General features: G+C 34.0%; 4 protein-coding genes and 2 long non-coding RNA genes across 11 annotated transcripts; 2 read left to right on the top strand and 4 right to left on the bottom strand.

The window, feature by feature from the left end:
- Positions 1-5,151: 5,151 nt before the first annotated feature.
- Positions 5,152-9,769, top strand: LOC147293164 (pfkB-like carbohydrate kinase family protein). Its single transcript, XM_086231488.1, has 4 exons — positions 5,152-5,615; positions 7,225-7,557; positions 8,801-8,917; positions 9,233-9,769. The coding sequence occupies exons 1-4, from the start codon at positions 5,199-5,201 to the stop codon at positions 9,362-9,364; spliced, it is 999 nt and encodes a 332-aa protein (XP_086087614.1). The 5' UTR covers positions 5,152-5,198; the 3' UTR covers positions 9,365-9,769.
- Positions 9,770-29,466: 19,697 nt separating this feature from the next.
- On the bottom strand, positions 29,467-35,471 carry LOC147293163 (uncharacterized). The gene is made up of 7 exons (XM_086233474.1): positions 35,281-35,471; positions 34,476-34,585; positions 33,287-33,436; positions 32,944-33,182; positions 31,862-31,972; positions 31,321-31,365; positions 29,467-29,737 (listed from the first exon to the last, which is right to left on the bottom strand). The coding sequence occupies exons 1-7, from the start codon at positions 35,417-35,419 to the stop codon at positions 29,578-29,580; spliced, it is 954 nt and encodes a 317-aa protein (XP_086089600.1). The 5' UTR covers positions 35,420-35,471; the 3' UTR covers positions 29,467-29,577.
- Positions 35,472-45,382: 9,911 nt separating this feature from the next.
- Positions 45,383-48,947, top strand: LOC147293162 (carbonic anhydrase Nec1-like). The gene is made up of 5 exons (XM_086231019.1): positions 45,383-45,476; positions 45,826-46,268; positions 46,814-46,978; positions 47,214-47,267; positions 48,879-48,947. The coding sequence occupies exons 1-5, from the start codon at positions 45,383-45,385 to the stop codon at positions 48,945-48,947; spliced, it is 825 nt and encodes a 274-aa protein (XP_086087145.1).
- Positions 48,948-60,068: 11,121 nt separating this feature from the next.
- Positions 60,069-60,878, bottom strand: LOC147293161 (uncharacterized). Its single transcript, XR_015120172.1, has 3 exons — positions 60,831-60,878; positions 60,576-60,663; positions 60,069-60,206 (listed from the first exon to the last, which is right to left on the bottom strand). It is a non-coding gene; the product is annotated as an uncharacterized LOC147293161 (long non-coding RNA).
- A 1,483-nt stretch (positions 60,879-62,361) lies between these two features.
- Positions 62,362-63,436, bottom strand: LOC147293160 (uncharacterized). The gene is made up of 4 exons (XR_015120916.1): positions 63,364-63,436; positions 62,906-62,971; positions 62,752-62,807; positions 62,362-62,562 (listed from the first exon to the last, which is right to left on the bottom strand). It is a non-coding gene; the product is annotated as an uncharacterized LOC147293160 (long non-coding RNA).
- Positions 63,437-65,276: 1,840 nt separating this feature from the next.
- LOC147293159 (DNA-directed RNA polymerase II subunit RPB1-like) lies at positions 65,277-68,873 on the bottom strand. Of its 6 annotated transcripts, none has more exons than XM_086233877.1 (7): positions 68,495-68,873; positions 67,177-67,435; positions 66,956-67,060; positions 66,577-66,689; positions 66,040-66,460; positions 65,889-65,948; positions 65,277-65,677 (listed from the first exon to the last, which is right to left on the bottom strand). In XM_086233877.1, exons 1-3 carry the CDS (start codon positions 68,539-68,541, stop codon positions 67,022-67,024), a joined length of 345 nt encoding a protein of 114 aa, XP_086090003.1. In that variant the 5' UTR covers positions 68,542-68,873; the 3' UTR covers positions 65,277-65,677; positions 65,889-65,948; positions 66,040-66,460; positions 66,577-66,689; positions 66,956-67,021. The 6 variants fall into 6 exon arrangements, with proteins under 6 accessions (XP_086090003.1, XP_086090004.1, XP_086090005.1 ...); XM_086233878.1 differs by having other exon boundaries at positions 66,040-66,077; XM_086233879.1 differs by having other exon boundaries at positions 66,956-67,057.
- Between the last annotated feature and the right edge of the window lie 3,216 nt (positions 68,874-72,089).

Below are 72,089 nucleotides of genomic sequence, written 5' to 3'. Positions count from 1 at the left end.
CTCCTATTAAATGGCTCTAAGGTATCATCTGTATTAATGGGTCTACTCGACGAATGACTGCCTGAAATGTTGTCCTCAAGGTTGGTAACGATTGGCCTTAGGGCACACATTTAATTTCCTACAATTATGCCATAAGTTAATTTACCATACAATTATGCCATAAGTTAATTTACCTTTGGAAAAAGATGTGACTTATGTAGAAGGGGGCTAATGTGTGCTTTGGCCTATGGGACTAAGAAACTTAGACACAAGAAAATGCCATTAGTGAAGGTTCAATGGAAACATCATGACATAATTATTTAATAAGAGTAACTAAATAAACTCATAAAATAATACCTTCTTTAGATGTTCACATTTACAAAATTAAATGATTAATTATTTAATAAGAGTAACTAAATGTATAGTTTTGACAAAAAAAAAAAAAAGTTTTTTTTTTTTAAGTCTATTTTAGAAAATAGGTTTTTTTTAAGGTTCACTATCAAAAATCAAATCCCAATGCACTCTACTTTAATGAAATCACATGGAAAAATGCGCTGGAAATGGAGTCCAGCACGCCTAGTATTTTTTTTTCGCGCCAAGAGAATTGCCCCTAGCTTTTTTTTTTTTTTTTTTTGTGTAAGGATAATCGCCACTATCCAACAATGGCAATTATCGTTATCGTTGGACAGTAGCAATTCTCATTGTGCAACAATACCCAAAACAAAACAACTTATATAAATATTCTATCTTTTCTTCCATAAACATGTAAAAAAAAAAAAAAAGCATAAAACCAACACAATCAAAACACAAAAATTCAAGCTTTTGGAATAAAAAAATCTTAATTTTATAATAACAATAATTGTCGTTGTCTGATAGTTACTATTGTCCTAGATAGTTACTACTTGACAGTAACAATCACCCAGTAATTCCAAATCGTGCCCAGCTCTTTCAGATCGCGCCTAACACCTCCAGATCAGAGGTCGACAAACTTCGATTTGGAGGTTGCTGGCCTTCTTCAAAGTTCCGAAGAGAAGAGTGAGAGAGAGAAAAATAGATAGAGAGGAAAAGAGATCGCAGACAATGAGAGAGAGAGAGAGAGAACATAGAGAGAACGGAGATAGAGATCGGAGAGGAGATTGGAGAGAGAGAGAGAGAGAGAGAGAGAGAGAGAGAGAGAGAGAGAGAGATGGTTGTGGTCTCGTCAACCTTACTCACTAGACGATAAAGGTGCGATTGAAGAAGAAGATGGAGAGGGAGAGTGAGGCCATCAGAGAAGGAGAAGGAGAATGAGATGGAGATGGAAAGACAGAGAGAGAGAGAGAGAGAGAGAGAGAGAGAGAGAGAGAGAGAGAGAGAGAGAGAGCCATAAAGTAAATAGATAAACAATAACTTTACATACAAGAGTTTTTTTATTTTTCAACTTAATATTGTTAGAGGTTCCTTTTTTGAGGGACATGTTTTTTTATTTAATTTAAAATTTTTAAATTTAATAAATTAATTATTTATGATCTTACCCTTTATACTAAATTTGTTATATTTTAACATTTTATTTAACTGAAGGTAGAATTTGGTATTTTAAATGTTTCATTCAACTAACATATTCTCTTTATGTATATATAGATTTAAACAATTTTTTTTTGTCGAACAATTTGTTTCTTTTTAAGAAAAGGTAAATCACCCTGTGGAACTGACTGGAACCAGCACCCCACGGGGAAAGAATGATATAATGAAAAATAATGAATTAATAAGAGAGGAGATTATTTCTTAAAATTTATTGGTTTTGTATCTTGATAAATAATAGTATTTTTTCTAACAAGTCTCATTTATGCAATCTCTTATTACTTTATAGTGTTATATCATATGGTAGAATATAATATAAATATAGATGGATACTATATTGATATTATGAAAATCAAATTAAATATTATATTGGGATCCGCAATGAAAAGAAAATGGAGGAAGGGAAAGGAGGGTTGCATTTCGTTCAAATTTTCTGTGGGCAGCTGTGGGCGTGTGCCTGTGGGCTGTGTGTCGGTGTCACCCGAGTCCCCAGAATTCGCACGTGAAGTAAAATTATGCCGTTTATGATTTTTATTTTTATTTTTTTCCTTAATAATCTGGTAGATAATTTTGTTATTCATTTAAATTTTTTTTCCTTTTAGTGTGTTTTATAGCCTTATAGGATATATGTACTGAAATTATTTTCTCATTCTTAAACTTCTAAAATGTGAACCACACAAATCCTAAGTGATGAAAACATATGGCAAACGAATGAAAATAATAATAATAACTAATGAAAGGTAAAGTAAGATGTAATTATCGTACTATCAATCATTCCTAACACTTTTTATTTTATTAAGATTTATTACAAGATTATTATTAGTGGAAAAATAATTAAACAAAGTGGAAAATACTTCCAATTATAGACTTATAGTGCCTTCCACCTGGGACCGGGAAAGTCCGATTACAAATAATGCATCAACTTGCGCTAATAACATAGTCGATTAACCTACATCCATCACAAATAAAATTCACACAAGTCTTAAATCCAAATAAAATATCCATAAGATTTTTTAAACAAAGAAAATTATTTATTAATATGAAAAAATAAGGCAAACTAGTATTATCAAAAGAGAACTATGTGAGGAAAATGAGAAAGTTAAAAAATTGTTGAAACAGAGAACTATGTGAAGAAAATGAGAAAGTCAAATCGTTGTTGAAACAGAATAACTCATTAATGCCAAAGTATTAACTACATAATTTGTTTCCCAAAATGCGTGTTGAAATCCAGCAATTGTCCAATATCATGCAAGCATAAGATATTGTTGGTTCAACCTTTGGAGTGACAAGTAGTCCTTGTTTGAGTTTAAAAGCTTCAGCCCATATAACACAAGTGATCAATCCCTATATTGATGCTCTAATAGCATGTGGTTTATCGGATGAAATGATGAATTGTGAAGCACGAATCCATAAGTGAAGACCACAGTTGTGAAAAAATACATTCCGAACAAATTTTATTAGATGTTCAATTAATAAACTATTATAAAATTACAGTAAACTATTCATAAACACTTATTTAGAGCTTAATTATTTCAAATCCTCCACACTTAATAAAACTTATTCAAAACCCCTTACTAATTACTTAAATTCTCCCAATACCCCTTGCTTAACTAACACCCAGCTATGTTTGACCCCATTTTTTTGTGTTTTTTTAATATTTCTATTATAACCCTAGGTTATTCAAAATCAGTTTTCCAATTTAATTTCTCACATTCTCTCTCTCTCTCTCTCTCTCTCTCTCTCTCTCTCTCTCTCTCTCTCTCTCTCTTTCTCTCTATCTCATCTTTGTGCGTCTTTCTCTCCCCGCGGCTGTCGCCAGCACGTTCTTCGCTGTCCTGTAATGTTTGCCGGCGAGACCAGTCCCAACACGCTCACCTCTCCTCCCCCTGCCCTCCATGTGCCATGAAACCAAATGTTGACGTCGGATCAAATCTAGGCAGACCCGAGCTCCCTCATTGGCAATCCACTGATTATGGAGGCGACGAGGTTCCAAACCGCCAAGGATGGCTTCCACCCGTCGTCCCAAGTCCGCTGGTGCCATTAGAAGATTTGGACAACCTGTAAGCCTGCTGTTTCGAATGAGAGAAGTCGGCGTCATCCTTGTTGGTGATCTTTGTGTTCCGGCGTTGTCCTCTCTACAAAAAGCTTTGCAGCCAGGCCACTACCATCTCTAAATTCCTCTATACCTGTCAATGACTTCTCTCTTTCTCTTTCTTTTTTTTCGCTCTCCATGTTCCTCAAATTTATGTCTTTTGGATCTGATTGTTAATATAATTTTACGTTTTCATGATCTGAGCATTTTTCAATTTGCATTTTGGTTGTCTTCGTTTTGAATTTGGATGTCAACTTCTAATTACTGTTTGGTGTTTGTGGAATGACCAACTTGGACTCTGCCATAAGGTAATGTGTACTGTACAAAAATTAAGATAGGTAATACATGTTATTATGGTACATAATATCTGGCAAGCCATTAATCTTTTCGTGAAAATTTAGTTTTAATACGTGAAAATTCAGTTTCACTTATAACTATGTTTTGTATATAATTATAGTGTTTTGTTTCATTTCATTTTTATTGAAATTGTTTTATTGTTAAGTTTCAGTTAGAACTTGAAGATTTGAAGTTCTGAAGATTTTGGTTCAGTTTCAGTTGTAATTGAAAAAATGCCCAAGCTTTGTAACTCTGTAACTATTTTTTTAGTGTTTATGTGAAATTGTTTCATTTTAGGTGTAATAGAATATTTAAGCAGTGTGATGGTGTAATTAATTTTTGCGGTGTTATTTTTTCAATTTAGTTACAATTTGAATATTTCATTTTGAAGGAATATTCTATTTTTAATTTTAGTAAATATTTGATTTTCAGTTTTAGTGTTTGATTTTAGTTTTAGAGAAATATTGAGTTTCAGCCAAAAATTTAGTTTCAGCAAAATTCAGTTACAGTGATGTTATCGCGTATCAACGTGAGTTAGTGCGTTAGAAGGGTAATTTAGAATTATAAGTTATAGGGAATTTTGAGAAAGTTTCTAAATTGGTAGAGATTTAGGCAAATTTTTTGAATGATTAGAGGATTTAAAATTTCGGATTATAAAAATTAATTAATTTAATAACAATAAAATCACACTTTGTACTGCTAAAATTAATAACAGGTTAAACTTATTATATTTGAGTGTAATAAATGCTCATTATTCAAAATTTATTCTTTAAATGGACATACAATACATACTCAAGAATAAGTCCCCAATTCAAATTTAACATTTTTTTTAGAGGGAAAATAGACTTTTATTCAGCATTAAAATCATTGAAAAATTAATTAATTAATCAAATTAATGGTTGATTGGTAGGTATGCCAACTGGGCTCCGCAAATGAGAGACATTATCCTCCAAGTGGGCCCCGGATAAGGATTAAAAAGGTAGGTAGCAAATTAATATCCACTTAAAATTTACATAATCCTAATCAATTAGTAAAAAAATCCATTAACTTTAATTTAATTATGCATAATCCTTTCTCAGTTTGTCCTCTCTCTCTCCCCTCTCCCACTCGGATTTGTAATCCCACTCTATAAATACAACGTACCTTCCGATCCAACCTCCTCTCTCTCTCTCTCTCTCTCTTATTATTTCCTTGCACACCCACCAAACCCTCTCTCTCTCTCTGTGAAGGCATGGCTACAGCGACCAATGGCGTGTCTGCGACCGGTCAGGGCCTGATCGTGAGCTTCGGGGAGATGCTGATCGACTTCGTGCCGACCGTATCGGGCGTGTCGCTGGCGGAGGCCCCGGGGTTCCTCAAAGCCCCCGGTGGGGCCCCCGCCAACGTGGCGATCGCGGTGGCCCGCCTCGGCGGCAAGTCAGCCTTCGTAGGCAAACTCGGCGACGACGACTTCGGCCACCAGCTCGCCGGCATCTTGAAGCAAAACGGCGTCGCAGGCCAAGGCATCCTCTTCGACCAAGGCGCTCGCACCGCGCTTGCCTTCGTGACTCTACGCGCCGACGGAGAGCGTGAGTTCATGTTCTACCGCAACCCCAGCGCCGACATGTTGCTCCGGCCCGAGGAGCTCAACTTCGAGCTGATCAAATCGGTACGCTTTCTCTCTTTGACTCTTTTGCTTGCGTGTATTTTGGATGGAGCAGTGTCCGTGGGTGTGATAGGCTAACATGCCGGTGACGGAACAGTTGTTTCTGACGTTACCGACACGTCAGCGCAAAAGGTGTGGATCCCAATACTAGATCTAATAGTATATACACACTGTAACTCACTCACGGCCCTTAATTCTCCGATAGGGTGGGGTAGGTCCCACTTACAACAGTTCTAATGTTCGTCCAAATTCCAAAACATCCGTTCTAAGATTTTTTCGAGAAAATTTGAAATTCCTTTTCCTGATATTTCCTCTAGTTTGGATAAATAATTCTAGAAAAAAAAAAAAAAAAAACAAGAAAAAAAAAAAGATATGTTTGGTGGTGGGAGTTTGGCTTTAAGAGTTACTTGTTTTCTTTTTCAGACGCTTTGGTAAGCGAGTGAGTGATCTGCTGCACTGCGTCTAGAATAGGGTTAGATATAGTTGTTTGTCTTTTGGTGGGGGGTCAGGGTTTTACTTTGACTAACGTCTCCGCACGCTCACAAGTCACACGAACACGCCCCTTATTATGGCAGAATTCTTTTTTTTTTTTTTCTAAAAAAAAAAACCATTTTATAAAATGACCTGTCATGATTCATGAGGTGCCTAACTGCCTTCAGCTTTGGCTCCTGATTTAAAAAATTAATAATTTTAACTATGCTTGTTTTTTTTACCTAATTACCCTCGTCGAGTATATATACTCGACCAATTTAATTTTAAGATGACATTTTAACTTGTAAGGGTCTCGTTAAAATAGTTTTTAAATTGAGTTATTGAGACATGGTAATTGACCACTTCGTGGATCATCTCTTTTAATAAAAGTGTGATATATTCATATAAAATCTACACAGGTCATATCCACTTTTATTAAAGAAATATTCTACGAAGTGGTCGGTTAAATAAAGTCCAAATGATTTAATTTTTTAAATTTTGGTTGGCGCGGTATTTGGGTTATTTTAAGTAGACCTCGGATATCGTCATATGACTTAAAAAAGCAATTCTTTTATGAGCCATGATACATGCTCCATTTAATAATTAGTATGACTTAAAAGTTAAAACTATCCCAACCCGCATGGAAAATGATGACAATATATATTCCCTTTGATTTTTTTTTTTTTTGTCCATTCGGAAAATATTTTAGAATCCAATTGATTTCTCAGTTTTCTTTTTCTAATTTTTTACATGTCGTGGGACCCATGAGAATTGGAAAAAAACAAAACAACCTTGTGTTTCTATTCTCATTTTAGTTATGGGACATACAGTATTATGCAAGTTGATGTAAATTTAATTGGTCACTTAGCTAAAGCCTACACCATTCCAGCTCAGCAAGCACGAGCCGTGGACCAACACTCATCATTGATCATACATGCCCATCTATTACAAATTGGATAAATAAAATAAAACGTGCTCACTTTTTCTTTGGTCAGAAATGGTGTCACCTATTCCTTCAATTTTTTCATTCTTTTATCAATTCTTCTAACAAAGTGAAAAGAAATATTATTATAAGTGGAGGCTGAGGTGTTTAATATTATTTTTGTTAACGAAGATGAATATTTCGATTTTGTGATAATAGGCCAAAGTGTTCCACTATGGATCGATAAGCTTGATCGTGGAGCCATGCAGATCGGCACATCTAAAGGCGATGGAGGTGGCGAAAGACGCAGGGGCGTTGCTGTCATACGACCCGAACCTGCGGATACCGCTGTGGCCCTCCCCAGAGGAGGCGCGTGAGCAGATATTGAGCATATGGGAGAAGGCTGACATCATCAAGGTGAGTGATGTGGAGCTGGAGTTCCTCACAGGGAACCCCAAGCTTGATGATGCCAATGCCTTGTCTCTCTGGAAGGACAACCTGAAGCTCCTCCTCGTCACTCTTGGGGAGCATGGTTGCAGATACTACACCAAGGTCAGTAGTACTAGTAACTCTTCATCTTTCAAATTGAATTGCTAGCTCTGTAATTAATCAATTAAGAGAAAAATGTTTCAAAAATGACTTGAACTTTTACCTCTGTGTCAATTAAGGATGCATATTATGGGTTGTATCAATGTGCTTCCTTAACTTTAGTTTTGAAGCCAATTTGCTGCTTTCGTTAGTCCAGTTATATTTTTCATCAAAAAAAAGGCCATGTTTGTGAAGTGGTTTAACTTCTATGAACTTGTATTACAAGTGGAATGACGAATTTACCTCTGAGAAAGTGATCACGTGCTACACACGTGATATACTGATATCTTTGTGATAACTTTTGGACGGAATTTGCAACCGACTTGACGGAAGTGCATATTGGCATCCAAAGGAAAGTTGAGGGGGCAAATTTGTACAATCCATATAATTCATATCATGAATTGACACATGGTTAAAGTTTAAGTCTTCTTTTAAAACTTTTCCCATCAATTAATTAATTGTCACTTTAATTTGTTGGTTGCATTGGGGGGTAGGTAGCTAGGTAGCTCATGTCATGATTTTTCTTTTGGCTTTGTGGAGTGTGGACACAGCAAGTTAGCTTAGTAGGATCTATTCTTTGTATTATTTTTTTTATCAATCAACAACTTTCGATTATGAGATTTGAACCCTTCTTCTGGGAGATTAGGTGACGACTGTAGACCAAATGGTGATCTACATATCTTTGTATTGTTTGATTGGGGCACTAAAGGACTCATAATTATAACTTCTTATTTTTTATTTATTTTTATATATTGGAAAGAACAGAAAAAGAGGTATTGGGGTCTGACCAATTCATTAGAGTGGACCAACTCTATAATAATAGTATGAGCAGAAACTTTTCAATAAGGCCAATGAAAGTGGAAAATTTATTGAGTTTTATTGCGTTTGTTGACAAATTTTGGAGGATAGTGAATTTTTAATTAATGGATTTCAGTGACATTAATATTCACTGAGTTCCAAGTGTTGGTATTTACCGTATTTAGTATTTGTTTCATGTGGTGAGTGGTTGAGTGTTATTGCTTTTGTTTTAATTGAGAGTGTACCTACCAATGGAGGGGGGGACATGTGACCAAATAGAACCAGCAGATAACTCAATTTGGAAAACATGCATGTAGGTTGGTGTCATTTGATTCATTTTATTTCTAATACTCAGTCACTCAGTCACTCACTTAATTGTTTGCTTAATTTTGTTTTTGTAAAAACATAGAATTTCCGAGGAGCTGTGGAAGCATTCCCAGTGGAAGCGGTGGATACAACCGGTGCTGGTGATTCATTTGTGGGTGCCCTCCTTGCAAAGATTGTTGATGACCAATCCGTTCTTGAAGTAAGTAGTAGTAGTAGTACATCATATCATATATGGAAATGGAATCATTCATTTATTTATTTTATACTCATTGGTTTTTAGTTTGTATTAATTTCTCATAAGTAATATTTTAATATGTCATTACTCATTATATAATAAAAATCATGTAACTATTATTTTGACGTAATTACCAGATGTAACTTATAGTTTCAATGATGAACAATGATGAATCTTGGAATGCAAATCTATGTGGACCCTGAGAAGTGGATGATCTTTTTCTATTTGGCCTCATCAATTATTGACCCTAAAATTAATTACTTACTTTATTGATGTCAGGATGAGCAAAGGTTGAGGGGGGTACTAAAATTTGCAAATGCATGTGGAGCAATTACAACTACCAAGAAAGGCGCAATCCCCGCACTTCCCACCGAGTCTGAGGCCCTCACATTAATCAAAGGAGGGAAATAGAATAGAGTACAACATGCCTTTTTTTTTGTTTTTTTGTGTGTTTTTTACGCCTTTTTTTTTTGTTTTTTCATCTTTTGAGGACACCTCTACTTCAAGCTTCTTTGCTTTTTTTATTGGAGAGTGTTTGTCCAACCTAAAGTCCCCCGTCCCTTTTTTTTCTCTCTGTTGCCTGCGTCTAATGATTGAAAACTGGCGCCTGAAATGACTGAATAAATATATAACTTTTGATGACTGGTATTACATTTTAGGTTAGATAAAACTATTAATCCTTGCGATTTCTGTTATTTTCCATTAAATTTTCTTATAGTTGTAATTTTTTTTCTTTCAATTATTATACATTCCTGTAATTAATTAAAGGTTCCAAAATGAATTTCTCAGATAATGTTATATTTGGTGATGACTACATACTGCTTACTTTTTGCTTAGGCTCCACGGAACTCATGAAGTCCTTACAATTGGTCATACTGATCTAAACCTGCCCTTTCCTCCATGATTTGGCCACCGAATGGTGGGTGTGCCAAACCCACAAAACAATAATTATATAATTTTATGCTATATTTTATAAATAGAAAATAAAACATATTTAATTTATTATAATACTAAATTTATAACTATACCATAATTCATTATAATGTTATAATTTATATATTAAATTATATTAAAATTTTAACATATGAACAGTAATAACTAGCATTTTTATTGAGACTAGAACTCGTAGGGGAGAAAATAGATTTATGGATGAAATCAAATATGCAGTATTTATAGACAAAAGTATTCGGTTATTGGGGAAAAATCAATATACTTCTAATGTCGAATCAAGATCAACTAGGACAGAAATAAAGCATTGGGTCAAACTCTTCTTTGGTGTCAAGGTAATAACTATGAATAGTCATCGACTCCCGGAAAAGGGTAGAAGAATGGGACCTATTATGGGACATACAGTGCATTACAAACGTATGATCATTACGCTTCAACCTAGTTATGTTTTGAGAAATGACCCGGTCTGGCCCATTCCTCGAAAGAAGTTTTTATGGGATCCCTATCTACCAACATTTTAACTTTTAGTTCTGGCGAACAAAAAATTATAAAAAACTTCTTTTTTGATTACCTTCTTCGCGTATGTACAAGATCAAATTCATTCGATTTCTAAAAAAGATTACTAATCCTTAACTTTTCGATAAATGAATTCCAATTTGTTGACTAGTATACTTATTATAATATATGTACATAGATATATCTTATGCGCATAGTTGTTCATTCAGGAATGGTAAATATATAATATGTAATTTGATAATTTTATATTTCATTAATAAATAATTTAAATTAGAATTATTATCTAATTATAAATTAATAAAGCCATCTTTTTCTCAACAATGTTTTTGTCTTGATAGAAGATAAGATTTCTTGGAACTGAGGTTTATTCGTTTTTAAGTAAGTACGTGACTCAACAAGAAATTTCCTTACCTGTCCAATTTCATCTCGTTACCCTAAACCTAAAATGAACAAAAATAAATTATATGGAAAAAGAAAGGCTAGAGAGTCCGTTGATGAGTCTTACTTGTTTTCGATGTATCTATTCTTTTCTTACTATAATACCTTATTTTGACTGTATCATACTATGTATTATTTGATAACCCAATAAACCACCTATTTCTTTTTTCTTTTCTGGTTCAAATCTAATTTAAAATGGAAGAATTTCAAGGATATTTAAAAGGCTTATTCGAGTCAATGTCTCCTGAAAGTAACTTCGATTTTCAATTTGCCCCCTGAAACTTCATTCCTCCCACTTTGCCCCTCAAACTTTACAAAATACCATATTCCGTTAAGTCTGTCTATGAGTCCGTCAAAAAAGCCTATGTGGTGCTTATGTGGAAGGGGCAATAAACTGCCACGTCAGCTTATTTGACGAAGCTTGTAACGGACTTGACGAAATATGATATTTTGTAAAGTTCGGGGGATAAAGTGGGATGAATGAAGTTTCAAGGGGCAAATTGAAAATCAAAGTTACTTTCAAGGAGCATTGGCGTGAATAAGCCTATTTAAAACTAAATAGATTTCAGCAACATGGCTTCCTATACCCACTTATTTTTCGGGAGTATATTTATGCACTTGCTCATGATCATGGTTTAAATAGATGATTTTGTTGGATAATGTAGGTTATGACAATAAATCTAGTTTACTAATTATAAAACATTTAATTAGTAGAATGTATCAACAAAATCATTTGATTATTTCTGTTGATTCTAACAAAAAAAAAAAAAAAAAAGGAGTACAACAAAAATTTGTATTGTCAAATGCTAACGGAGGGATTTGCAGTCATTGTGGAAATTCTGTTTTCCTTATAATTAGTATCCTCCTTAGAGGGGACATAAATTGTAACATCTTATGATTTAAGATCAATTCATTCAATATTTCCTTTTTTAGAGGACATTCCCACATTTAAATTATGTATCAGCTGTACTAATACCCTACCTTATTCATCTAGAAATCTTGGTTCAAACCCTTCGCTATTGGGTGAAAGATCCCTCTTTTTTGCATTTATTATGACTCTGTTTTGGGAACTTCATTGAATGGGTTCCGCCAAATTGAACATAGGCCCAGGCTAAATCCACCACCCTCACCTGCTGAGTTCACCATACTAACATATTTTCTCCAACTTTTTTTCTATTTTACCCTCTCTTGCAAAATGAAGATGAAATCACCAATACTCATTTGGTAGTTATCTACCGAAACCTCCACCAATGTTCGCCAGATAACTACTGAATAATCCACAAAAGTTTGGTAGATACCTGTAGAATGACCTTTTGTACTTATCTACCAAAACCTTCACCAATGTTCAGCAGATAACTACCGAATAGTCCACCAAAATTTGACAGATAACTGTAGAATGACCATTCAGTGGTTGTCTACCGAAGGGTAAAATTGAAATTTTTGAAATAGAGTGGTGAACTCAGCAGTTGAGAGTGGTAGATTTAACTTGGGCATTGAACATATTGCATAGCCATAGTACAAAAGGCAATTCAATATAAGCATATTGACCTCATTTTTCAATTATTGAATTGACACAAGTTTGTTTTGTTGCAATGGTTCAAGTCAATAACTATATATTTTTTAATATTTTTCGTATATTCTTTTACGAATTAAAATTTATAAATTTATTTATTTTAAAAATTATATCATTGAAATGATCTCAATAAGATCTTTAAAATAAGCCCAATACAGTAAAACACCAAGCCACATGACACAATCTCTCTCTTCCTTTTACTTTTTAAAATGGTGGGTCCCTCCACTTTTTTGGTGCAATTCTAAATCAATTGGCAATTGGCAAGTCAAATTTTTGACCTATCAATTGTCATTTCAATTCATCTATTGCCAATTGACACTCCATTGCAAACTATTTTTGTTTCAAATTGTCAATAGATGCCAATTAATCACCATTGCACATGCTCTCAGAACATATTTATACGAAGCAATGCAATATGCTTCTTTCAATTCTATAATATAGTTATTAAGAGACGAACCCACCCACTAAAATAGATACCCTTTGTCATAATTATATAACACATATGTAGATAAGTATAGGAAAATGAGCTAAGAGTGAAATCCCTTTGACAAATTAAGGCAAGTCCTTCACAAAGATGTTGGGAATGGTCTTTTCTACGATAAATTATTTTGTGTAATCGATATACCGTCATATGATGTAATCAATCCAACGTGTCATAATATGAGTGAATGTTATTAATATTATACCATACTAATATAAATACACCGTCTAATAATATCCTTATACATTTGATTGGTTATATCATGTAACGATGTATCGGTTACACCCAATATTTTTTCCTTTTATACAGTTTGCTCATGCTCATCCTCTTGTTACTCTTATCAATGCATGTCATGATCTACATAAAGAAAAATTCAATGGAAGATTGCCAAGCTTTCATAAAGTTCATCAGGTTTTTGTTTCATTTTATTTTTGTATTAATCACACTCTACCCTACCAAATTCAGAGCGTGACAAAGAGAGAGATTGGAAGACATTTTCTTTTTCTTAGACCGAAAGGTCATTGTATTGTACAAAACCCCCTTGGATCAAAAGAGTAAATCCCTTTTCCCAACTAATCAAAGCTGTGTACAAATTGTATTAACATAAGGCCATGGATTATTATAACTTTAATTTACCTGAACAGAGAATTAAAAGCTATTTTCTGTAATCAATATTCAAAAAATTATTGAAAAGCCAAGAGAACTTATAAACAAATTCTTACTTCCCAAATAAAGACCTTTCTCACAATGATAAACGCAACCCCCCCTTTAAGGAAAAAAAAAAAAACTAATAAGAAATTATTGTTTACTGCATATAAATATATAAGAGAAAATTACAGATTTGGTTTATTTATTTTATACCTAGTTTTGTTTTGGTCCATTAATTGTTCCATTTATTCAATGAAGGTCCATATTTGTTTTCTCAAATTTGTCTCACCCTTTACCCTATCAAATCTCAGCCAAATTCAGCAAACATATACTTGTTTTAAAGGTATGCATCTTTTCTTTACAACCATATAAAGATCATTTAAATCGGAGTTCTAAAACTTAAGATAATTGACCCCAATAAAAGGTACCCGAAACTACCAATTTTTCTTAGAAAAATTTTAGATTTTTCACTTCACCAAACTTTAATTTTCTTTAATTCTAATACTCCAAATTGGTTCCTATGACTAAAAAATGATGAAATATAACTTATACTTCAATTATAATTGAAGAAAACACAACCAAAAAGATTTAAAATCATAATTTAAAAAAGATCGTGGACTAAAATTGAATTAGGTATAAAATAAGTAGACCAAAATTGAACTTAAAAAAGATCGTGGACCAAAATTGAATTAAGTATAAAATAAGTTGACCAAATTTGTAATTTTCTCAAATATATAATACCCGTCCATATCCTTCAAGGGAATCCTAGTAAATTTTTTCTCCAAGTGTTTACATTTTCCAGTATATAGCCCCAACTTCAGCGTGTCACAATCGTTAATAAGCCTCATTTTCTTACTTAAATTAAGCAACATGCTAGGACAACGTCCCAAGGGGCAAGTAAGAGTCGAGAGTTTCATAAATAAATTGATTCTCATTCTTTTGGGTTTACAAGTTCCAACTTATAACCTCGAAAAATTATTCTGTATAACTGTAAGATTGCAACGTAGCTAATTAACCTACCAACCCAATCAGTACAAAAGATTTATATATAAATATGCCAGTGGGGATTTCCCTCTAAGCATCTCACAACTCAATTACCAAAATTAACAGTAAATCCAATCCACTACGTACTCTCCATCTCAGAGTTTATAGCTAGCAATGGCTTTTTTGGTGAGAGTCTTCACTGTGGCGGTGATGATGACTCCGATACTGCACGTGACCCATGCAATCGTGTACGAGGTTAAAGACTCCGCTAGATGGACCACCATTAGGAATGTTGATCACTACAACGAATGGGCTGGTACTAAGACTTTCCATGGCGGTGACAAATTAATATTATGAGCCCTTCTAATTTTTGTTAGGGATGACAAAAAAAAACTGTGGATTTGGATAATTGCGGATACTCGAACCGAATAGGGTGGGTATGGGGGAAAAATTTGGGTATCAAAATGGATTTGGGTTTTTTTTTTTTTTTTTTTTTAAATACCTCATCAGGTATGGAGCGAGGATGGTATTGTAGTCCCCATCCTCGAACCTGCCCCGAATTATAAAAATAAAAAATAAATAATAATAATAGTTTTTCTTACTAATAACTAGTTAATGTCAGAGTCACTATACCCTAACCCTACGTACTTTTATGCTGCCTCCACCTTCATCTATAATCTCTCTGTGACTTTAAAGTAAAATGTATTTGTTAATAATTTTTAAGTAATTAAAATTTTTTTAACTAATGGGGCAGATTCGGGAATTGGATATGGATATGAGGATTCCATATATTCTCGGCGGATATGGATATGGGGAATCTATGAATTGAAAAAATTCGGGGATTGGGTAGGGTATGGGGGGCAAAAAGAAATTCAGGTATGGGTATGGAGGTGACATACCCATCCCAACCCATACCCATTGCCATTCCTAATTTTTGCTTAGTTTGGTTTATTTATTTTTGGATTTCCCAATATTAATTACTTGGTGGTACTAAGACTCTCCCTTCCAATTTTTTCATAGTGTGGTTTTTCATTTTCGGGATTCCCCAATATTGATTACTTTGAAGTATTACTCTCATAGTCTCATCTATACTATTATAAAGTTAGAAGGAGAGTTTTGCTATTACACTATATTTTCTTTCTAGACACATACTTTGTTGCGTTATAATTGAATTAATACGTACGCTCAAATAATTAGTTAGAATTTTATCTGCTATATTGTTTTGGTGTTACCATTGTCACTATAAGAAAACAATTAATGTTTGGTATTCTTCAGCGGCTCAGATCCCTTCTATGCTGACTGGTGGTTTGGATGACAAAATGAAGCGTTGGCACTTCAATAATGCCGGTGGCCCCTATCATCATCAGAAAGAGGAAGTGGATGGATCAATTCATCCTGCTCATAAGAGAGCTATTTTTTTGGGATTTAATAAGAATTTCCCCATTCCTGAACAAGAAGTCATAGACTTTTTCACTAAGTATATATATTTCAACTCATCTCCCTCTCCTTATAAAAACGTAATTAGCATGATAATTAATTAGTTTATATATATATAATTATGCTTCATATGGTTTCTTTTTAATATATTTTGATAGGAAATTTGGAGCTGTTGAATCATATATTCAAAAAGTCCCTACTCATGCCATCATTATCTTTCGTGACACTGACACCGCTTCAGCTGTCCTTCGTGGATGCGAGAGGAAATTCATTATTAATGGCATTTATGTCTGGGCCAAAAAATATATGCCTCCAATGTAACCCCAAGCTTGCGGTGCCTCGAGCTCTCGAATATGGCTTCTACACTAAAATCTTTGAAGAAACATTTTGCGTTGCTACTTGCTAGGATTAATAGGAAGTGATGAAGCTCTTATAATTACAGTTTTTTGTCTTTCTTAGTTGCTTAGTAACAACATGGAGTGCCCCTCAAGTTTATTAGTTTATTATGGTATTGTGAGAGTCTTTCTTTTTAGATGGATTAAATACACATATAAATAAATAAAATATAGGGTTATTTTTTTCAAAGTCCAGTTTTTAAATTTACTGTTCATCCGGCCCATCCGCTACAGTGAAATACTGTAGCAGCCCACTTTTTAAAAAACTCGGCGTTATTGTAGCACGCTACAGTGTTTTTTTAAAAAAGCCAATTTTTGTTTCCTTCTTCAATTTTTTTTTCTTCATTTCAATGCCAATTGGTACAAAAAAAAAATAAAAAATCATAATTTAGGTATTTTTCATTCTATAAAAATGTTAAATAATAACCATCATAAAACACAACAAATCAAGATGAAACATCCATAATCTTTTTCAATCACCTATTGCTACTGCCGGGCAGTAACAATCACCTATTGCTACTGCCCGACAGTAGCAATCACCCATTATTATTGCCCGGCAATAACAATCACCTATTATAATGATGAATTAGATCAAATCAATTTGAGATTTCAAAATTTATTTACTAAAAGCCATTAATACTAGATATTCAAAGAGAAAAAAAGTTAACACATATGCATTTCACAACTATTATAATCAACAATCTTACACCTATGCATTCAAAAACCATAGGAATCAACAATCTTGTATTTCCTAAATTTAGAAACCAAAAAGGAAAAACATTAGTATGACAGAAAAGAAAAGAAAAAAAAAAAGCAAAAGAAAATGAATTATCTTGAATCCATTTCTATGACAAATCCAAGAAAATGCAACTTGCAGAGGAGAAGCACTCATCAATAACAGTACAGACATTTCAGACTAGCACAACAAAATCCCTCAAATTTGACATAAACCCTTAAACCCCAACTGGGTAATAACTGAACCACCACAATTTTTTTTTTTTTTTTAAATGTAGTTAACAAACCAACAAATACCTTGAGAAGCTCGTTGGACTCAAGGTTCTCTATAAAAGAAGCTGCAACATTGGGAGTAACACCGGACTTGCCCACCAATTGGGACTTGAGCTTCTTCCCCAAGCTATGAGCATAGGACGCAAGTTCCTTCTTTTCCTTCACTGTAAGGTTGGTTAGCTCGACCCCATCTCTCTTCAAAATCAAAGAAGACTCCAAACCCACTTGGGTATCCTCTTTCCCATTCAAGTTCTCAATTTCAATCTCAGTCTATATTTCACTCTTTTTCTCTCTCTCTGTCACTCTCCAACAGTTTATAGTTTAGAAGAAGAACCAATCAAACATCATCTGCAGACACTGAGTTAACCCCATCACCACTACCACCATGACCACAAGACCAAAATTTAAAAAAAAAACACAAAAAGAAGAACGCAAACCCCCAAAATAAAAGTTAACCCCAACACAACAGAAGACCCAAACCCATCAAGTTCTCATTCTCCATAGCCAAAGTTGCAGTGTCTTAGATCTGTAGCCAAGGCCTCAGCTTCTTACGCCACCGAGGCCAACGACATTGACTCCAACATCGAAGGTAGCGCAAATTGTTTCGGTATTGCCGATCGGACTCAAAACAATAGCTCAACAGTGGAAGCGAAGCCACTGAACCTGACTGCTCCGAGATCGGCATCGCAACACCGTCTGAGCACCATTGCTCAACCTCCGAGCCCACGTGGGACGACACAGAGGATGAAGGGTGGCTAGGCGTGAGTGAGGAGAGAGAAATGAGAGAGGGAGTAAGAGATTGACGGAGAGAGAGACGGAGAAGGGATGAAAAATTAGAAGTGGGCCGGAAGAAAATAAGGTGGACCAGCTGGGAAATTCAATTAAATCGGTGGGTCTAAGAGGGAATAGGAGTTCAAAATTGGACTTTATAATCATTTACTTTAAAAAATATCTTATCCAGTAAAATAATGATACATAAGGTAGGATATAAATGTTGAGGAAAAAAAAGTTGAGACAATTAGCATTATTGATATACATATATGTAGAGTTAATTACACTTATACCTCCTGAGGTTTATCGTCTTTTCACATATACCCCCTGAGGTTTCAAAAATTACATATACACCGTAAGGTTTCAAAACTATTGCATATAACCTCCTACAAGAAAAAAAAAATTTGTATTGAGGTTGGACGTTATGCCTTGAGTAATCTTATTAAGCCATTTTACCCCTTAGCATGCCTTTTTACATCATTTTTCATCATTTTTCGTCTCACTATAGGGAGTTATATGCAATAATTTTGAAACCTCAGGGGGTATATGTGTAATTGTTGAAATCCCAGAGGATGTATATGAAAAGACGATAAACCTCAGGAGGTGTAAGTGTAATTAACTCCATATACGTATTACAAAACTTTTAAATAAACTCAACAAAATTATTCATCACATTTTTTCTAGCCAGTATTATTGTTAAATGTCAGATTTCTAGGATTAAAGTAATTTCAAATTATATTAGACCAAAAAAACCAAAATTGTATTGGATTACAGCTGTTGTTGTGATTTCCAATCCATATGTGAATATATTTACATTTATGTCCTCAAAGTAGGAAAAGATTTCATCAAACATAAATAGTTTTTAGGAATAAATAAGGGCTCATTTGACAAATAATAAATATGAAACCCATGACAGAAGGCTGTATAAATCAAATAGATCAATTTAGAGTTCATGAAACCAGTAGATCAATTAAACCAATAAATACAAGGATGGACCACATCAATGGTGGAGCCAGGTTGGGGGCAATGGGGTCTTGCAACCCAAATGTGGAAAAATTATAGGGTATAACCGATATACCGCCATGTGGTATAACCAATCCAACGTGTAAGGGTATTATTGGACGATGTGTTTATATTAGGAGGGTACAGTATTAATAACATTCACTCATATTATAACAAATAGACTGGTTATACCACATGTCAATATAGCGGTTATACAGATGTTGATGCTGAAAAATGGTAAAGCAGTCAACGTCGAGTCAAACCACGTGGACCTGTTGACCCACTACTGAGTGGATGACACGTCGAAGTGGGGTAGGAACATGTAGCTGGGTCCGACTAGTGAATAGTGGAGAAATAGTAATATCCAATGCATCCTGCGCGAGTATACAAAAGTGAGCGGGAAGGGCACCGGTGTGGTACCGGCCAAAGCTCCTCCGATGCTCAAGTCAGTGTTCAGAGAATCTGTGAGCAGAGTGAGTAAATAATATGATAATGATTCAGTCATCCTTTTGTGACAAGAAAGTACCTTTTTTATAATACTTTTGGAAGAGTGTTAACCAATCCGGTGATGAATGATTCGCACTGTAGAAGCGCCACATGTCACTTGTCTCGTGGGTCCGAATGAGTCGACACGGGTCGGGGCCTAGGAGGCTGGAGCTTAGGAGGCCGGAGCCTATGAGGCCGGAGCCTGGGAGGTCGGAGCCTAGGGGGCCGGAGCCTAAGAGGTCAGGGGCTAGGAGCCCAGGAGCCCAGAAAGGGCTTAGTCTTTGGGCCTAGGCCCAAACGACATGATGTTAAACCTTATGTGACTTGTCGTTATGCCCAGATGATTAGTCATACGAATAACAGAATAATTTCTCCCAAATGTGGATAAACCCCCAACATGACAAGACTTTTAATTAAATTCAGCAAAATTATTTCTCACATTTTTGCTGGCAAGTATTGTTGTTAAATGTCATATTTCTAGCTACGATTAAAGTAATTTCAAATAGGAGTTCTTGAAACCAGTAAATCAACTAAACCAATGAATAATAAATAAACAATTAGGGATTCACGAAACCGGCCTGTACAATAATCAAACCAATGAATACAAGGATTGACCACATGGATCAGAAGAAAGAATAGCAGAGAGATAAGAATTAAAACTTTGAAAAATATATCAGATAGGCAAGAGAGAGAGAGAGAGAGAGCGCTGAAATTTATTTTTTACTCCCAATAAAATGTAATTGTATTGTACTCAAGACAGTCGCAAGTAGTTAGACTTTTTGAGACCACAAAAAATCGCATCTATGCGATCTCAAATTGACACTTCTTTAAGACACAAATTTGTTGTTAAAAATTTCATCTTGAAAAGAAGTTTTTGTAGCAGTGTTAGGCCTTCCACAGTGGTTAGTGAGTGCCATAATAATATATAGGTCTCAAAGTGACTTAAATAGTATTGAGAGTGACTTAAATAGTGCTGAGAGTAATAGTCATATGTACTGAAACTGCAATGGTACTAAGAGTTATAGCTGAGAGTCATAGCTGAGAGTCATATTGTTATACTTAATTAAATTAAGCTTAATTGAGATTAAGTGATAGTTAATTTATAACTTAAATATTTATGAAAATTATACAATTGGTTTTATTTTAATGAGATCTTTATTGAATATATTTGAATATTTTATTTTATTACCTAAATTATAATTTCTTTATTGTCTCTCCACCAAATTGTCTTTCAAGTTGTTTGATATTTTTCAATGTTTGAAATGCATAAAAATGGTTAACACAACACAACACAACACAATTCATTTCATTCCATGATATAAACAACGACAAACATATAAAGGAAATCACACGCTAACAACCAAAGATTAGAACGAGCACATAAAATTAATATAGATCAGGATATGAAAAAATTCTCCAAAAATCCGTATGGACTCGTCTTGACAATTACTATTTTTATATGGGGTCAAATTATCAAATTGACGTTTAATATTTTCCAAAAAATTCGGGGAATTAGTTTGAGAGTTCTGAATTTTCTGGAAAATCAATTTGATAATTTGACCCCATGTAATAATAGTAGTAGTTAAGATGAGTCAATAGGAATTTTCAGAGAAATTTTTCGTATTCCAAACTAATTTTGGCAAATTTTCAAAGTGTATCTAAGAATCAAATTGATGTTCAATAACAAAGATGAAAAATGAAATTCATTGAAAATATACTTTAAGAATCAAATTGATATTTTGATAAAAATTGAGAGATTATTGATGATAAAAAAGTCTAAGAGTTATTTTATCTATCAATATTCAAAAAATCACTACCGAACATCTATCGAAAAGCCAAGACAACTTATAAAGTTATTAACAACTTCTCAGTTCCCGATTCCCAAAAAAAAGACCTTTCTTTGGTTTGCTGCTTACAATCAAGGAGTAAAATTTCGGTTTCGAGGAAATTTTCGATTTCGATAAAATTAGACAAAAACGACGAAAATTGTTATCAAAATATGGAAATTTTGAATGAAACTTGACCATATGTTTATTTAACATATTATCTACTACATTGATAAAAAACATTGAAGAAATCAAATAATATAGTAGATTTCATGTGATATATGATGAATATAATACGCGCCGGAGACAATACTGTTAAAAAAATACTTCACTAATTAATAATTACATAATAAAATTACACGAATAAATCCCCAATGTGGCAATAGAAAGTAGCAAGCTTACTCAAAGGGACTTGGAAATGATCTTCGATAGTTAAATTAAGCCGAATTTGGTTAAAATAAAACCAATTCAATGGCAGCAGCGGCGACAACGGTTTACCTAAAATTTTAATTTTACAAATTATCGTAATTGGAAAACAACATTAAGGAAATAAAACTTCATGATAAGAGGATAAATTTCTTTTTCATAATTTATGTTTACAACTAAACGAAACACCAAAATGACTAAATCAAACCCCAAATAAAATCTAAAACTTTTTTTTTCTTTCCAATTACTTAAAGACTCCAAATCTCAATCTACCTTAAAAAAAAAAAAAAAAAATTTCTTTACTTTTTTTTCTTTCATTTTCTTTTCTTTTTTTTTTCCTTTCTCTTCTTTTTTTTCTTTTTTTTTTCTTTCCTTTTTTTTTTTTTTTTCTTTTTCCTTTCTTTTCTCTTCTTTTTTTTCTTTCCTTTTCCTTTTCTTCCCACGTCACTTCCTCTTTTTTTCTTTACTTTTCCTCTTCTTCTCCAGTGGTCTTCCACTCTACCAAAGCCTTCGTCTTCTTCCAGTTCGGCACTTTGGCAGTTCAGCACTTCAGCCTTCCTCTTTCTTTTCTTCTCCCTTCACCATTTTTTCTCCTCCCTTCATAATCTCTCTCTTCCCTCTCCCTCCTCCCTTCCTCATCTCTTTCTTCCTTCTCCCTCCCCGGATCTCCTCTCCCTCCGACGACGGCGCGCCTCGATCTGCAGCTCCCTCTCCGGCGACGGTCTCTGCGTCCCTTCTCCCTCCGGTCTCTGCCTCTCCTCTCTCTCTCCAGTCTCTACCTTGAAAATTTCGGCGAAATTTTTCAAAATTTTCCGAAATAAATTTGGTACCGTGTTAAAATTTCCATACCCCTAAAAAACAAAAATTTCGACGAAATTTCACCGAAAATTTCGAAATTTTACTCCCTGCTTACAATGCCCCTCCATATTCTTCAAATACCAACAATCACAACTTGAATAAACATAAATTAAAGACCAAAAAGGGAATTCTAGTAATTTTTTTTTTCTACAACCTTCAGTGAGTCACAATGGTTGATAAGCCTCATTTTCTTACTTAAATGAAGAAACAAGGTAGAACAATAAAAGTAGAGAGCTGCTATTTGCACACCCTTAAATTTCTTTTTGCACACCCTCAAAAATTTAATTTGTGAAATAACCAAAAACACCCAAAATAAAATTACCCAAAACCCCATCCCTTTATCATTCCCTCTTCCCTGTTACAGCACCCCACCCCCCCCCCCCCCGGTGAGAACCACTGCCGACCACCCCAGCCCCGTTCCGGCCTTCCCCTCTCTCTCTCTCTCTCTTTCTCCTTCCTTCTTACCCGCCGACCACCCCACCCCCATCCTCCCTCTCCTCTTTCACTCTCCCCGAAACCAACCCAGCCCTTCACTCTCTCTCTCTACAACTCTGAGCCCCTCCCCTTGCCGCACCACCTCCCTCTGCACCCCTCCCCTTTTGCCATCCCCCTCCCCTCCCCCTGCCGCACCACCTCCCCCCTGCACCCCTCCCCCTGCCGCACCACCTCACCCCTGCAACACTCCCCCTGCCGCACCACCTCCCCCCTGCACCCCTCCCCCTGCCGCACCACCTCCCCCTGCACCCCTCCCCCTGCCGCACCACCTCACCCCTGCAACACTCCCCCTGCCGCACCACCTCCCCCCCGCACCACCTCACCCCTGCAACACTCCCCCTGCCGCACCACCTCCCCCCTGCACCCCTCCCCCTGCCGCACCACCTCACCCCTGCAACACTCCCCCTGCAACACTCCCCCTGCCGCACCACCTCCCCCCTGCAACCCTCCCCCTGCCGCGGGGGAGGGGCTGCGATATATGGCAGAGGCTTGCGGATGGGTGGCTGGTTTCTTTGTTTTTTTTTTTTTTTTGTTCTTTGTTTTTTTTTTTTTAATTTAAAAATTCACATTTGGGGTAGGGTGTGTAGTGTTTGAATTAGGTGGGTGTGTAGTGAGAAATTTTGGTGAGATTAATGAGGTTGGGGTATTTTGGTAATGGGAGGGGTGTGTAAAAGAGAAATTTTAAATTTTAGAAAATGATAAGAGGTGTGTAAGAGAAAAGTGTGTGCAAAAAGAAAAAAAAAGGTGTGCAAATAGCAGCTCTCTAAAAGTAATGGTCTAAAAGTTTTATAAATAAATTGATTCTCCTTCTTTTGGCCTTACTAAAAAGGCAAAAATTATCATCTAATAGAGGCATGTGATATAAGTTATAATCAATTCACATATTATAATATTGGCAGACGATGAATTTATATTTATAAAGCTCACAAGTTGTAACTTCTGAAAAATTATTTTGTACGAGCGTAATACACATAGCATACTAACGTCGTGTTGCCAATTAATTACAATTATAACAATGTATAATGATTAATATCTAAAATTTCAAATCCTAAATAATACCCTTAAAAATTAAATACGTGTCAACATTTAATGTGATGGTCGCATAGAATAATTTTTCGCAACATCCCACGTAACTACGCAATCAGCACAAAAGCCTTGTATATAAATTCCCACGGGGATTTCCCTCTCTAAGCCTTTCATAACTCAATTACCAATACAATATACTCAATCCACTACGTACTCCCAGTCTCAAAGTTTGTAGCTAGCCATGGTTTTTTTTATGAGAGTCTTGACTGTGGTCACGGTGACGATGATGGCTCCGATGTTGCAGGTGTCCCATGCAATCATGCACAAGATTCCAGGCTCCGCTGGATGGACCACCATTAATGTTGATCACTACAACGAAAGGGGTGGTACTAAGACTCTCCCTTCTAATTTTTTCATACTTTAGTAGTTTAGGGCTAGTTTGGTATTATTTTTTTATTTTTTTCAAAGAAAAAAAAAGTTTTAATAAAAAAAAACATTTTCAAAAATAATTTTTAAAAAAAAAATTCAAAAACATGCCTTTTTAAAAAAATGATAAAACATTGTTTTTCTCATTTTTTTTTTTTTTACACTTTCTTCTTTCTTAGCTGTCATTATTTTTTAAATTTTAAAATTATTTTAAAATTTTATACCAAACAAGTTTTCAAATTTTCAAAACTCACATTTAGAAAAAAAAAAATTTGAGTAAGATACCAAACGGGCCCTTAGTTTTTCATTTATGGATTTCCCAATATTAATTACTTTGAAGCATCACTCTCATCTATACTATTATAAAGGAGAGCTTTGGTATTATAGTACTCTCATCTTTATACACTATATTTTCTTACTAGACACATCCTTTGTTGCGTTATAATTGAATTAGTAAATACGTTCAAATAATTAGGTAGAATTTTGTCTGCAATATTATTTTAGTGTTAATTAACATTATCACAATAAGAAAACAATCAATATTTGGTATTCTTCAGCGGCTCAGATTCCTTCTATGCTGACCTATGGTGGTTTGGATGACAAAATGAAGCGTTGGCACTTCAATAATGCCGGTGGCTATCATCATCAGCAAGAGGAAGTGGATGGAATTCATCTTCCTCTTAAGAGAACTATTTTCTTGGGATTTAATAAGGATTTTCCCATTGATGAACAACAAGTCATAGACTTCTTCACTGAGTATATATATCAACTCATCTCCCTCTCCATATAAAAGCGTAATTTGCATCATAATTAATTTCTTCATATCTATAATTATGATTCATATTGTTTTTCTTTTATATATTTTGATAGGAGATTTGGAGCTATTGAAGCTTATATTCCGAAAGGCCGTACCCATGCCTTCATTGTCTTCCGTAATACTCACATCGCTTCATCTGTCGTAAGTGAAGGCGAGAAGAAATTCAACATTAATGGCGCTTTTGTTTGGGCCAGAAAATATATTCGTTGAAGAAATATTTTGCATTGCTAGTTGCTAGTATTGTTGTTAAATATCACTTTTTTTTTTTTGGACACTGTTAAATATCACATTTTCTCTGGCCATTATTGTTGTTAAATGTCAGATTTTCAGAATTAAAGTAATTTCAAATGATATTGGACAAAAAAAAAAATTGTATTGCAAATGTTGCGATTTCCAATGAATTACATGATACTCAATGTAAAAAATGATTTCATCGAACAGAAAAAGTTTCAATGAATAAATAAGAGGCTTAAGAGCCCGTTTGACAAATTAAAATAGGGTTTTTTTTTTTTTTTTTTTTTCAGTTTTGGTATCCAAACTTTTATTTAACTTAATTAAGTACCTAAACTTTTATTTTGTAAATAATAAGTACCTCATGAAATTTCTGTTAAAATGGTTAACAAATATTAGGGGTAATATTGTCACTCCAACAAAATTATATTTTATTTCATTTCTTTTATATATTTAAAAGTTAAAAAAATGAAATGTTTCAAAAAAAAAAAAAAAATTTGTTACATCGTCCACCCAAACCCAGGCACCACTGCACCATCATCCTCCACTGCACCACTGCCTCTCTCTAAATGATTCACCTTCGAAGGACTTGAATTGTAACTCATACACAATGCTATATTGCTAAATAATCATTGGCATTTTTTCCGATTTGTATATTTTAAGTGGGATTTATGGATTGACTATAAATTCGGGTTCAACAGGGCAAAACCAAGAAAAATTATTGAGGCATCGATCTGATTCATTTTGGAAGTTTGTAAAAGAAAAAAATAACCATTTTATTGCTATGAACTGAACTTTGGACATAATAAAAATTGGCTTCAATTTGTAAATTAATGCAGATGGTTTGACCTTCCTTGGGCAACTAGATGGTTTGACCTTCCATTGAGGGATCTCTTAAACAATTTTATTTAAAGGATCCCCACGTGGGACTCATTCAATATTGCATTTCAACGATTAAAGTCGTCTATCTTTTTTGACCACACAAAAAAAAAAAGTCGTCTATCTTTGAGTTCTTCGTTGAAAGATCATATATGCAAAAATTAGACAAATTAAAAATCATTAAGATATCTAAGGATGCGTTTGGTAACGTTTTACAAAACGGTTTTTCATTTTACAAATTCAAAAAATGACAAAAATGCGTTTGGTTGCCATATTGAGAAAACAGTTTTTGAAAAACACAAAATAGAATTTCTAGTTTACAGTGTAAATTCAGAAAACGACTAAATGATGTTTTCAGTGAATTTAGAAAACATAGATAACACAGATACAAATTAAAAAAAAATTACAACTGAAAAAAAAAAAAATGTGATCTGCACCTCCTCCCCACCTAGCCAGACCCACCTCTGGCGGCAGCCCTACCCCCCGCCGCTACCCACCTCACCCATCTCTCTTCATCTCTCCTCTATTTCTCTATTTTTTTTCTCTCTCTCTCTCTTCCCATCTCTTAAAATATATACTTTGTAATCCCTCTATAGTTTCCAATTCCCGCTTCAATAAACGGATCAAGACTCTCCGTAACATCCATAGCAGGAAGCTCACGAATCTTAACAACTTTTACATAGAGAAAATACATTGTTCAACTAGATCATAGGTGCTTGCAGTGTTGTCTCCATTAATACGGCCACCAACAACTCTTCCACCTCCAAGGTAGTCGCGCGCGGCCGAGATGGGTTGGGTTTTATAAAACTTTTCTTCTTTTTAATTATATATTTTATGAAATTGATTAATAATAATTTATAATTAATATCTTTTGTGAATATAATTATTTGGTTGTAATAATTGGTTAATGTCAAATGTGTTTTCATTATTTTTGTTTTATATAATTGTTTTTCAATTACGCTACCAGACGCCTTCTCATATTTTGAGAATGCAAAATTTAATTTGTCATTTTCATTTTACAATACAGTTTTTAAAAAATTGTTCTGTAAAACGTTACCAGACGAGCCCTAAGTTTTTTAAAAAATAAATTGAATAAACACTTGAAATGATGACCATATAATCAAACAGTTAAATGATTTCTGATTTATCTAATTTTTTGCAAGATTGATTCTTAAATTTAGACTTAAAAAATAGAAGACTTCAAGCATCAAATTACTATATGAAGTTGGCTCCACAAGAGATCCCTTATTTACCCAAAATGAGGGATCTCTTATTAGAAGGGGACTCTCTCTCTCTCTCTCAAGAAAAACGTAGCTTGCATGCTAATTAATTTCTTCATATTTATACTTATAATAATAATTATGTTACCTCTAAAAATCACTACAAGTCTGGCCGGATTTCTAGCTAGAAACACTGCAGTCCTAGTTTGACGTTTGGGCGTGCCACTATTCTCAGCAAATGATCCGTAATAGAAAATATAAGTTATTATTTCACGTCGAGCTTACTGACTCCTGAAACAAAACAATTGCAAACGAGCAAGAAACAAAAGCTCGCTGAGGTTCTACTTGCCTTGATCTCCAAGGACTTTAATCACTTGTTTCAATAACTTGGTGCTCGAATTTGTAAGTACGTAAAATTGTAACTTGAGTAATGGGATAAATTGCAAAATAATGAATCTTAATGAAGAAAGTATGGATGACTTGATTATCCCGAAATTGAGTGACAATACGAATTCTTATGACAAATCTCATGGAAGAAAAATAAACAACGAAGGAATAATAACAAAGAAATTGATACTAAGAAAGGATCTTAATAGAGCAAAAAACAAAGAACTAGGTCTTGAATAAACAAGGAAACTAAAACATTGAAATCTGTGAGAATTTGGGAACTTAGAGGTATTGAGAAGCTTGTGTTTGATTTTTGTGAGATATGTTGAGAGAGCTTTTCCTTCTAATGCCCTGCTTTATATAGTGATCAGCCCCTAGGGTTAAGAAACCTCTCATACTTGATTTTGGACTTCTATTTCCTTCTTGATTTTTTCCTTTCTTTACGCCCAAGTCACTGAATTCTTGCCTTATCTTTATTTAGTATTCCTATCCCGCCAAGGATTCTTGGCTGAAAAGGAAACTTCCTTTAAACATTTTTTGACAGTTCAGGCCTTTCTGTAATGCACTGTGGACTTCAACTTCAATCATAAGTGGGCTTTACTTATGACATTGGGCTTGGCCGTGATCTCGGCCCAGAACCAAAATAGGGTGTAAACAAATTCATATTGGTTTTGTTTTTTAATACATTTTGAATGAAGAGTTGGCGCTGCTGAGGCTTATATACAAGAAGCCCCTAGCCATGCCCTCATTGTCTTTAGTAATGCTTGCACCGCTTCAGCTGTCCTTCGTGGGAAAAGAGAGGTGAAACTCATCATCAATGGAAAATATCTTTGGGGCCAAAAAATATGTTCCTCCAAAAGAACCTATTAATAAGTCGCAACCAAAATCTCAAACCTAAAATCCTGCTGCCATTGCTAGTTCTAGGATTAATGGTAAGTGATGAAATCATGAAACTATTCTAGTTATTGTTTTCTGTCTTTCTTAGTTGCTTACTAACAGCATGGAGTGGCAGCCCCTCAAGTTTATTAGTTAATCATGGCATTTTGAGAGTCTTTCATAGATGGATTATATATATATTACAAGACTTTTAAATATATTTAGCAAAATTATTCATCACATTTTTGCTGGCAAGTATTATTGTTAAATTGATGTCATACAGCCACCACTGCCAGAGTTCGGAAGATGGCAATGCAATTAAAAACTCCTTAGTCCCTATCGTATTACCTACAAGTATTAAAGGGCAGAGTCCAAAAAGGATTCAAATACAGCATTCATTACAGAAGTTACTCTTGAAAAAATATAATGAAATCCCAAGGATGGTAGTTCAAGGGGTAAAACAGGTCATTTTACAACACAATGGCCTGTGGATTTAATTCACTGACCTCCATCCGCAAAGACGTCCAAGTATGCTTGCATCTTTCCCTCTTCCCCTGTAGATGAGCCAAAAATGCCTCAGCCCACTTTTCTTTGCTCCCTCCCATGCTTAGATCGTAAGGCACCGTGAAACTAATCAACAATTAAACAGAAGCAAATGCCAGTCATGTTGGTTATGAATCATCATAATCAACGATATAATCATCACTACAATATCAAAGTTTTGGCCATTTAAATAGTAAATATGGTTATCCACAAATTTAGCAATCAATTACCTTTCTTCGATCTGCTGCTTTGAATATCTACAATTTTCAAACCTTTTCTGTACCAGACATTAACCAACATGGGACTTGTTTAACAAGATTGATACCAGCTTTTTCTTTAGAATCTGGGCCAGACATAGAAGGTAGGAAGTATGGATACTCCAAACATTTTAGAATGCACGTATCGGATACGATACTGCCCCAATATGTATTCGATACTTCAAATCTTTTTTTTTTTTGTCATAGATACTTCAAATCCGTTCGGTTGACTTTTTGAAAACTTTGACTTTAGGATACCCGTATTGGCACAAGTCTCCCGCACGTATCCTAAAGTCCAGTCATGATCCTTTGCAATTTTTCTAAGAAAAAGCTAGGGACTGTTTGTAATTGTAAGAAACTAGTGAGTCAATATGAGAAAAAAAACCAGGTTATTAAGAAAAGAGAAGCTCTTGGTGTTTACTTTCTTGTGTGGCACAAAAACAAAGGGCTAAAGAAGCTAGGGTTTTTCTGTTTGCAACCAGATCAAAAGAAAAATGAAGAAGAAAAAGGACTCAACTGAATATCTATAGTTGCAGACTTCCATCCCAATAGATATGTTTTTATAAACTTTTTTTTTTTTTAAAGAAAAAAACGCACAGATAAGTGATAATATATTATTTTAATTGACGTATCCCAGCCGTATCCGTGCAAAGGTTTTTGGAGATTTTCTGTATCCGCGTACTGGTGCGTATCCGTGTCCATATTGGTGCTTCCTAGCATAGAAGATATCACTTCCTAGACATTATTCAGCCTGAACCATATTCTGAACATTGATTTTCTTGTGTACCATATTTAAAGATCAAGAGTTCCATCCACGGTTGATACGGTAACTAATTTTTCCCTTTCTATAATGACCCTTTATTGTTTTCCCTTCTGCCACTGCAACAGACTTTATCTCTAATCAGGCTGTTATAACGATGACCTGTTTGAACAGACCAGAATTTTTTTTTATGGACAGTCATTGAGCAGCTTCTGGTAGTACTTAGCTTACCTTTAATTTTTATTTTAACATTATTTTTGCCTTGTGATTTTTTATGTTATTTTAATACCAATGGAATCATTTCAATCTGCTACAGTTATTTGCTATGATATGATATTAGGAGTTTAGGACAGTGACTGGTGTTATTAAAGATAAATGAGCAAGGAATCTGTTATTTAAATAATTTTTTATATGTATATTAATTTAGTTGCTGTATCCTTTCCACATCCATATCCTAGCTTTTGTAGATTTGTATCATATCCCATTTATGTATCGTACAGTATATCATATCTGTATCGTACAGTATATCATATCTGTATCGTATCCCATATCCATATCCATGCAACATAATTGTCTTATTCATTATCCTTTTTCTAATTACAAAAGATAGCCATCAATGATAAAACTAACAAAAAAATTTCAAGAAGTGTTACCTCAAGAGTTCTTCTAGTTGTGATTCTTTCTTGGGGATCCCATTCCTGCAAGAGTTACAAACTTGCACATCAATAAGCCACATGTCTAAACCTCAATGAATACCATACACTACTTTAAACAATTTGTAAGAAAAATGAATTTTGGCTTGTACTGTTAAGTGTTAAATAAACAATTTCAAAGCTCAAAATAGGACCATTATTCAACAGTTTTGATTATATGCATCGTAGAGGATGACAAGAAACTGGTATTCTCAGGATTTTCTTGAGAAGAAGTTCATTACATACAAACACACTTTTTTATTTTGTGGTTATTGAGTTTCTTACTTTCTTGCAAATCCAAGGTATTGTGGTCCTTAGACAGCACTACCTTTTTTTTTTTTTTTTTGTGATTAAAATACACATAGGGCATCATGTTAAAGAACAAATATATGTATATAGGCCCAAGTAGGACATTAAAAATCCTAGTGACTAGTAGATGTCATGATTCAAGTTCTGTGTTACTTATTAAACAGATCATAAAACAAGAATCCGAACAACTAACCTGCAGACTGATATTTTATAGATATGTAGATACTTAGTAGAAAGATTATAAATAGCATCAGCAACATGCTCCTTGCTGAACAAGTACACAACTGGATAACCAAGAAGCCATCTGAAGCAGTTAAACACCCATTTTTAGTGAATCAGACTGAAATGCTAATTCCAACATTATGCAAATGAAAAGTGCTAATAGTATATCATAATGTGTATTCCAAGGTAGATCTTCTTGATTTCAAAATTTAAGCAACGGAAATCATAAAACAATGTGAAGCGGCTGTGGAAAACAGCTTGGCTTCTAACTTAGATGTAATCTTCAATTTTGGCAACTTCAAGTATTATTTGAATGGTGTTTACATGCAACTTCTAACAAAGTTCAGTCCTAAAAAGTCCCAGAAATTGTGTCATAATTACTTCCAGATTAATTCAGCTAACCAGTTTGACACAGTTTCTAACAAATTTTTGGACTTTCTACACCAAGGTTTAAGAGTTTAAGGAATTAACAGGAGCAGTTGCAAAATTTTGTCTTCATTTATCCAAAAAGAAATAATTTTTCCCTTCAAACCCAATCTATGTTTTATTTCCAGCCTATTTATTGGTGTTCAATTAATCTAGCTTGACCTAGTAAGGTTCAAATAGTTTCTAAGAGTTGCAGGTCTGTCTCATGAGTTTCAATTTCAAGCCAAATGCTTGGTAGGTGGATTTTAGACTGGAAGTTCAATACAACACCAAAAAGAATAAGATTTCAAAGTCTACATAGTTTATGTATACTTAGGGGATCAAAAAACTTTTTCGTTTTCTAAGCCAAGTTAATAATGAGCCTGTAAAGGGGCCTAAGCAATTATCAGATCAGTTGAAGGTACCAGCAATGTGGCCATCTGAGTCACTCAGGTTACATGTCAGTAGATATGCACATATTCTGGTAATGCTGAATTTTTTCACATACATATTCAGCATTACAGAAATCTGAAGCAGGAATGTAAAATCCATAATTCATGGCAACATAATGCACGCAAGTGTGTGTAAAATGCAAATGAAATGGAAAGTATTATAACCCAGTATGCCAAGGTGAGCTTAGGCAGTCACCCATTTAATGTTGGCACGGTGACCTGAGTATCTTGCATGCAGCTACTGAGATCAATAAACTCAGATGACTGTGAAGGGATAAGTTCATTTCTGGGGGATTTCGCATTGACCGTGTTATCTATATTGTGACACGGTAATGCTTCATCTTTCACTCCACGAAGAGGAAATACCAAAGAGAACAACTTCTGAATTGATATAAGCTGCATTGCTACTGGGTTTTTTTCTGCTTGTGTTACCATCTGTAAAAGAAATGAAAGAAGGGCATTCAGAAAAGAGGAAAAAGGAGCGTGTCGAGGTTTAAAGGTAAAGATTACAGAAACAATAGCCTACAGAAGGGAGCAACCTTTGAAGGATCCCTTTCAAGGTCCACAAACAGCAGCTGCGGTTCTGAGTTCAAGCTCCACCAAACATGATCAGCAAGTCCTCTAACGTGTACCAAATATATCATTTCTTCTATTACCAATACTCTCAGGTGCTCAAAAATCAGTGAGTCCTGCATCAACAAATTTTAAAAGGTAATTTGATTTTTAGAAAACCAATAACTCATAATAAAGAAAAAGGAAAGAGAAAAGAGAAAAAATATAATAACAAGACATGGTAATGAACTCCATTTAAGTAGACCATGTAAAATACATTATCAACTAGAGCTTGGTCTACATCCTAGTGGAAACATAGGGGCAAAAGAGAAAGCTGAAAGAGATAAGAAATGATATTATGAGTAGATTATGGAAATCCTGATCATCTTTGCTTATAAACCAACCAAAGACATACTAACACACCAGTATAGTGGTTCTAATTTAATGTGTTTACAGAAGTATGAACAAGCTAAATGGGTGTGGGATTAGAGAAAATGAACTGTAATCATTCATAACCAAATGAAAAAATGTTTCACTTATGAATTCAGGCATTAAATTCCCAATCCCCAAAACTTAAAAACAAACTCACTCAGTGCTAAGAGAGATAGCGATAGAGATAGAGAGAGAGAGAGAGAGAGAGAGAGAGAGAGAGAGAGCAACATAATGGTTCGTATAGATATTTGATTCTAGCTATAATATTGATAGAAAGGTTCCTCTTGTAAAAGCTTCTTGATTGTTCAGTATTTGAAGGAGTTGTCTGCTGTTTAACTTCAAGATTGCACTCTGGACTCAATGTCTCTCACTATCTTGTTCCTTTTTCTTTCATTCTTTCACATCTTTTTGCCTCTCTTGGAAATTACCCCTTGAAGTAGAATAAGTGAGGCACATTTAGAAAAGTTTGATGTGCACCCAATTGGGAAAACACGGAAGTAGACTTGAGAGAAACACATTAGTGAACTTTTTTAAATATGAGAGAGATAGAAAATGGATTAGTTGAAAAATCGAAAGAAATATATAAACTTTGAGTTTTAAATGCCCACTATTGGTTAATTATATCAATGGAGTAGGAATTAGCAGACTTGGATATAATGTCTGAGTCACATATGACAAATTAGCGGTGGGCAATACTACTTTAAAACCAGTCAACTAATTGAGTGAGGCATTAAGGACCGAAACCTTCTGACAATGTTTTAAGAGAGCACAGAGTCTCTCTTGCAGTTCAGGCATCTTTCCACCATAGTCTAGCATTATCACGGGCCTCATTCCTGTACACAAAGCTAGAATATCTGCCAAAAAATTCCACAGGATCACAAGTCACTATACATAATAACAAGAGATAATTAAGTTAAAATATTTATCAATATTTCTCAGTAAGCTAAGGGAATTTGCACTAACAAAGGGAGAGAATCTTAAGAATTGAACACACTATGTGATTATAAGAAAAATTCAAGACCTTCTTCAACTTTTCAATGTGAAATCACCAAAAGTATCTTCACATTGTTCAAAATGGCACAAAAGCGTAATGAAGCAAAAACAAAGTAGTTTTACTTTCATTTTCCGTGTTTGTTTTATGGAAGAAAATAAAAGTTAAAGAAAAATGAGCTCAAGCTTATTATATATATCTTAGTCTGAAGTACAACTTTTGGTTCAAATTTGAGCTATGGTTCCAAATTACAATACAAATGGTGAATTGCAGAATTGAAAACCAAAAGACCCACAACAGAAATTGTCTCAAACTTGAATGAGACCAACAAACATTTTATTCCGGAACTAAAAAGACCTCAACGAGCCAAACTTATTAAAGCTCAGAAGCCAAATTGAGGTTGGGAAAGTTGGACGACACCAAAAATATTGAAAACCGAAAACCAAATAAAGAGTGTTCATTTTGGAAAGAAGATCAAAAAACATATTACAACCCACAACCGAAATTCAGTAAGAAAATTGAAAGAGACTCTAAACCGAAAGAGAGACGAAAAGAGACCTATCTCAAGTCGACGTCTACTTGAAAATCTGAGTCGCCATTTGATATGTGACAGAGATGAGTCCAACACTTTTACTGCTTCATCCAATTCTGCGAGTTCAGTCAAGAATTCCTTCGGCTTTTCTTGAGGATCCTCCATGGAGAGACGAACACCTCAAAAGTTTTGCGCTCTTTGCTGTGTCAATACGGTTAGTAGTCTAGTAGAGTGGCCTTTTGGGTTGTTTGAAGTTCTTATTTTGTGGGGGTTGTTTACACACACACCCTGAGGTTTAAAAAATTACAATGAAACCCCTCAAAGGTTTTAATCATTTTCACATAATTCCCTAACATTAGCATAAAAATAGAGTTTTAATTTCGACAAAAATTCAACGGAAACGATGAAAATTGCTATCAAAATATAGAAATTTTGAATGAAACTTTACCATATGTTTATTTAACATATTATCTACTACATTGATAAAAAAAACATTAAAGAAACCAAATTATATGGTAGGTTTCATGTGACATGTGATGAAAATAATGCGCGCTGGAGGCAAATACTGTTAAATAAAATTAATATAATAAATAAAATTACTATATTTTTTATATTCTATAATCTATACACTAAACCCAATACTTTATATGCCATAATATTACATTAAAACCTATATACTCTATCTTTTTTAAAATATTAGGATTTATGCCCTTTAGAGTATTTTTAATTATTTTTTATATAGAAATGTATTATGATTTAGAGTTTAAAGATAACTAAACGAAATCTCGAAAGAATCAAACGAAATTCCAAATCCCTTTTTTTTTTTCCAATTGCCCAAAGATCTCAAACCTTAATTGTCCCTAAACTTTTTTTTTTTTCTTTTCTTTTTTTTCTTTTTCTTTTTCTTTCCTTTTCTTTTCTTTTCTTCTTTTCTTCTTTCCTTCCTAATCCTGCTTCCACTTCTCCACGTGACGGCGTGAGCTTGAGTGCGTGACCTTCTAGCTTCTTCTTCCTTTTTGACTTTTTCTTCCTTTTTTTTTTTTTTTTTTTTTCTTTCTTTCCCTCCTGGCTTCCATCCCGTGACCTTTCTTCTTCAGTCTTCCCTTTCATTTCTTCTCTCCTAGCCGCCACTGTTATGCGACTCAATCAGCATAATATCAAATCTCTTTCTCTTCTCTCTCCTCCGGTCCTCCCTCTCCAGCGCCACTCTCTCTCTCCCAAGTCCCTCCCCGATCTCCCTCTCTCCCTCCCCGATCTGATTTTCTCCCTCCCCGCTCTCTTCTCTCTTTTTTCTATTCTCTCTCTTCTCTCTCCTTCCTCCCCAATCAAGCCGACGGCTAAGTTTGTAACTACCAAGGAGAAGACATACAGAGAAAATGGCTGGGTTTGTTGACTACACACTCTGAGTGAAATTTCAACGAAATTTCGAAAAATTCGATAATTTCGGCGAAATATTGGCGAAAAATTCGTGAACTAGTGTTAAAATTTCCATACCCTCAAAAAACGAAATTTAACTCCTAGGTGCTACTATATGCAGACTCCACTTCCTCTCACTTCACATCACTCCCTTTAAATTTTGAAATTAAAAATTTAATCCAATATGAAAATACCATAAAGGACAAAAAAAAAAAAAAACAAAACCTTTTCCCGATCCAACCTCTTGCTGCCATCGTCACTGTCAGTGGACCTCCGACACTCTCCTCCTCTATGTCTTTCTCTCTCTTCGCACCACCTCCTTTTCTCTCTCTCTCTACCTTTCTCTCATTCCCTCTGTCTCCTTTCTCCCTTTCTCTCTTCTCTCCTCTGCAACAGACTAGACAGAGGAGACAGAGGGGAGGAGACAGAGGGAAGGAGAGAGAGAGAGAGAGGCGGGTTGAACCGTCAGTGACCTTGCTGGCAGGTGAGGTGGGGTCAAGATGGGGTTGTGATGGGTTTTGTTGTGTAGTAAGGGTATTTTAACTTTTAAGGGTGTGAATTGAGAACTTGTTAAAATTATAAATAAAAAAAGGTGTGAGGTGAGAAAGGGGTGTGTAGTGAGAGGAAGAAGTGTATGCATATAGTAGCCCTCTAAAAATATCTCTAAATGACAAATTTAACCTTAGAGTCATTTACACGCACACCTCTTAAGATTGATTGTTTTTTCACATCCCCTGAAATTAAAAAATTACACTAACACGTATTCCATGATGTTTTAACTCAATTACAGCAAAATACGGCTTTAATCATAAATAGGGGTGACAAAATATGCTAAAATACCAAAATAACATCACATAGTACTTTTATATTGTAATATATCACATGCTTAAAACAGACACCGTGTTTGAAATTTTAATATTGCTAAATCTTATTTTTCGTGTATTAAAGTATTGCTAAATCAAATTAGTTTTCTTTAAAATTAAACTTTTCGTTATATAAATTCAATTTTTACAAAATAATCCATTTATCTAGTTATAAAATGAGCAGCGCTTTTTATGTGTATGTGTGTTAAGTATTATCGAATTCTAGGAACAATATAGTCTATAATAATACTTGCTCTTCTTCCTCGATGTTATGTGAGAAAATGGAGTGATATGTCATCGAGTTTGTTATTGCCAACACTAGAGTGCAGGCTCTGTTGCGCTCTCTTTTAGCTCTTACGAAATCAAGCACGCCAATTGAGAGAGCATCTTATGATAAATAGTAGCAGTACGTCTAACCGCTTAAGCTTAATGCTTATTAATTAAGTCTCACATTGGGAAAGTGAAGGATTAGCTTCAATTCATTGAGGAACAATTTGCAAATTTTGGCTTTGGCAAGCAGCCTAATGAACAAATTAAATTGTAAAACAAAAAGATATAATGGTATCACTGAAGTACCTGAGCATATCATAGAGATGAGAGATATAGCAGCTCAACTTAAAACTCATCAAGTTGAGTTTTTTGAGTCATTCCTGGCTCATTTCATACTCAAACTTCTTACCTTCCACTATGGACCTTTTAAAATCTCTTATGGCACACATAAAGACAATTGGTCAATCAATGAATTATTGACCACGTATGTTCAAGAGGAGGGGAGGTTGAAGTATAAGAATCTTTGATTATATTCATTTGGTTACTTATAAAAAAATATTTGAGCACGAAGAGAAAACCTCTTTTTATAAAAAGAAAAACAAGAAACTGACAGCCAAAAACCTGACAATAAGGAACTCATCAAGTGCTTCTTTACCAAGTTAAAGAACATGTGAAGAAGGATTGCCCCAAATATAATAAATGGAAATGAAAGAAAGGTCATCTCTCATTAGTGTATTATGAGTCCAATATGGTTTATGTTAGTAATAATATATGGTGGATTGACTTTGTATCTACAATCCATGTTTCCAATACTATACAGTGATTTCTCAAGCACAAAAATCTGACGCAAAGTGAACAAGCCATCTATTCGAGAAATTGGATATGCTCAATGTGGAAGATGCTGCGGCTTTCAGACTTATTTTGCAGAATAAATTTATTTAAATTTTGAAAGAACTTTCTATATTCCTTCATTTTCTAAAAATCTGGTGTCAGTTTCAAGACTTTTTCCTTATGGTTTCAGTTTTAGTTTTTCCAATAATAGTTTTTCTATTTTATGAAATTTTGTGGTTGTTGGCAATGAAATTCTTGATGGTGGTTTATATAAATTACTTTGAATTTCACTTATGATTATAATCTCTACACTACAAGTGAAAATATTAACATAAAAATGTGTTATAAATGAGAAATCCTTCATGTTATGGCACAAGAAATAGTGACATATCTCTATAGAGAGACTTAAGAGGGTAGGAAAAGATGGAGTCTTGTATGTGGATTGCATATATGGAAAACAGACCAAAAATGGTGCCAAAAGGAGTTCCTAAACTTTGGAAATCATGCATGCTAACATATGTGGTCAATTTCAAATACCTTGTTTAAATAAGTAGAAATCTTTCATCACCTTTATTAATGATCACACATGGTACATATATCTCTACCTTCTTCAAAAAAAATACTGAATCATTAAATGCTTTCAAAGTCTATATATAAAGCAAAGCTGGAGAAACAAACATGAAAATTAATTAAGATTATGCGATTAGATAAAGGTGTTTATGGAAGGTATCTTGAGGCAAGACAAAATCCAGATTCATTTGCTAATTAAGTTCCTTGATGAATATGGACTAATACCATATCACCATATATCAGTATAGTGTGGCGAAAGACGGAATCGTACTTTGATGGACAAGGTAAAGATTATGCTTAATTAGCAACTTAAATCTTCCTTAATTTATCTTCGTGGAGTGAGGCCTTAAAAACCTCTATGTGTATATATTCTAAATAAAGTTCCAAAAACACCATTTGAGTCATGGAACCTTGGAAACCGAGTTTAAGTTGAGATTGTCTAGTTGAGGTTAGGGTGTATAATCTATACAAAAGAAACTGGACCAAAAAATAGTCAATGCACCTTTTATCAGCTATGCAGATCAATCTAAATGATTCAAGTTATATTGTCCTACTCATAAATTAATGTAGTTGAAGCAAGAAAATGCTAAGTTTCTTGGAGATTGTGACAATAGGGGAGTGAGCAACCTCGAATTTTGTTTTCGAGAAAATGTAGGATCAGGTTAAGACACATGCATCCACAAAAAATGGTTGTTTTACCAAACATTTTGCATAATGTCATTCAAGAAGAAAAATCCACTTAAAACTTGGCACCCAATAAAGAACCAGTGGCCATAAAAGTTAGTGTTCAACAAATTCAAAATGAGAAAGTTGAGGTGCTATTACAAAGATCCTTAGGAGCTAGAAAATAAGCACTTATGTCTAGATGAAACCTTTGTAAAAAATAAATACAAATGTCACATCTTTGCAGCAACTGTAAAAAATGACAAACAAGGTAAGAATTATAATACATATTTTGTGTATGAATTATTACACCATGTATGTGCTAGGTTGTTGGCTATGTAACCATAACTTTTTTTTATTTTGAAATAATTTTTCTCATTTGCATTTGCTATTGTGGATTCTGAGAACGAAGTGAATTGAACGTGGTTTCTAGAAAATTTGTTCGAGATTCTTACTCCACAAAATCACACAATCATCTTCATTTATGATAGAAATAAAAGGCTTCTAGAAGCTGTACATAATGTCATTAATCCACAGTCCAATCATGCATTCAGTTTATTTCATTTGCAGCAAAATAGTCTATCAAGATAACCATCTATTATGAGCAAAAGCTTTCGTGATTGGATTGTTCATTGTTTCACTTGTTGCGCTTATACATACACCCACATAAAAGATATTCGATTATTGGACGGGAAAATAATTAAACGATGAAAAAATACCATAAAGTAATTTTTGAAAATGATTCCAACAAATCTAACCTCTACTCAATTTAGGCCCGGGAACTCATTTATTGGCATGATCAAAATTATTGAAAATAAATGCAATTTCAGGTTGATGTGAGTTTCTAACATGGGGAAAAAAAAAAGTCTGACTTCATTTTAACACATCTTCATAGGTCATCCAAAATGGTATTATGTTTATGTATTCCTCAAATTAATTAGGGACACTTAGAGATGAGTCTAATTTTTACAACATTCTTAGTCTAACACCAGTAGAGATTTAGGGTTTAGATAGAAGTCCTTTTACTCTTAGTCACCAATTAGCCAGCATCAACGTCATTTTATTATTCCCTAAAAGTTGGAAACTTTTACAACTTTTGCCACAAATCTATAAGTTGTACCACTGCGTGTTTCCAAGTACGTGTTTTACTCCCAATGCGTGTTTTTCTCCCAGTGTGTGATTTCCTCCAAATTATTTTGAGATTTTATATCCTTCATCCATCCTCGAGTTTTGAGATTTAGATTCGATGTTTCAAAATTTGAATAAAATTTTCTCAATTGTACTAGGTTGTATCTGAAGAAGTAGGCGAAAAACTTGCTACTCATTTAGGTAAAAACTGTTGACCAAAAGTTCCTAAGCCTAATCTTCTCAATTAATTATATGTGTTCAAAAGAAAACTTTCAACTAGAAAGCGAACCTTCAGAAGTGAAGATGATTAATAAGCTAGAGACGATAATAGATTTTAAGGCTTTCATTCGATTTACATTACAAATGATGTGCAAAAAGTTTCTCATTTCGTTTCTCAACACAACCACGAACTTGCTAGGCCATAAGAGAGGTAATTTGTAAGATATAAAAAAAATTCATATATAAGCTCATGTCAATGTGATTTAAAGTATGATGGGTGTAGGTATATGGAACACAATTAACACATCTTCATATTTAGCAGAAGAAGTTGGTGGATCATAGAATGTTGGGCTTACAAAGAGAGATTGCTACAATTGGTGTGATTAAATCTGTACTTGAAGCAGGGATACTCAAAGCTTGATCAAACTTTCGAAGCACAAGCAAGCAAAAGCTCTTACATCTTTTTACACATTGCAAGTGGATTCATAAAAACTGAATGACAAACTTTTTCTAGAGAAACGGAAGGTCTGGAATTGGCTATAAATATTTTGGAGATGTAGTGGTATTCGATGCGCATATCAAACCAATAGGTACCATATAAAATACATGCTTCTTTTGTGGGAGTTAACAACCATTGGAATAATGCATTGTTCAATTGTGCATTTTTAATAGTTAAGACAACTAATTCATTTATTTGGTTGTTTGAGACATTCTTAAAATCAATAGAAAGTAGAAAGTTTAAAACTATTTTTATTTATCAATCTCAAGCAATGGAGAACGCTATTAAAGTGGGTTTTCTGAGTCATGTCATCGTATCTCATAATGCGACAAAAAAGTTGACAACTTACCATGGAAATCTTGAGTTTAAGAGGATGTTCAATCAGAGTATTCAAGGATGCAAGACAGAAATGAAATTTCAGTCTACTTTAGATGAATTAATTGCAAAGTTCAACTTTACAGAAAACATGGCGCGCTGGAGACATTATATAATCTTCATGCAAAATGGTGTCCAGTCTTTATCCAAAATATTTTGGAAAAAAGACGTTAATTGGTCCTTGTATTATGGATGAGTCACATTTTGGTCCTTGACGTCATTTCAATTTGAATTTTTTAAGGACTGTGTTTCCATTAATGTCCCAATTAGGTCCAATTTGTCAAAATTAAGATGGGAAATACCAACATGGCACCACCTGATTAGCTCTGCAGTAGACAATTTTGATTGATTGTACCTGATTGAGACATTAATAGAACCACAGTCCTTGAAAAAATCAAATTGAAATGACAGGGACCAAAGTGCAACTCATCCATTATACAGGGACCAAAAACGTCTTTTAGCCAAATATTTTCACTGCCGAAATAAAATCTTCATAAAGAATTAAGAGCACAAACAATGGTTTCTACCACATGTCTATTAAAACGATGAGTCTTACTTAATTTGTGCATCATTATAAACTAGTACGTAGAACATATGCGTTTAAGTGAACTAGAAGAAACATTTTGTTGCCAATTTTTTAGCATGGTAAGTTGTCAATTTTGTAGAATTACTCAAATAAGTTGTCATATAAACCTCAATAGTGGAATTTTGTAGGGTATTGCTGAGGTTTATACAAGAAACATTTTAAAATTATTGGAGACTGAATTTGCTAGCTTGGTATGGTAACGATGCATGAAGTTGCAATTGATGGAATATTTCATACATTTAAACTTAATGAGGAGGGTCACAAAAGAGTTTATGTTGTTCGACTAAACTCTATAAATTGCATCATCTCTTGTAGTTGCAAGATGTTTGAACCTATGTAATTGTTGTGTCATCACGTTCTAAGGGTAATAAATGTGAAAAATAACTCAAATACCAGTTCAATCTATATTGAAGCATTGGACAAAAAATACAATAGAAATGATTGGATTAATCTTATATATAGTCATTTTCTAGATATCGGATGTCTGTACTTAATTTTTTTTCGTGGATGCCTATGATGACGTGATTCCTACATAAATAAGTGTGAATCATCCATATATATACAGAGCCGTTCACTTGAGGTTTAATTAATAGTTATATTCTCTCTCCTTTGTGCTAGATTTGAGTAACTAAAAGTTAAAAACTAGTTTTTGTGCAAAATTTAGCTAAAATTGTTAAGGATGAAGGTTTAGCTACGTTTAGCTAGCTAAACTGTTGGAGATTCGACAAAACAAAAAGAGTAAATTACTTGTAAGTCCTAAAATGATTAAAACTTGCAGATCGATGTAGAAGTAGATGCATCATCTTGCAAATACATATGATGCTTATTAGAGCATGTGCAATGGTTGATGTCAATATGCAATTCAATACAAGTCTATTGACCTCATTTTTTAATTATTGACTTGACACAAGCCTGTTTTGTTGCAATGATTCAAGTTAATAATATAAGTCAATAGCTATATGTTTTTGAATTAATATTTTTGTATATTTTTTTACAGATTAAAATTTATAAATTTTAAAAATTATATCATTAAAATGATCTCAATGAGATCTTTAAAATGAGCCCAATATTTAATATTTTTTAATAATTTCAATTAATACCCAAATTTAATAAATAAACCATAATTCATATTAATACCAAAATATGTTCACAAGGCCCAAACATCAACAAGCAAGATGACCCAATATCAAACATATTCATATGATGATGTTGCAGCAAATTAACCTGCAAGGCCCACGCACAGGGTAGCCATTTATCACTTTCTCTCTCCTCTTGTCATCTTTTTTATAGTTGGTCTTTTTATTAACTCTAGAAGTCTAGATCAATTAGCAATTGTCAAGTCAATTTTTGGATCTCCCAATTGTCATTTTAATTCATTTATTGCCAATAACACTCATTGCAAATTATTTTTGTTTCAAATTGTCAATAAATGTCAATCGGTCTCCATTGCACTTTCTTTAATATCATTCAAAGCTTTTTTGTTTTTTTGAATGATGTGAACAGTACCTGCAGTGAATAGCACACGCGATGAACAATACATGCCGGTGAACAGTAACAATTTTTTTTTTTTTTTACCTAGAGCTTAATTTTTTGGTTTAAAATTCTTTTTCATTTTGACCTAGTAGGTAAAGGACCAAAAAAACCCCTAAACTGTTGGACGTGCTCTTTATTCTTCATGATTTTAGGAGGTTTCTTCTGTACTTGTTCCACTCCCAAATTTTCGTCATCCTTTACGGTCAAATGAATTTTCTGCTGGATCAAATGAATATCTTGTCCGAACGTGACGTACAAGAAAAGTCTAACAATATTGTACGACAAAGAGACAAAATGGTAGGCCAAGTATATACGTACACAGCCAACTATTTATTAATTGACCAAAAAATTCAATCAATTATTACAATGTTGTATGACAAACGATGACATACGTGGTTGGGAAAAAATGTACATAACCAATTAATTATTACCAAAACATCATTTAATTATTAATAAGCTTAGTAACTATCATATATGTAGCCTGAGCAGCTTGACAAGGCCAAGGCCTTTTGTCGTTCCTACCTATTTGTCCCAAGTTCCCTAAATGGTAGGGCAAATATGTATATTGTATACACAACCAATTAATTATTAATTGACCAAAATAAACCAATTAATTAGACAATATTTTAAGGAAACTAATTGCAATTCGTCTTCGTCTTAACAGTCCAATCCAGCATGGATCAACTTTCTTTAGATAACGACACCAGCCTTATAATTTTGGACATCTGTTAGAGAAAGCGTTTTCTTATTTTTCTTGTTTAAAATATTAAAGAGTTTTCAACTAATAAGTACCTACTACCTAATACATATTTTTCGCTTTTGTTTAAACCTAATACATATTTAATCTACTAATGATCTGTCATAGGGATTAAGATCCGTACAATCTGGTTGAAAAACTTGAACGCATAGGAAAGTGCGTGTTTCGTCATTGCATGTGTTACTACATAGTCTCATAGAGTAGTGATGTTATATATATATTAAGAAACCCCGGGGCCCCTCTGTCATATAACACTCATATTTTACACTCATACTCATTATATATATATATATATATATATATATAGCACCACAAACAATTGTTAACCAGCCACCTCTGATCACCTGCTACTGCTATTCTACTCCAACCTAGCTAGTCAATCTCCAACTGTTATTTCTGTGCTGCCTGTGCATTAAGCATGAAGCATCAAACCAAACCCATCTCCATTTCTTGTTTTCTGTTCCTTTTAGTTCTGTTCTCACACTCCATATCCGTCACAGCTCAAGAAGTTGGTAAGCATATCATGTTGTTTCTAATTTTTTGAAGAAAAAAAAAAAAGCATGTTCCTTCGTTTTTTTCATAGACAAGCATGTTCTTTCTACTTTCTAACCCTCGACCCATGGCGGTGATTCGTTGTTTGATTGATATGGGTGTATGCATATGGAAGTAACTTCAAATTAATGAGATGTACATATCTCATTTGAACCATATTGAGATATTATTTTTGCAAAAAATTAAACAAATTGAAAACGTACTATTTAACTATTTGATCAAATGGTTATCATTTTAAGTATTTAATAAAATTATTATATTCGTTTATTTATCCGGTTACAATTAGATGTCTTCATGATAATAATGCAGAGGACGAGAGAGAGTTCGATTATCTTCAAGGAAGCGAAAAGGGGCCACATAATTGGGGAGAGCTAAACGAAGAATGGTCAGCCTGCAAGAATGGAAGCCTGCAATCGCCAATAGATTTATCAAATCAGAGAGTCAAAATGGTACGAAGCTTGGGGAAGCTGAAGAGGAGTTACAAGGCAAGCAATGCGACTGTGAAGAACAGAGGCCATGATATAATGGTTGAGTGGACGTTGGGCAACGCAGGATCAATTAAGATCAATGGGACTGAGTATATGCTTTTGCAATGTCACTGGCACTCACCCTCCGAGCACTCCATCAATGGCAGGAGCTATGACATGGAGCTGCACATGGTTCATCTAAACCCCGATCCCAAAGCTACAAACAGCATTCTCGTCATTGGACTCCTCTACAAGATTGGTCGCCCCGACAAGTTCATTTCTAAGGTCAAAATTATTAAATTTTCTATAGGCACGCATATTATATTCATATATATTATGTTATTAAACTATAAATTTAGATCGGTTGATTAAAGCAGTTTTTCGTAGGGCAAAATTTTTTTTGTATATAAATACCATTCTTTATATTAGTCTATTGACACGCGGTGCTGTCCGCGTGTCAACAGTCAACATGTCTTTTTACTGTGTATATAAATATATTTTTTATTTTTTGTAAGATTTCACCATAAATATTGTATGTAAGAAAAGATAAGAGAAAAATACAAAAAGTCCAAAGAAAAAAATCACAATTAAATACTTAAGTAGTATTTGCCTAGTACGTGTGTTTGTTGTTTTTAGTTAAATTGTCCGGTTAAGAAATATTTTGTTAGTGGTTTATCTTTTCTAGTTTATTCCTTTTTAATTAAATTAATTTTTTTTAACATTTTGATTAATTAAGAATATTTTTGAATTTTTAAAAATTTAACCAAAAGACCTTTTGACTTTATACATATATATAAGATAAATACCATATTGAGATATGTGAATTTCAGTTGATGACAGATGTACAGTCCATGACTGATGAAAAAGAAGAGAAAAGCATTGGAGTGATTGATCCTAGAAAAATTAAAATGGGTGGCCACAACTATTATAGATATATGGGCTCACTCACCGTTCCTCCATGTACTGAAGGGGTTATTTGGATCATACGTAAAAAGGTAATAAACATTTTACCTATATTATTGAAGGGCTTCGATCACAATTTTTATATCAACTAGTCATAAATTTAGTCGTATTTTTATTCTCAATATTTAAAAATGTCTGAAATTTGAATCTCCTCCCCAAATCGAAAGCAAAAAAAATCATTGCCTTTATGTTATTTATTCTTTAATTTTAGTTTCTATTTCTTGGCTAACAACAATTTGATCCTAAATTTTGATCCATTGAACTCAGATAAGGACGGTCTCAAGGGAACAAATAAACCTATTTCGAGAGGCTGTGCATGATGTAAGTGGTCTAATTAACTTTGTGCCTTTGCTCATCTATGGAATTTACCTTACTACACAAGTTTTGAAGCAACTTTTGTAATTATCTTCTATTTTTTCTTTTTAGAATTTGATAGTTTTACGTTTTTGTTACTTCTGAGTTCTGAGTATTTTCCTTTTCTTTTCAAAATGGGTTCTTCATCGTTTCCCAGGCAAGTATCTAGCAATTGTGCACCATCTTTATTGACCATAAAATAAGGACTGAATAAATTAATTGAAAAAAAAAGGGAGAAAAATAAATATGAACATCTATATTGTTACTGCCAAAAAAAAAAAAAAAAAAGCTTTTTTAATTATCTCAACTAGCTGTAGGGATCAAGTAAACGTTGGATATATATATATATATATATATATTGTACGTGTGTGTTCGGATCGTTGAAATACTATATAGAGTGGGCCCCATGAAGTTTTCTTTAAATAAAATTATTTGAGGATCCTTTAATAAAAGGAGCTTGTATATATTAGCTAAATCAGAAATTATTTACTTGTTTGATTAAAAGGTTTATTGACTTTAGGTACCAAATTATAATGTTTTTTCATTTCAACTACTAAAACATTTATGTCATTTCACTTTAGGTACTAAATTTCAGTTTAGGTACCAACTTTAAAAACATGGTTATATCGAACTGTGACTGTCTAACAGTCATATCTTTTTTATTGATTTATTGTTTTTTCAATATTTGCAAGGCTTAAACTTTAATATTTAGTCTTTGGGTTATAGAACTTCATCCCCCAAACCTAAATCAAAAGTATGAAACCCTTAAAAATTTTGATTTTTTATAAATTTTAAATAGTCACAACTGTGACTGTTCGACAATTACAACTGTAACTGTTCGACAGTCACAACTGTATAACAAACTGATTTGTGACCTAATCCAAAATGTTCTACTCTAGGTTAGTACCTAAACTAAAAAAAATTATTGTCTTGCTGTTTTATTAAAAAATTATTGATATTTGGTATTTAATCCTAATTTTCTATTGATTAAATGGTTATCATTTCAATATTTATAAAAAATATTTTGTTTGTCTATTTATTAACTTGATCAAAGTTTGATAACTTAATGGTTTCTGATATGTCTAATTTTTTGGAATGACGGTCTTTGAATAGAGACCTAAAAAATAGACTGTTCGGATCGTTGAAATACTATACAGAATAAACCCCATAAAGAATCCCTTAAATAAAATTATTTGAGGGCAGTTGTTGGGTAGTTCAGTTAGAAAGGCTGTGAAATTACTCACTTTGCACTCAAGTTCGATCTCTCTCTTCTCAAATCAATAATAAAAAATAAAATTATTTGAGAAATCACTTAATAAAAATGGCCTCTATATATATTCGATTCTAACAATTATGTACTATCGATCAGTAACCTTTCCTTAATTAATTAGATGGGATTTCTAATGTTGTTTCAGTTGTTTTATTCTGTCTTTTCTATTGCTTCAATTCTATGCTTTTTATTTGATTTGTTTTGCTTTTATTTTTAGGTGGGTTTTGTTTTCTATATATATGTACTCTTCTCTGTATCCCAAATAAAGTCAAATCATATCTAAGTTTTGGTTCTTAAATGCATTGCAGTATGCAGAGAATAATGCAAGGCCTCTACAACCACACAATCTTAGGGAGATTCACGTCTATGACCCGTGACCCGTCTATGACCAAAAGCGCAAGGAACATAAATAACTCAATATATATCAGCAGAGAGATTCCCACTAAATTTTTTATTGAAATAATTACGCTATGCTACACTTTATTTATTATTTATAACATGTAATACATATATTTATAATATTTAATAATCAGGTCATTTTGAGAATGTATTGATTACCCATTTCTTGGTACTAGTTTGGTACAAGCTTTCTATCTTAGCCATCCAAGCAATCTAATGATTGCTAATTTTTTAATTTTTTCAAAACTCTCTTAAACTCTCTCACGTGTCTCTCTCGCTCATTTCTGAAATTTCTCCTCTTTCATCACTCTCTTTCTCTCTCCCCAAGCATTCTCTCTTTGTTCTCTCTTGCTCTCCCTCGCTGCAACTTTCCTCACCGGCGTGTGTGCGCGTCCGGCCATGGATGGCGACGAGAGGACCACCCCTAAGTTACTATTTATTCCCTCTTCATCTCTGTGAGCTCGGAACACCCAGCAACCCCATACCCAATCGGAGCCCCCACGTTGACTCTGATCCCGGCCTTGTCGCGACGTTGCCGAAGAACAAGCCAAGTCCCTCACTATAACAACACCTAGAGAGTTATTGGGGAAGCCAACTCCACCCCATGCCTTCCTTATCAATAGCAGGTTTTTTATTTTTTATTTTTTAGCTCAGAATTTGGAACTGTAGTTTATTGGAGTTGCAGACTTGCAGTTGCAGTTACTAACTGCAAGTGAAACTGCAGTTTATTGGAATTGCAGACTTGCAGTTTCAGTTTCAGTTCTTTTGGTGATGCGTTGATGCTGGTCTTTTGGAAGGTGTCCGCATGCTATATTTTGAACGGTGGAAAGTGTCCGCAAGTTAATAGAAATAGATTAGATGGTTTTTGTTAATATTTTACTTTATTAGTATCTTATAATTAAATGACTTTTATGTATTTATATATTTAAGAGCATAGTGCTTGCATTATTAGTGTTTTCTTTTCCCACTTTCTAAAATGATGCATATGTATGCTGAGCAGGGTTTCCTTTTGTAATATTTTTTTAAATGCATGCTTGCTGCCTTGTTTGTTGTTGACTTGTTGCTTTATTATAATGCACGATATACTTAAAACAAAGGATTTGCTCACTCACTTTTGATCTTCTAATTAATATATATATACATAAATAATCTCTCGCTCACCAAAAGCAGAAAATTACACGCTCAGCTAACCACAAAGCGAGAAATTCTATGATCGAGACCATCCATTTCTTAAGTCCCTGAGGTCCCTACTTAAGGGTTGTCCCTGTAAAAAATCAGCCAAATCCGTAATTGTTTAATCTTTTAAACTGTGCAGACAAATACAATTCGTCAGATAAAGGGGTAAATGATGTTGACAATAATATATTGGCTAAACAATTTTCAGTTTGGCTGATTTTTTGTAAGGGTGATATTTGAATGATGCCCTACAATATGAACGGTTTCGATCATTGAAATTCGTTGTTGGGTGGTTAGGTGAGCAATGAATTCCTCGCTCAGTGGTGAGCGAGTGATGATTACTGTATACATATATACACAAGAATGCTCTAAAACTAATTAGTTAATAAGTGAAACTGCAGTTTATTGGAATTGCAGACTTGCAGTTTCAGTTTCCGTTCTTTTGGTGATGCGTTGATGTTGGTCTTTTGGAAGGTGTCCGCATGCTATATTTTGAACGGTGGAAAGTGTCCGTAAGTTAATAGAAATAGATTAGATGGTTTTTGTTAATATTTTACTTTATTAGTACCTTATAATTAAATGACTTTTATGTATTTATATATTTAAGAGCATAGTGCTTGCATTATTAGTGTTTTCTTTTCCCACTTTCTAAAATGATGCATATGTATGCTGAGCAGGGTTTCCTTTTGTAATATTTTTTTAAATGCATGCTTGTTGCCTTGTTGGTTGTTGACTTGTTGCTTTATTATAATGCACGATATACTTAAAACAAAGGATTTGCTCACTCACTTTTGATCTTCTAATTAATATATATATATATATATATATACATAAATAATCTCTCGCTCACCAATAGCGGAAAATTACACGCTCAGCTAACCACAAAGCAATAAATTATATGATCGAGACCATCCATTTCTTAGGTCCCTGAGGTCCCTACTTAAGGGTTGTCCCTGTAAAAAATCAGCCAAATCCGTAATTGTTTAATCTTCTAAACTGTGCAGACAAATACAGTTCGTCAGATAAAGGGGTAAATGATGTTGACAATAATATATTGGCTAAACAATTTCCAGTTTGACTGATTTTTTGTAAGAGTGATATTTGGATGATGCCCTACAATATGAACGGTTTCGATCATTGAAATTCGTTGTTGGGTGGTTAGGGGAGCAATGAATTCCTCGCTCAGTGGTGAGCGAGTGATGATTACTGTATACATATATACACAAGAATGCTCTAAAACTAATTAGTTAGTAAGTTAATACAAATCTAACTACCTTGTTGGACCCACCACACAATATAATCTCAAAATCCGAACCGTCTATCTTTTAGGCCCTACTTCAAATATCATTTATCTCAAAAATCTCAAAAATCGGAAGTCATTTAGCCATTTAATTATTATAATAACTATTTATATATTTTATCCAAAACAATGGTCATCTATTTATTCATATATATATATATATATATACTTCCGAATTTTTTATTTCTTAGGTCCGCATTGATGATTATTTTTACAAAAAAATATTTGATTCTTGATATCAAAAAATGGTAATCAACTCGGAAAACTATAGAACATGAACGATATATAGTGATTTACTAAACTTGGACTACATCCAGTGTGTATGGTTGTATTATATTGTATTAAAAGGGTTACATTGAGTGCATGGGTGGATCCACGTTTAGAGGTAGGGGGTCAGGCGACCTCCTTTCCCCGACAAAACCCCAAGCCCAGCCTCCTTGACCCCCCAAGCCTAGCCGCCATGACCCCTAAGCCCACCAAGTGTTTGATGAAACACCTTCCCCTAACAGACCCTCTGGTTCTGCTATTCTCCTTTGTTTTTTTTGGTTGGTGATGGTGTTGTTGCAGAAGAAGAAGAAAATGGGTGGGGTGGGATCTACACCTCACGTTGAGTTATTTTTTTATTATTATTTGTTTTTGTATTTTACATAATTTTAAAAGGTTTTATATGTTTTTTTATTGTTTTTCTTTTTAAGTGATTATTTTTAAAAGGCAAGTGGTGGGGTTCGTGCGTGCCACCTCATTGCTGTGTCATAAGATAACAGTCTTTTTGACGGCCAAATTAACGGAGCTACCTTATTAACACAAATTCGTAGTTAGGAGTGCCTTAGTGTAACTTTTTTAACGTAACATATGAAGTTGGAAAACGAGATATAGTTGATATATATTTTTGTAATTAACCCATATTTATTTGATTATTAGACTTTTCTGCTATGAATGTTATTAAGGGTCTAATCTGCAACATAACGAGAGATTAATGGTTGAGTGATAGCTTGATTGTTTATATTAAGAAAGATATTTTTTCTTGTATTGATAATGAAGCTATAATGATACTTTTCAAAATATGAAACCTCGTCGTGCACAATTATAATTTGTAATATTGTTTTGCTGTGAATTATAAGTACTATCGTTTAATTTTTCATTGTTGTTGTCATCCAAATTTTTTTTTTTAAAAAAAACTTTAACATCATGACCCCCCGGCTTGGGAATCCTGGATCCGTCACTGATTGAGTGTTATATTGCATAGTTGTATAAGCTTTTTTACTAAAATTGCTCCCTCCCCCTAAGTTGGAATCTCCCTTTTTTTTTTTTTTTTTTTTACAAGGGAGGCCAAGGGAAGAGACTTAAAGGAGGGAGGGGGTGTTAGGAATACAAACCGATTCCACAAACAAGTAGGATAAAATAGAGATCGAACAAAGAACAAAACAAGAATAGTCAATCACACAAGTTGAGGAGAGTTCACAGGTTGAGGAGATTTCACTATATTGAAATAGAAAGGTGCAAGATTTACAAGAGTTGACTCACTCTTAATCTCAAGCTCTAGCTTTCTTTTACACCAGAAAAAGGCTCTCCATTTTCTAAACAACACTTGTGCTCACTCACTTTTTTTTGTTCCAAAAAGGAGCAGAGAAACATATGACTACAAGCTTCTTTAAGAAGCCACAACAAACTAGCTAATTCCAAAGAAAGCTTCTCCAACTAATGAAGTGGCACAAGAAATGCCACACAAATTCATTAAGAAAGCAGCCTCCACATCACGTGTAGTCCCACCAATCTCCCACTTGGAGTTGATTTCACCAATGATCGATACTCTTTTAAACACTTTAAAAAACATAGCAACCAACATCAACATCATTAAGCTTGGAGACCAACTAAAGCTAAGCACAACTTCAGTTCGTCGATGGTCATAGACTAGTAAACATATTAGCAGGATTGACTTTCTTGAATGTTCTGCAACAACAGCATACCATCTTCCAAAAGTGAGCGTATGAAATGATACATCAGTTGTATGTGCTTTATCCTGGAGTGAAAAGCAGGGTTTTTTTTTTCCCAAGTGGATATATAGCACTTTAGCTATCACTATAGAGGACACTCTCTTCTTGCTTTTAACCCAATTCTTCCAGAAGGCCTTTCAACCAAATCATCTCCTTGCTAGCCTCAGTTACTGCTACATATTATGACTCTATGGTAGACAAGGCAACAACCTTTTGCAACTGAGAGACCCAAATCACTGATGTACTACCCAAGGTATAGACATACCATGTAGTACTCATTTTGTTATCAATCTCTCCTCCCAAATCTGCACCAACATAGCCATGTAGTACCTCCACCTTTGAACATAGAGACATCTTAGTAGTACCCCTCAAGTACCTCATAATCCATTTCACAGCTTCCCAATGTTTTTCACTAGGATTACTTATGTATCTACTCACCACTCCCGGCCCATCGCATGTGCAATGTCTGGCCTAATACACACCATGACATACATTAAGCTTCCAATGGCTGAAGCATAGGGAACCTTCTCCATGTGTAATTTCTCTCTTTCAGACTTAGGTGACTTTCTTGAATAACTTAAAGTGACCTGCCGGAGGTGTGCTGACAGGTTTCGCATTCTCCATGTTGAAGCTTCTAAGAACTTTTCACATATTCATCAGCTTGTGAAAGATTTAGAGTACCATTTACCATATCTCTATTGCATCCTAAGAATTTGTCTTGCCTCACCCAAATCTTTCATAGAAAACTTTTTTGACAACTGCTTCTTTAGATTTTTATTCTCACTCATATTCGGCCCTACAATAAGCATATCATCCACATAAAGCAATAATATGATATATATAACCATTGTCAAACCTTTTGTAGTAACTGCAATGGTCTACTTGACATCTTGTGTAACCGTTGCTAAACAAAAACCATCAAACTTTTTTGTACCACTGCCTTGGGGCATGTTTCAAGCCATATAGACTTTTCTTCAATTTGCGCGCATATACTAAATCCTCCATGTTAGGTGTTATGAATCTTTGTGGTTGCCTCATATATATCTTCCTCCAAGTCACCATGGAAGAAAGCAGTCTTTGTTGGATGAATGCCCTAAAAGCTAATTTATTAATGGAATCTATGAATTAATTAAATAAAAGGGCAAGGTATATTTTATGTATTCATATATCAGTATATGTGATATATATACTAAACTAGTACATAAAATGTCCATGAATATTAAGGTAAGGAAAAAACATTCTAACTAACATTAGAACAATAAGACCTTTACTCTTTAGCTCTTATTAGGGCTGCCCATCGGTCGGATCGAATTGGTAAATGGCCTTACCGATTCGATTACCAACATTTTCAGTAATTCAATTTGGATGCCGATTACCAAATCGATTTTTTCGGTAATCGGTAATTTTCGGATCCTTCGATTTTCGGTAATTTTCGGTATTTTGGTAAACAATGTTCATTACAGCTTACAGCAGAAAAAAAAATTACAAAAAAAAAATAAAATCCAAGCCTTTTGGGCCTTTTCCTTACGCGCGCGCGCGCGTGCACACACACACACATATATATATATATATGTTAATATTACAATAAGATTTACACAACCAGCAAGGCATATCAGCATATCCAAAGATCAGCATTAAGAATCCAATCCAATATATATATATATATATATGTTAATATTACAATTAGATTACACAACCAGCACAAACAACCAGCAAGCATATCAGCATATCCAAAGATCAAATTATCAAGTATCAACTATTGAGATTATAAACTATTAAAAAAAGCCAAATTAACTAGAATAATCCAGAAATTACAATAAACCCAAATGAATAAGAACAAAGTTTACAATCCAGAAAATAAACTACTACATAAAATATTGAAGATCACTCTCTAAACTTCAAGGCTTCAAGACCTGCAGGCTGCAGCATATCAACTTCCACAATCTAAGAAAAATAGAAAATGTAATTCATTATTATTATTATTATTTTTTTGTAGATTATGCATATGTAGGGCAGCATGTGCAATTCAATTAAAAACAACAAGAGTGTAAAAAAGTGTGTGTTGCTGGGTCATCCACTCATCTTTATGGGGTAACAAACTAACAATGTGAAATTTTGATCCATAAGTCAAATGAAGATCTAATTTATAAAAAGAAACTCAACTAACCTTCATGTAATAGACGAAGAATCACCTCCTACGGCTAAAGCTTGTAAATCTTTAAGGACATCTGCATATAAAACATATTTATATTAGAAGTTGTAACATAAAATAAAAGTAATTATGAATCTATTTAAAACAAAATCTTACATTTTCAATTGCCTCAAGATCCTCAAGTTTCTCTTCACTAGTGACCGATGCACCACTTCTAAGCCAATCTTGGGTGCATACTAATGTCTCGGTGATAGATGGTGTCAAAGAGCTTTGGAAAGGATCTAACACCCTCTTTGCTGAACTGAATGCACATTCTGAAGCAACTGATGTAATTGGAATTGCCAATACATCGCGTGCCATTGCTGAAAGTGCACGGTAAGTTGCTGTTTTCCCTTGCCACCAAGCCAAGACATCAAAGTTAGCCTCATCAGGCTCTACACCATCATTAAAATACTTTTCCAAATCATTTAAAGCTTCCACATTAACCTTTGTCTTCAAATGCAATTGAAATTCTTGTCTCTTCATCGCACACTTGTTCTCTTTTGGATCAACCCTAACGGTATCACTAAGGTGACTCATTGATGCATCAAAATCGGATGTGTTTGCACTTTCCAATTTATATTGATGATAAAGCTTTTCACCTTTTCAATTTTTTTTCCCACTTCCTCATCATCAAAATACTTACCCAACATCCATGTTATATATTGCAATTTATTTCGAGGATCCAAGACAGCTGCGCGCAATAACTAAGATTTGGTTGACATCTTCAACCTTACAATACTTTTCAAACTTATCATTCATCAACTTTGCCATATCATGAAAATCATCATCCTCACTATGTTGATGAAACTCAAGCAAGTGTTTCACTTGTGTTAATTCATCCATGTAACCCATAGAAGTGACATATTTGGAACCCGATACACGTAAAGTGATATCATAAAAATCTTCCAAAAAAGTGTGCAAACTTTTTAATTTGTTCCAATCACTATCCATTACATGTATAATCTGATTTTTATAGAAAGAGTCTTGATCTTCTAACCTATCAAATGCCTTCCTAAACCCCATTGCCGCATTTATCATTTCATAACTAGAATTCCATCTAGTTTTCACATCTAAATGTAGCCACTTTTTGATGTTATACTTTCCTCTTCGGTACATTTTTTAAATGCTTGCAAACGGGAAGGAGAACTCCTCACATACTTGACACTTCTACGAAGGTGTTTGATAGTTTGTTGAACCTCTTCAAGCCCCGCCCTAACAACAAGATTTAATACATGTGCAAAGCATCTAACATAAAAGAATTCACCACCCAATAATAACCCACCTCTTTTGTTAAATCTTTTCTTCATATCAACCACACATAAATCATTATTCTTGGCATTGTCAAGTGTGATTGTGAAGAGTCTATCTAATCCCCATTCCAACAAACAACTTTCCAAGGCCTTTGCAATAGCCTCACCCGTGTGTGGATGTGGAACCACTCGGAAATTGATGATCTTCTTTTGTGTCTTCCAATTTTTGTCAATAAAATGAGCCGTAACAACCATATATGGAAGATTTTGGATGGATGTCCACATATCCGTTGTGATGGATACTCGTGAACATAACAATTTGAAAGTTTCTTTCAACTTCAACTTTTCTTCCTCAAACATAAGAATACAATCCCTTGTCAAGGTACTTCTATGGACCACATGAAACTTTGGTTGTATTTCTTCACAAAACCACCTAAAGCTCTCTTTCTCAACAAAATTAAAAGGGAGTTCACAAAGGATGATCATAACAGTTAGAGCTTTACGGCTTCTATCTTGATCAAACCTCCAATTACTAGGTTGACCTCCTAAAGTAGACAAGACTAGTTGTTGCTTATCCACTTCGGAACCGGAATATTTTTTACACTTCTTAAGATGGTTCCAAAGTTTTGTGGTTCCACCACTTGAGGGTGCTTTAAATGCTTCCCCACACTAGACACAATCACATGTCCCATCATACTTTTTTGTTCCTTCAACCAAGTGTTTATTAAAATGAACCCAAGCCCCGGAAGGACCATGGTTTCCCAGTAACCCAGATTTCTTCCCCACTTTTTGCTTCTTTTGAGTAACTTCTATACTAGATTGAGGAAGGGCAGACGCCGCAGCCCCTTCTGGGACTACTTCAGCTCTAGAACTCTCATCCATTGTTGACATTAACAATAAATTTTAAAAATTCCTAATCAATAACAGGCAGCAACCAGGTATAGCAACCAATAACAATGTAGTTTACTAAATTACTCACAAGTTAGCAATGTATCAACCTGCCATAAATCAAATCCATAAAATTAAGCAACCAAACTCACAACTTAGTTTACTAAATTCGTTTAGAAAAAATTAGCTTTCTAATAGGCTATGTAAGTGATTTATTTATTATTTGTTTTTTAAATCCCAAAAACAAATACAAGCATATCTGCATATATGATATATCGAAATCTTACCTTGCTCCTGTTCTGAAACCAAACTTCAACATGTCTTGGCTTCAGGTTAAATTGCTGCAAGTGCCTGTTTCTGAGCCTGCGTAAATTAGTACAAAATCCAAATATTAATTCATGAAAAATAGAAAGAGATTGACATATGAATAAAACTACAAAATCAAATGTAAACAAATCGAAGCTATAACCTGGGTGATAGAGACAGAGTGTATGGTTTCTGGGAGATCGAAACTCGGTGAGAGAGAGAGTCTGAGTGAGTTTTCTGGGTTTCTAGGTTTCAAAACTCAGTGAGAGAGGGTCTGATTTTTCTGGGATGATGGGCGATGGACGTGCTAGGATGGGTTTCTGATTTCTGCGTTTTTGGTGAGAGGATGGCGAAAGGGTGGCGAGAGGGCGAGGACGGCGAGAGAAAGTTTGAACTTTATGGGTTTCTGAGTTTTCGGTGAGAGGATGGCGAGATCGAGGGTGGCGAAAGGACGAGGATTCAGCAAGAGGGCGAGGACGGCGAGAGAGAGTCTGAACTTTCTGGGTTTCTGGGATGGGTTTCTGAGTTTTCGGGGAGAGGATGACGAGATCGAGGGTGGTGAGATCGAGGGTGGCGAGAGGATGAGGATTCAGCGAGAGGGCGAGGACGGCGAGAAAAGTCTGAACTTTCTGGGTTTTTTGGATGGGTTTCTGAATTTTCGGGGAGAGGATGACGAGATCAAGGGTGGCGAGAGGACGAGGATTCAGCGAGAGGGCGAGGACGGCGAGAGAGAGTATGAACTTTCTGGGTTTTTGAGTTTTCGGGGAGAGGATGACGAGATCGAGGGTGGCGAGAGACTAAGAGACTGAGAAGGCGAGGGCGAAGGCGGCGAGAGAGAGGCGAGGGCGAAGGCGGCGAGAGAGAGTCTGAGTGAGGCTAGGGTATTTCTTTTGAGTTTTGAATCGAGAGTGTGATTCACTGATTTGTGTTTTAGTGTTTTAGACTTTTAGTGATTTTCTGTTTTTTTTTTTTTTTTTTGACCAAAGTGATTTTCTATTTTAGTTTTGAAATTTCTAATTGTTTAGAACTTTAGGGTATTAACTATTAAGTATTAACTAGTTTAATAAAAACCTTATACATCAATTACATATTTACTTATTTAGTTATTTAACTTATTTACATATGTTTTAAACTTTTAATTATTATGTGTTTTATAATTTATATAAAACATATATATAATTTATATAGATAATTAGATATATATTGACCCTATAATAATCTTAATAGATTTCATATAAAAACTAATTAAAAATACCCTATACCCTATATGGCTATAGCCACTATACCATATACCATACCCTATACTCTATAGTCCTATCACTACAACAAAAATGTTGATAGATATCAGTCGTGGACTGATATCTATTTAGGTAGTCGTCTGATATAGCGCGTCGTGATATCTAATGTTCACATTTTAGATATCAGTTTTAAACTGATATGTAAACATTGTTTATATATCATTTTTGATATTATTTCTGATATCTATAAAATTCGAATATCAATAGTTCTGATCAATACATATCGTATTTGAGGTAGAATATGATATAAAACCATGATATCAATATCAGGTTTAAGGTAGAATATGATTTAAAATCTTGGTATCAATATCAGGTATATGATAAAATCTGATATGTAATCTTGATATCAATATCAGGTATGGAACATACTCTGATATCTAAATATTGTTTATATATCAGGTCTGAGAGAAAATCTGATATCAAAATGACATAACATTTCAGTTTTTAGACCAAAACTGATTTGCAATGTATGATATATATTAGTTTTTTTTTCACCTAAAAAGCATATCAATGAATTAAATATACAATTGTGCCTGTATTTTGAAATGGCCTGAAATTTGTGCAAGTATAAAATCTTTCATTCCCATATATTTCATATTTTAAGCACCAATAACATTCAAAGTACCCATAAAGGGATTACAATATAATATCTAACAAGTAGTTCTATAGTTAAGGAAATACATAAAGAATTACTAAGGTATGACTGATGGTACTAATTTGAAGATACAAAAGCTGACAACTTCATCTAGCTAGTGGAGTAGAATCATTCACATCTTAAAGTTGTGTTGATTGAGACTAAATATACATAAGCTCTTCTCATGAACACTAGACCTGCAAAAGCATAATGCAATGGTCTTTAATATTATTGGCTAATATACTGAACAAATGGTCCAAGATTTAAAACAAAATCACAACAATACACACAAGGAAAGAAAATATAGTTTGCTTTAACTTCTACATGTAAAGGAGGAGAGGAGACGGCCTTTAATTTGTGGTTGGAACATGTACGTAAAGGTGGGGCTATACTTTCTATTATAATGAAAATTTACAACTTTAAGCTATTTTATTTAATAATAAACCAAAATTGCTGCACATGAAATACAGTAAAGAAACTTTGGATCCAAATCAGTTTCACTCATAAGAAGTGTCAAAGTGCCAAGCACTAACTCCTCAAGAGTATGATCGATATTAAGCACTTACAAGAGTATGATCAAAGTGCCAGGGATGCTTGAGCTTTTAAATCCTCAATGTCAAAGTGCCAAGCACTAACTCCTCTATGGTACTCACTCTGATCAAGGGAATACAAGATGACACCACTAAAGATTAGAGAAAAAGAAATTGTAAAACACAAATTAGCTATCAAGTTTACATGACTGAGCTCTGAATGTAAGATCCTTTGACCATGTTTAACTCAAGATTATGTAAAAAATAACAGCTTCAAGAGACGTCTCATACCTGTGATATTGCCTCTTGCTCTGCTGAAGGCATTTTCTTCGACGCCAGCTGTGCTGCATCTTTAATCTGCAATATCGTAATATCTTAGCAATTCATAAATTTAGTATACCAACACGTATGGAAGCAAGGAAGCGATATAAAAACAGTATGACAGCTAACCTGGAAGGCCTTTACACGATTCCAAAGTGGTGGCAAGTCTGCAAACAATTTCTTTACACAAAGCTCTGGATCGAGGTTTTGCATGCTTGAAAAAGGAGTGTTTTAACAATTTCTCTGCTGTTGGCCTCTTTGTTTGATCTTTTACCAGGCACATTGCAACCATCTCTTTAAAAGACTGATCATGACTGGAAATCCTCTAATTAGAATATTATTCCCTAAGCGAAATACAATATAAAGAAGCAACTACAGTTAAAGCCTTTGACCACTTACATACCAATTAATGATACACAATGCACTAATATATGCTTTACATACATTAAACACATATATGCGTCAATATAACTGTCCATCTAGAAAGAAAACCAATACCTTAGAGAACTTCTTATCATGATCATAATCCAGTCCCGGAGGGGCATTCTGTATGGTCATGAGGAGAACCTATGAGAACATACAAAGAGAGTTTGATATGTCAGAGGTTTTAATAAAGCACTACACTACTACAAAATAGCAATCAGACAACGGATTTTCACCGTTGTGTGAGTTTATAATTTACCGTCGTCTAATCGATCGATGTCTATTCATACCCCAATAGACAACGGATAAAATCCGTTGTCCTGGTGCACCTACACAACGGTTATAGATGTACCACCGTTGTATATACAACCTTTAAAATCAATGATTTGGAGGATACCGTTGTTGAGTGCCAATTTAAACATCGGTTTATATTTAATAACCGATGTGTATAGATATGTTAAACAACGGTTATGTTAAGTAAAGAATTTGTTTTACAACTATTTTAGGTAGAAACACGAGGTGAAATAGTCATTATAACAACGGTTTATTGTTAAAAACCGTGGTTTAATCTATTGAATAATATGTGTATTGCCATGTCTATTTCATACTACGATTATGAGAAGAAACCGTTGTCTTAAATCATTAAGAACATCAAATTTTAGACATATAACCGTTGTGTGAGATACTCATTTCAAGTTACGTGTTTGATACATCAGTTTTGGGTTGAAAACTGTTGCAAGAAGGCACATCATACAACGGTTTTGTAAGGTTTGTGTGGTATGCTTATAGATTAGACAATGGTTTCTGACATTGAACCATTGTATGTTAAAGGTTAAGACCATGTTTTGGAACAATAAATTGTTGTATTATGTGCATGTTTACATCTGTTTTTAGAAGCTCTCAATTGTCTTTGATATATTACCACAATGCAATTATGAACATGCACAACCTGAGATGAGTTTTTTTGGTAACATGTAGATAAAAAGTAATTAATAATATTATCAACCTTTTCAATTTACAAAGTCAGAATGTATCAAAGAAATACATGTATATTATTCCTCCCTCACAAAATAAAATGTCTTGCTGCCCCTAATGACCAAGTCAATATATGTACAACATAGATAAAATAAAAACATGAGAAACCATTGCTGCCCCCAAAGACCTTCCATGAAGATAATAAGAGAAAAATAAACCGAGAGAGCAAGAGACTACTCATTGTGCCTTTGGTGCAGATAGACCGACAACCAAAGCATTTTGAGCTCCTTTCGTCTTTGAATCCCTACAAAAAATAGGCAAATGGACTTATTAATTAAAGAAAAATCAAAGTCTGTGAAAATAAGACACATAATTGAAAATTCCATTATAAAATAAATCATATGTCACTTGGGAGATGTTGAAACTCATGGTTGCATGAATATGATAGTCATTTAAATTTAAATTGACAAAGATAAAGGACTTAGCAGTTTACCTTGATATAAGCCTTGTAGTAATCTTTAATAGTTGGGTGAACACAAATACATTTGCCTTGATAAACACATACACACAAAAATAATGAGCAAAACATGGACCACCACTGAACACAAATGCTCCAAAGATTGTCTAATTTACTAAAAGGAACAAACCTCTGTTTCTTATCAAGTCTACACTACTAACACCATTTCCATCAATCGAAAATATGGCATGTGTTCCTGCAAGGACAAGAAACACAAAGTTGAATAATACGAGTTGACAGCTGCATGTGTTAGCTCAAAATCTCAGAGAGGAATGGTTCATTATGCAAGTTCTTCCTAGAAATCTAACCAGGTCCAAGACTATTTCATTTAATAGCATAATACTACTGACCAATTATTTATTAGGAGAGGTAAAACCAAGAAAACAGAAGGAAACAAGGCCAAGTATTTTCTGCCAAGCATTATGTTATGGAAGAGGAACAACATACTCGCAAGTTGCCATTGTCAATGTTTTGAATGCAGGTCCAGGCAAATAAAAATGAATACTAACCTACCAAGGTTTTTTAACTTGAGAGACAAAATACTATAAACTTGCAAGTGCCAAAGCAACATAAGCATATGCGCCTTACCTGGTTGAAATAGAGCCCCAAGCCCCTGCTATAAAAGTCAGCATATTTAACCATAAACATGCCACAGTCAAACCTGTTATCAACAATTAATTGAAGACATTTTAATTGAGGTACATATTTCACATATATATATATATGTATATGAGTAAGTATCTCATCATTGATTTTTAAATCATATCCCACTTTTAATTTGCCTACAAAAATATGCAAATTAGCTTCATCATTTTACATCTTTTCCTTGCAAAGTATGACTAGAAAACTTCAGCCAAATACATTTAGCATGTATAAGCAAATGCCGTTTTTGTTCTCTACATGAATGTCTGTGTGAACAAACAGAATTTAATGAAAGAAAAAATGTATCTAGGCGAACAATCAACTAGTGACTATCCAACAAATTAAATAAAATCTAGGTTCAGTATACTAAAGCATGCCAATAGTAAATCAAGATGCTTGGAGGAGATGAAAAGCTTACCAGTATTTCCATACTTCTTATGCATATCCTGTCAAACATAGAAAAATAAAATGAAAATAAAAAACATGAAAGAACCAGCAGATTTCAACATGTTGAAAGTAGGTAAATAAATCAGTGAAACAAACGAAAAATATAATAAAAATACCAAGAATTAATTATAACTAACCATGGCAATATTGAAATCAATGAGGTAACCTTTGTACGTTGATCGACCTTTTGAGAGAATAGGAAATTGCCAGGTTTAACATCTCTATGTATTATTCCCTATGAATGCAGAAAAAAGTATTTTAGAACCTTTTTACAAAAAGCTCTTGAATCCAAAGAGAATATACATATATACTTACTTGCTTAAGAATATCAAGCAATGAACATAATTGCATCTAGATGATTAAACAATTAGAATATTGCAAGTAAAACATGGGAACAACCAACCTATTAATCCCTTGGAGAAAACTTTAAATATAATGCAATGGAATGAAGTAACATGAAACTACTGGTTTTCAAATATAATCCACCTATTAATCCCAGAAGAATCAAATGAATTGTGTGCACTGAACACTTTATAATAAGAGAAGGAAACTATAGAATCAATTTTGAATCAATTTCAAACCTCTCTTTGTGGGGTCTCCCCATTGAACAAGGACATGGCAGCCCCTGTTAATGCAATGCACTACTACAAAAAAGGCCATAGATATCGGTAATACACTGATATCTATTAGGATGCAAAACCGATATTTCCAGGGGTGATATATATTCTACCCTTAGAATAGATATCGGTAATACACTAATATCTATTACATGTTTTAATATCAGAAAGTTTGGAAAAACTGATATTGAAACATCTCAAACTGATATCTTAAATGTCAAAAAGGTAATGAATTTAGGTAAAACAGATATCTAAACATATTTTAAATATCGTTTTTGTATTTTAAACTGATATCTAAATGGACTTTGATACTAGTTTTCAGTAAATAACTGATATTAATCCATCTTTATATATCACATTACTTATTAAACTGATATCTATTACATGTTTTAATATCAAAAAGGTAATGAATTTATCTCAAACGGATATCTAAACATATTTTAAATATCATTTTTGTATTTTAAACTGATATCTAAACGTACTTTCATATCGGAGATCAATTATTAACTGATGTTACACCCATCTTTACATATCGCATTACCTATTAAACGGGTATCTAAACCAACTTTGATATCGGTTCTCAGTTATTAACTAATGTTAAACCTATCTTTATATATCAATTTTTTAATAAAACTGATATTAAAAACTTCGAAAAAAATGATATGTAAGGTTGGTGTGAAATAATTTTTTTTTTTGTGCAAAAACTCATATAAATGCCTTGGATATGCAAGTAGACAAATGTGTGGCCTGAAATTGGTGCATTTTCAAATTTGCCTTCCATTCAAACATTCCAAGTACAAAAATGCATTTCATTCATCCAAACATTCCAATTAAGTACAAAATAAAAGGATTACAAATTAATCCCACAAAAACAATAGTCACAGCCATGATCAAATTAAATTCCATAACCCCATCAATTGTTCCAATTCAAAGCTGCCTACACTTTCAAAATATTGGCATGGCAGCAATTTTCCTAACCTTTGACTACATTGTTCTAAAATCTGCATGCACTTGTTCTTCCTTTACAAAATATTGGCTTGGCCATCTAAATACCACAAAATGGCTAACGTACCCTACTTCATACGTACCAACATGGCTATATATAAGTCGAGATGACAAACTGTCCCCATTCAACCCACACCTCATCAATTTGTGCTTGGGTGTAACTGCTTCGCTTGTGCTTTTGGATTAGACCACTGAAAATATATAGCATAGCAAATTACATTATAATAAAACATTTTTCCCAACTTGCATGCTATAAAAGAACCAATCCACATATCAAAACCATGGAAGAAATTTACATAAAACAAATGAAACATAACCAAGAAATGTAAGAAAGATCAAATAATTGAGAATAAATTAGCAGAGAATAAATTATTGGGAAATGGGATATAAATGGGTACTTACTGCAGAGTGTTGGTTCCTCATGTTTTTTGAAGCATTGCCCAAGTAAGGGAAGCTGAGGGCCTGCAACACGAAGTAGAGGAAAAATGAATAAAATTTATGACTTTCATAACATACAAATGTTTAAAAAAGCAAGCATTATTGAGAGGATCACCTTATTGTGGCTTCTAGCAAGACAGAAGCAGTGTCAGTCTGCAAAAGATAAAACATGTTTTAGTAAATCATCTTATGTGGAAGATGGATTTCAAAAGTTGGAGATAAGAACCTCTTTATGCTGCTTCAGTTTCTTTAAGGTTACTATTATACAAAAAAAAAAAAAAAAAAAAAAAAGGATCACAGCACAAGGGAATAGGTCCTGCATAACCACACAAATGAGAACAAAAAAATTTAAAAAAACAGGTCATGGAACCCAACTCATCGTCATTGAAGAATCCAACTCATCCAACCTACAGATCCATGCCAACATATGCCAAAATCATAACAGAGAATAACAATACATCATTGCATTTTGCAATAACAAGAATCAATCCATTAGCTTCTTTGGACAAAGAGATCTAGAATATGTGGCGTCAATTCTGCAAATGAAAATGAAACCAACAACCCAAAAAATATTAATGCAGAATTTAGGGGCATATGGTGATCATTTGAAACTTTCAAAGCGTGATCAACAAATAAAGCAGAATGTGCTAACCTTTGACATAAATGGGTTTGTCAACAATAATCTTATCCACCAGGTAATGTCCACTGACTATTTCCTTCTGTCTTTATGAACATTCCAAGTATAAAACATTTCAAGGCTATCAGCTGCAAACCACTAGAAAATTTGTCAATCCATGAACACTAAATTTTCCCATCAATCAATAAACCATGAACAATTTTGCCACTTTTTTTTTTTTGCACAAAAGTGGTAAGATTCAGTGTTCTATATTACTAAACATGGGTTCATTCAGCAAAGTTTCTAACTCTTTATAGTTGACCCAAAGTCTCAGATAATGTCCACATATAATCTCTTGAAGAAAAAAATAGAAAGCAAAAGGCAAGGAATAATAGATATAATGTACATTTCATACCTCCTAAATTTCTCCTTCTAGCCACCAAAATAATGTACTCAACATTCTGCTGCCCCATACAAGCAGTCATCTGTGATATGTTGATAAAACTTCCTTTTGAACCTGCTGTAACCATATATGGCCTTAAGATTGTTACTTTCTGATAAATTCTTTTGGGCACTACTTCCAGCATCATTGTGGACAAAACCAAGTAAATTGTGGACAAAACCAAGTAAACACACATGATTCACTTTGTTTTCAAATGAAAACATCATAGTTCGTCCAGGTTCAGCCTCCAGGCTCTTGGATTGGGCTTTAGTTATAAGATCTTTCACCTCATTCTTCGCTTTTGAAATTGTCTCATTTATTTTCTCCATGGTCACTGCATCAGCAATTGTATCTCCAATTCCAATGCTAAAAGCATTCTGCAACAGCCAATAATTAACTAGCCACTGGGTATGACCCAGGAAGTTGCAGGCTGCATCTGGACCAACCTTTTCCCTGCACAACAGAATAATTCAATCCATAAAGTACTCAATTTGTCTAATTTTCTTTTTATTCAAGCCAGTGCAATCAAACATTTTGTCCAATTGGTTACATAGATACTAGACTAGAATGTGAGAATTCGCAGGCAAGTCTCAAGTCAAGTCACTAAGTGGCATAAAAAATGCACAAATTTCAATTAGTACAAATTATTCTATCAAAATAAACAGGTGGAATTCTGTTATGGTATATATTAAAAAGCAGAAAAAGGAAAAACTGCACTTAAGTTTATTAGCTTCGAATGCATAGTTGATTCCTAAGATATTGTAGTCCCATTAAATTTTTGAATTGCTAGTTCTAATTCCCAGGGAAAAATTGAAAACAAAAGTTGCCAGTTGATTAAAAAGAGAAAAAAATCCCAAAAACAAAAAGAGTTCAACTTGTTTCCATAATTTGAACATTTATCAATCAGAATAAAGAAGAAAAATAATACACAGATTTATAATAAAAGGATGAACTTACATTGATAATATTCAGCTTTGATTCTCTAAAAATAATAAAGCATTTGGAAGTTATTGTAAAACTGTATGAACTTACATTGATAATATTCAGCTTTGAATACTAATAATCCATAATTATTTATATGAACTGTATGAACCTATAAATGATCACAAATTCATAAATTTCCGTGCAATTTTCAATAACGAAATAGACCACTATGATCTTTTGAAAGACTTTCAATCAAGAACCTCAACATTCAACGTCAATCTTGAGTTGCAACACAAAATTCAGAGACCCACAAAGCAATTGACAATCACATGCATAACCACATAAGCATTAATTTCTCCGAACCCAAATTTCTCATTGAACAAATACACCCAAAATCAATTTATAAAAAGTTTTAAGTTGGCTTGGATTCCGAAAAGAAAATGAAAAAAAAAAAAAACAGGAGAGAGAAACAAAAACATTTCCTATCAGGATAAGTTTTATGAGAATATATAAGGTAATTCCTTCTTTTCCTAGCTATTTTCTCAGCAACCAAACAGAAAGCAAGAGACCAAAACAAACCGGACCTACCTCTTGAAAAGCAGGGGAGGGTTTGCACCATTTTTTGAAAGGGCCATGCTCCTCCTCCAACGAGTCCTCGATCTCCAACTTCACCGGCGCCTTGTCCGTACACGGCGTCATCGTCAGAGTCATCGTCGGAGATGGCGCAGTCGACTCAGATCACGATATTTTCGACCTGGGGCACCAGGGCGTGGAAGCGGCTCAAAACGACGCAGATCTGGTCATCTGGTGGAGGGTAGATCTGATTCTGGGTTTGAGGGTTGAAAATCGAGAGAGTGAATGTTTAGGAGAGAGAGAGAGAGAGAGAGAGAGAGAGTGTGTGTGTGTGTGTGGGTGTCGGGCCTGAGAGAGAATGTGAGATAGCAGAGAGAGAATGAGAGAATCAGGGTTTGTGAGGGGGGGTTAGAGGGATATCGAGTCTGAGAAAGTTAATTTTGGTTTGTGTCTGGGTTGTGAGAAATCGAGAGTAAAGGTGTTGTATATGGGTAGATGGACAAAAAAAAAATATATATAAGTGAGTGATATTACCGTGTTTTTTTGAAGGGTTTACTTAAGTTATCAGTTTGAGGTTTAGTTATCAGTTTTTATAAAAATGTTAGTCAAAAGATAGAATTTAGATATCAGTTTTAAAGACTGCTGATATGTAATATTGTTTAGATATCACTAAAAAAACCAACTGATATCTAAATTTCTATAATATCGGTTTTGTTACAAACCGATATCATAGTAGTGATATCTATGACCTTTTTTGTAGTAGTGATGGCACCTATGGCACCAACAAGACCAATCCCTGCACACATAAGCCAATACCAAAATAAAGAGAATTCAAAGAAGAAACAATACCCCTATAATCAAAAGTAAATCTAAAGAAATAAAGATAGATCTCAGCAAAACTTTACTCATCATCATGTTCTTAGAGCTCTATAGAAATCCAGTTCTGCTCATCATCAAAACAAATAATAAATTTAAAAAGAAATCAAGTAGAATACATAAATCATCAAATTAGCATATGAAAGTAACAGTGAAAAAAAAAATTCAAATACTCTTAAATAAGCAAGTAAAATATCCCAAAGTCTTTCCTTTTCTGTTTGGCCATATATGCAATAAGATTCAAAATAGTTATCTTTAGATAGGCCAAAATGTCCACTATTCAGAGAAGATATGAGAACAAAGGGATACCTTGATTAGGAAAAGTGTCCACTATACGTACAACTTCATCCCTAGACATGCCATCTTTCTCATTAATTTTGTGAACAATATTAATGATATCCTCATCATGGTTAGGCTTCTCTCCTTAGCAAAAAAAAAAAAAAAAAAGAAGGAGCATTGACCTTTGATTGGCTGCCCGCAGAAAATAAATGGACTCTGGGCTTTGTTTTTGTGCAACCTAATACCTGGAAAAAAAAAAAAAAAAAAAAAAAAAAAGGAGCATATACCATTTTGCTCCCCCAATTATTACACTTGTATCAGTTTGCTCCCCAGACTTCTAATTTGGAAAATTAAGGACTCTGACTTTTTCAATTTTGCCAATTGAGGTTCTTTTGTCAATTTACACATTTTTTATCCAAATCTTTGAGGGCAAAATGGTCCCTTCCAATTAGATCTTATCATTTTTTCCTCATGCATCATTTTTCCTCTTTTATTTCTTGCTAAATTTTGCTTGATCATCTCGACATTTTAGATGAAAAATATATAAATTGACGGAATAACCTTAATTGGCAAAATTGAAAAAGTCAGGGTCCTTAATTTTCCAAATTAGAAGTCTGGGGAGCAAACTGATACATGTGTAATAGTCTGGGGAGCAAAATGACATTAATCCAAAAAAAAAAAGGAGTTGAGTTAGCTAGTAGCAAAGCTGTAGAGCAAGTTCAGAACAATCTAAAAGGTGTAAAAAAAAAAAAAACATTGCAACAAGATGGAATCACTTGATCACCTCCACCGGTTGGACTTCTTGCAAGTATCAAACCCAATTTTGTTTTAACAAGTTGCTGCAAACAAAATGTGGCATATTGTATTTGTATAAGACAAAATGTAATTAAACAAAGAAAATTGCAGAAAAATGAAATATTGCAGCAAGATGAAATAGCATGATTACATGTGATCATGTTTTAACCTCTTGGTTCCACTTCTTGGACTTCTATCAAAACCAATATGAGATTTTGTTTTAGCAACTTGCTACAAACAAAAGATGGTTAAGACAAAATGGTCATGGAAAAATAAAATAAAAAACGAAACAAAGAGAAGATGCACTGGCAAGTAAAAAGACAATATGCACTTCTCTGTATGTATATATTTTGAGCACACAAATGCATGCACACACACGGATGAAAGGGAGAAGCTACTAGCTATCCATTAATGGTATAAGGGGGCTTCACTATTTACAAAAATGAGAAACCATTTTCCAGTAACCAACCTCAATCTATATATGACACACAATGAATAAAAAATAAAAATAAAAATCTACTGCAAAACAACAATCAAGGTATGGTAATGATTGGTTTACCTCATCATTGGGATTTAGAAATTCAATCTTCCTGTCAATTCGTCCAGGCCTAAGGAGAGCTTGATCCAGAATATCAATACGATTTGTGCCCATTAGAACCTGCATGTCAAATATGCAATTGAAAGATAGTGGTGGCCGGTCAAAGTGTCCACCAGTAGTCCGCCCAAAGTTAGTCCCACAATGTTTTCTTCAAGAAATAAAGATATATCTTAGAAAAATGAAATAAAGAAAAAATCAACTACAGACCCATTCATCAGATCAACAAGCCAAACCCTAGACCCGCCCATTCATCAAATCAACAAACCAAACCTAAACCTATTCATAAATCAACCATAGACAACCAAAGAAATGCCCAAATATCAACAAGATCCAAGACTAAATTAGCTAAAACAAGAAAATTAAAGAACCCATAGAACTTAGCCAAAATGATGCGCAACAAGATCGATCTAAGGGGAGAAAAAATAGGAAAATTTTGGATCAATCTAAGGTGATGAGTGAGTGGAGTACACAGCTGAGGAAGATGGCAAGAGAGAAGCTCATCATGGGGTTGTGAAATCGCAGCTAGGGCTTCATGAAGGGGAGAAGATACACCTCAGAGGAAATAAAAGGGAGAGATTGAGAAGTGAGAACGAGAGACAGAGAGACGGAGGAATTAGTGAGACTCTGAGAGGGATCTGGCTGGGAGCTTGGGATCGAGGGACTTTTGTCTAAGTTAGAGGGCTGGGAAGATGTAGATCGAACAATTTGGGTTAAAGAGCAATGAAGAAGAAGATGGAGAAGTCAGAGGGGCTTTGACCAAAATGGGAGTTAAGGCGCGATAACTTTTTCATTAATGCTAGCGTGTTTTACCAAAATACAAAGACCCGCAAAATTGCCAAATTTTTTTTAACTCAACCAACACAACGGTTTTGCCTAAAACTATTGTGTTTAATAAATCAGGAAAACCATAAGAACAAAAACCATGGCATATTATCACTTCATATAACGGGTTACAAAAAAACGTTGTGTGGTAAATTAAGATAACGGACAAAATAAGAACCGTTGTCTATTGACTGATGTCTATTTACTATTTTGTAGTGGTGCTACCATGTATTTGTATAC

Source organism: Dryas octopetala, chromosome 2 (assembly GCF_963921425.1).
Source record: "Dryas octopetala chromosome 2, drDryOcto1.1, whole genome shotgun sequence".
NCBI classification, from domain to species: domain Eukaryota; kingdom Viridiplantae; phylum Streptophyta; class Magnoliopsida; order Rosales; family Rosaceae; genus Dryas; species Dryas octopetala.
This window is presented reverse-complemented; position numbering and strand designations above follow the sequence as displayed.

What these genes read in the sequence shown, in the direction of transcription:
- LOC147293164 (XM_086231488.1), top strand. Translation starts at nt 5,199, where the DNA reads ATGGCTACAGCGACCAATGGCGTGTCTGCGACCGGTCAGGGCCTGATC. An exon ending in ACTTCGAGCTGATCAAATCG is followed by an intron (nt 5,616 to 7,224) that starts GTACGCTTTCTC and finishes TTGTGATAATAG; the next exon opens with GCCAAAGTGTTCCACTATGG. An exon ending in GTTGCAGATACTACACCAAG is followed by an intron (nt 7,558 to 8,800) that starts GTCAGTAGTACT and finishes GTAAAAACATAG; the next exon opens with AATTTCCGAGGAGCTGTGGA.
- LOC147293163 (XM_086233474.1), bottom strand. Translation starts at nt 35,419, where the DNA reads ATGGAGGATCCTCAAGAAAAGCCGAAGGAATTCTTGACTGAACTCGCA. An exon ending in ACCGTGCCAACATTAAATGG is followed by an intron (nt 31,973 to 32,943) that starts GTGACTGCCTAA and finishes TAACTGCTTCAG; the next exon opens with ATGGCTTCTTGGTTATCCAG. An exon ending in CAACTAGAAGAACTCTTGAG is followed by an intron (nt 29,738 to 31,320) that starts GTAACACTTCTT and finishes ATTGTTGATTAG; the next exon opens with TTTCACGGTGCCTTACGATC.
- LOC147293162 (XM_086231019.1), top strand. Translation starts at nt 45,383, where the DNA reads ATGAAGCATCAAACCAAACCCATCTCCATTTCTTGTTTTCTGTTCCTT. An exon ending in TTTGGATCATACGTAAAAAG is followed by an intron (nt 46,979 to 47,213) that starts GTAATAAACATT and finishes CATTGAACTCAG; the next exon opens with ATAAGGACGGTCTCAAGGGA. An exon ending in TTCGAGAGGCTGTGCATGAT is followed by an intron (nt 47,268 to 48,878) that starts GTAAGTGGTCTA and finishes AATGCATTGCAG; the next exon opens with TATGCAGAGAATAATGCAAG.
- LOC147293159 (XM_086233873.1), bottom strand. Translation starts at nt 68,541, where the DNA reads ATGGCCCTTTCAAAAAATGGTGCAAACCCTCCCCTGCTTTTCAAGAG. An exon ending in CCTCCCCTGCTTTTCAAGAG is followed by an intron (nt 67,436 to 68,494) that starts GTAGGTCCGGTT and finishes TCTGTTGTGCAG; the next exon opens with GGAAAAGGTTGGTCCAGATG. An exon ending in TTGAAAACAAAGTGAATCAT is followed by an intron (nt 66,690 to 67,176) that starts GTGTGTTTACTT and finishes AGTGGTTTGCAG; the next exon opens with CTGATAGCCTTGAAATGTTT.